This window comes from Myotis yumanensis, unplaced genomic scaffold (assembly GCF_028538775.1).
Source record: "Myotis yumanensis isolate MYYU_CA2020_CCGP unplaced genomic scaffold, mMyoYum1.0.hap1 SCAF_8, whole genome shotgun sequence".
Classification (NCBI taxonomy): domain Eukaryota; kingdom Metazoa; phylum Chordata; class Mammalia; order Chiroptera; family Vespertilionidae; genus Myotis; species Myotis yumanensis.
The window spans coordinates 62890125-62962213 of NW_027223759.1; the positions used below are offsets into that span (position 1 = coordinate 62890125).

General features: G+C 39.8%; 1 protein-coding gene across 1 annotated transcript; it reads left to right on the top strand.

The window, feature by feature from the left end:
• Positions 1 to 26277: 26277 nt before the first annotated feature.
• MMADHC (metabolism of cobalamin associated D) lies at positions 26278 to 49204 on the top strand. The gene is made up of 8 exons (XM_070423028.1): positions 26278 to 26378; positions 26922 to 26981; positions 31644 to 31788; positions 38330 to 38547; positions 41866 to 41971; positions 42565 to 42695; positions 47663 to 47749; positions 48681 to 49204. Exons 2-8 carry the CDS (start codon positions 26973 to 26975, stop codon positions 48873 to 48875), a joined length of 891 nt encoding a protein of 296 aa, XP_070279129.1. The 5' UTR covers positions 26278 to 26378; positions 26922 to 26972; the 3' UTR covers positions 48876 to 49204.
• The last annotated feature ends 22885 nt before the right edge of the window (positions 49205 to 72089 follow it).

Genomic DNA, 72089 nt, shown 5'->3' on the forward strand with positions numbered 1-72089 from the left:
TGTAAATGTTAAGTGCCAATTGAAAACAGGAGTGTTAGCTGTCACTTTACATACATTGTTTAAATGATCCACCTTGTACTTTTCTCCTGGCTGGGAGAAACGCAACAAAGATACAAGATATGCATACACAAACATCTGGACACACATGCACTGAAAATGCTAGTGAGCGAGTGTGTGTGTGTTACAGAACATGTCAGGGGAGATATTATTTCACACAGTCTCCATTCTATAAACCTTATTAAATGTGCCCATTCCCTGCCTGCCTGTGCTTTCCCCTGCCTGCTCTGCTCTCCATCTTAGGGAACCACCCTTTCAGGCCTTTTGCCCTCTGGCATCAACCACTGGAAGATGAAGGGTGGGAAGAAGGGAATAACTAGGTAATTTTTCCCCTTCTTTCTGTCTCCAATGACGTCTCCAGAAGCTGCGGCCCTTGCCAGCTGGCTCTTCCTTCCATGGTTCTAGTTCCCACCAAAAAGCCCCATCTGGGGTCCCTCAAGCTCCCTCTGCATCATCTGTGTAATCCGTGTTTTGGGGCTAAACTTTATCTACTGAGAGACCCAGAGTGACTTTTATTTTTCTGGCTAGACTTTGACTGATACATAGGGATAAAGTATCTTCTCATCCTGGGATTTCAAGCACAGCCTGAGGCCTATTAAATAGCAGCCCAGGTCCTGGCCTCTTCTCTTCCTTTCCCACTCCTCTGCCTGTCAAATGTTCCAAGGAGGACAAAAAATAAATAAATAAAAGTGATTTATCACAGGCCAGCCCCACTCAAAGCTTCCTCCCGTGATTGTTGTGAGACAGAGCCCCCATATCAGCTGTTTGCAATGCTTTCCAAAATCAACAAACAATGCTTTTTGCCAAACTTCACTCTCCATATGTCTGCAAATGGACTTCTTAACTATTTTGTTGTCATAAGAACACTTATATGAGATTTACTTTGTTACACTTTTAGTGGACAATACACAATTATCAATTACAGGCACAATGTGGTACAGCAGATCTCTGGAATGCATTAATCTTGCCCAACGATCAGCAGTTTGCAATTTCCCTTCCACCCAGCCCTGGTGCCCAATATTCCTCTCTTCTATTCTGTGATTTTGACTATTACAGGGGTCCTCAAACTTTTTAAACAGGGGGCCAGTTCACTGTCCCTCAGACCGTTGGAGGGCCGGACTATAGTTTAAAAAAAAAAACTATGAACAAATTCCTATGCACACTGCACATATCTTATTTTGAAGTAAAAAAACAAAACGGGAACAAATACAATATTTGTATTTGCATGTGGCCCACAGGCCGTAGTTTGAGGACCCCTGGACTATTAGATGCATCACACAAGTCCTTGTCCTTCTATGACTGGCTTATTTTACTTGGTGTCATGTCCAACGCTCATCATGTTGTTGCCTATCGCAGAATGTCCTTCCTTTTAAAAGCTAATATCCCATTGGATCTGTAGTCCACATTTGCTTTGCCCATTCTTGTATCATTGTTCTTTTAGGTTGTTTCTACAACATGACTACTGTGAATAGTGCTGCAATGAACGTGGATGGGTGTGCTAATATCTCAATTTCCTGGTTTCAATTTGGATACATACACAGAAGTGAGATGGCTGGATTATGTGGTAATTCAGTTTTTAATTTTTTGAGGAACCTCTATACCAGTGATGGCGAACCTATGACATGCGTGTCAGAGGTGACACGCGAACTCATTTTTTGGTTGATTTTTCTTTGTTAAATGGCATTTAAATATATAAAATAAATATCAAAAATATAAGTCTTTGTTTTACTATGGTTGTAAATATCAAAAAATTTCTATATGTGACACGGCACCAGAGTTCAGTTAGGGTTTTTCAAAATGCTGACACGCCGAGCTCAAAAGGTTCGCCATCACTGCTCTGTACTGTTTTGCATAGCAGCTGCACCATTTTGCATTCCCACATAGAGTGTATAAGGGTTTCAGTTTTTCCACATCTTCATCAACACTTGCTGTCTATATATATATATATATATATTTATATATATATATATATATCTACACTAATAAAAGAGAAACATGGTAATTGGCGTACGACCGCTACCCTTCTGATTGGCTAATCAGCGTATCCTTATGCAAATTAACTGTCAGCCAAGATGGCGGCCGGCAGCCATGCACTGAAGCAAGCAGGGAGGCTTCCTTGCCCCAGTGACTGCAGACTGCAACGTTCCCCGCCTGACTTGCAGGCCTCTGAGCTGGCAGTTTGAAACATTCTAACAAATATAGCCGGCTGGGATCTCAGAGCTGAAGTTATACATTGTTTCGATTATAGAACGGCAAACAAACCAGCAGTGGAAGCCTCAGAGCTAGAGCCAGAGCTAAAGCTGGCCCAGAAGAAAAAAGAAAAAAAGAAAAAAAGGAGTGGTTGGGAGCTTCCCGCCAGCCTGAAAGCAGTCAAAACCGCCAGCCTGAAAGCAGCCCTCAGCCCCTCACCCAGACTGGCCAGGCACCCCAGTGGGGACCCCCACCCTGAAGGGTGTGTGACCAGATGCAAACAGCCCTCAGCCCCTCATCCAGGCTGGCCAGGCACCCCAGTGGGGACCCCCACCCTGAAGGGTGTGTGACCAGATGCAAACAGCCCTCAGCCCCTCATCCAGGCTGGCCAGGCACCCCAGTGGGGACCCCCACCCTGATCCAGGACACCCTTCAGGGCAAACCAGCCAGCCCCTACCCATGCACCAGGCCTCTATTCTATATAGTAAAAGGTTAATATGCCTCCCGGCACCGGGATCAGCGGAGCAGTGAGGCCTCCTGGCACCAGATCAGCGTGACAGGGGGCAGCGCCCAAACCCCCTGATCGCCCTGCGGCTCTGTGTGTGACAGGGGGTGGAGCCCCAACCTCCTGATCGGCCCTGCTCTGTGTGTGACAGGGTGCGGCCCCCAACCCGCCCCCCCCCCCTCCACGGGCCCTGCTCTGTGTGTGACAGTGTAGAGCCATAACCTCCCCATCGGCCCTGCCCTAAGTGTGACAGTGGTGGCGCCCAAACCCCCTGATCCGCCCTGCTCTGTGTGTGATAGAGGGTGGTGCCCCAACTCCCCTATTGGCCCTACTCTGTGTGTGACAGGGAGGAGCTCCCCAACCCCCTGATGGGCCCTGCTCTGTGCGTGACAGGGGGGAGTTCCCCAACCCCCTGATGGGCCCTGCTCTGTGCGTGACGGGGGGGGGGGGGGGGGCGAGGGGCGGGGGGGGGCAGTGCCCCAACCCCCTGATTGGCCCTGCTCTGTGAGTGACAGGGGGCAGCGCCCCAACCTCCTGATTGGCCCTGCTCTGTGCGTGACAGGGGGTGGCACCACAACCTCCCCATCGACCCTGCCTTAAGTGTGACAGGGGGCGGTGCCCCAACCCCCCAATCAGCCCTACCCTGAGCGTGACTGAGGGTGGCATCACAACCTCCCGATCCGCCCTGCTCTGTGCATGACAGGGGGCGGTGCCCCAACTCCCCAATCAGCCCTGCTCTGAGCCCGACCAGGGGCTGCACCTAGGGATTGGGCCTGCCCTCTGCCACCCAGGAGCAGGCCTAAGCCAGCAGGTCGTTATCTCCCGAGGGGTCCCAGACTTCGAGAGGGCACAGGCTGGGCTGAGGGACCCCCCCTTCCCCCCCGAGTGCACAAATTTTTGTGCACCGGGCCTCTAGTATATATATAATATCCATCCTAACAGGTGTGAGGTGATATTGCATTGTGGTTTTTTGAGTTGCATTTCCTTGGCGATTAGTGACATGCAGCATCTTTCATATACCTGCTGGCCATTTATATATCTTCTTTGGAGAAATGTCTAGTTGAGTCTTTGGCTCATTTTTTAATCAGGTTATCAAAGGGGGTTTTGTTTGCTTTGCTTTTTGGCAATTGTAGAGCCTGAAGTGGCCCTGTGACTTGGCTCAGGCCCGTCTCAGCAGTGTGGGAGCAGTTCTGCCCGCCTAGGGACCCAGCGGAAGAGAGATTCCTTGTGTCTCCAGAGGCAGGCCTGTTGATCTCAATCAGACTTCAGATGCTGGGAGCAGTTTTGCTCCCAGACTGAGGTTGAGAGGGCCTGGAACTGATCCTGTCTTAGGATTTGATGACAGATCAAGATCAGGAGGCCTACCTCCGCAGCTCTACCAGGTGTGACTCCTGGCAGGTCCCTGGGAAGGCAGGATGCTCCTGGACTGTGGCTGGATCCCAAAGTTCCTACAAAGGCATTTGTTTCCATGGATTGTTGTCAAATTATTGTTGCTGATGGGAGTTTGCCTAGCCTACCGTCTTACTGATGTCACTCTCAGAGGGAGATTTCTTAAATGAGGGAAAAGTCTAGAGAGACATGTTAAAAACAAACAACTAATATTAATATGCTCAAAAAAACAAAAAAAATAAGAACAGGATATTACAGAACATGTAATAGGAACATTCAGAAAATAAAACTAAGCTCTTGGAAATTAAAAGTGATAGTATATTTAAAACTCGATAGAGTAAGACAATTCAATAAGGAAAGAGTCGTTTTTTCAATACATGATGCTGGCACAACTGTATATCTATATGAGAAATATTATGAAGTTGGACCCCTACACACACCATATGCAAAAATGTACTCAAAATGAATCAGAAACATAAATGTAAGAGCTAAAACTATATAACTCTTAGAAGACATAGCAAATCTTTTGTGACCTTAGATTAGAAAATGGTTTCTTAGCTATGACATCAAAAGCAAAGTGACAAAAAATATATATTAATTGTACATCATCAAATAAAAGCTTTTGTACAGCAAAGGACACCATCAAAAAAGTGAAAAAGACTGGCCAGTTTTTCTCAGTGGCTAGAGCATCAGCCTGTGGACTGTAGGATCCTGGGTTCTGTTCCCCAGCCCTGGTAGGAGCACATGCAGGAGGCAACCAGTAGATGTATCTCTTTCACACCACATTGATGTTTCACTGTCTCCCACCTCCGCTCCTCCCTCCAATCTACTCTTGTTAGAAAGCAATGGAGAAAATATCCTCAGGTGAGGATTAAAATAAAATAAAGTAAAAAGATAACCCAGAAGTAAATATATCTATCTATCTCATAAAGGATTTATATCCAGAACATATGAAAAATCCTTACAACTCAACAATAAAAAGACAACCCAATGGATAAAATTTAAATAAACATTTTTCCAAGGAAGATATACAAATGGTCAATAAGCACATAAAATGATGCTTAGCATTATTATTCATTAGAGAAATATATCAATACCACAATGAGATACCATTCACAGCCATTAGGATAACTATAAAAAAAGACAAATAATACCAAATGTTGTCAAGGATGTGCAGAAATTAGAACCTTCATACATCACTGATGAGCACAGAAAATTGTGCAACCACTTTGGGAAACAGTTTGGAAGTTCCTGAAAAAGGTAAGCATAGAGTAACCACATGGCCAAGCAGTGCCACTCATAGGTATACAGCCAAGAGAAACAAAAATATATGCCCACACAAAAACATTCACATAAATATTTATAGCAGCACTATTCACAATAGCCAAAATGTGCAAACAGCACAAATGTCTATCAACTGTTAAATGGAAATACAAAATGTGGTGTATCCATACAATGGAATATTATTTGGCTATAAAAAACTAAATGTTAATACATGTTACAACATGAATGAATCTTGAAAATATTATGCTAACTGAAAGAGGCAGATAACAAAAGGACCATATTATATGATCAATTTATTTGAAGTGTCCAGGATAGGCAAATGCATAAAGATAAAAAGTAGATTAGTAGTTGCCATAAGTTATGGTGGAAGGAATAATGGGGTGTGACTTCTAATAGGAACAGGGTTTGTTAGGGGGCGTGATAAAAAAATGCTCTAAAATTAGATAGTGAGGGTTGCACAACTTTGTGTACACTGAATTATAATATAGTTTAAATGGGTAAACTTCAAGATATGTGAATTTTAGCTGCTATTTTTAAAAAAAGAATCACCTAGGGCCGTGGTCGGCAAACTGCGGCTCTCGAGCCACATGCGGCTCTTTGGCCCCTTGAGTGTGGCTCTTCCTAAGCCTTAGGAGTACCCTAATTAAGTTAATAACAATGTACCTATCTATATAGTTTAAGTTTAAAAAATTTGGCTCTCAAAAGAAATTTCAAATGTTGTACTGTTGATATTTGGCTCTGTTGACTAATGAGTTTGCTAACCACTGACCTAGGGTTCATAAGAAAGGAGAAGGAGGTCCAGGATTAAAATGTTGGGATACTCTATTTTCTAGAAATTCAATAGAGGAGGAAAAATCAGCAAAAGATACTGAACAGAATCAGCCAGTGAAGTAGAAATAAAAACAGAACCTTTCATTAATGTTGAAAAAAGAAAGTGTTTCAAGAAGTAGGGAGTAATCAACTATGCCTAATGCTGCTGAACAATTGAGTAAGAAGAAGACAATAAAGTGACCATTGGATTTGACAAGCAATGTCAATAAAATAATAATGTATTTGACATCGTTCTATGTTCTTTATTGAGTTCATGTTATTTCAAACTACCAACAAATATTATTAGAAAGTATAGCCAAAAAAAATTGCATTTATAGTATTTGTCAACTTTTTTAAATTTTATAGTTTTCTTAGCTAAAATATTTATTTTCATACCTATAAAAAACTTAATGGGTTGTAAAAAAAAATTGAGAATATATTCCTAAAAGTGGATAAAATGACAAATATATAAATATAGAAAAGAAAAATGATAAAATTAGAAAACAATATTTCAATTTTTATTTCTGCTTCACTGGCTGATTCTGTTCAGTATCTTTTGCTGATTTTTCCTCCTCTATTGAATTTCTAGAAAATAGAGTATCCCAACAATTTAATCCTGGACCCCCTTCTCTTTTCTATATAAAACTCCCTAGGTGATTTTTTTTAAAAAAAGAAATAGTAGCTATAATCCACATATCTTGAATTCAAACATTTGAATAATAGTGAGAATAGTGAATATTCAGTGAGAACAAAATAAAAATGGAAAGAAGGAAGTCATCAAGAAAAAAATTTAAGAAAATTTTCCAGAATTTAAGAATATGAGTTTCTGGATAAAAGGGCCTGGTTAGTGCTAAGCATAATGAATAAAATCAGGCCACATACCAAGACATATCTCTGAAATTTTAGAACACATGGGAAAAAAACAGACAATCCAATAAGGGCCCAGTTAGAAAGGAGAAAATAATTTTACACAAAATTTCAAGAATCACAATTACAGAGCCATTTTCAATTCCAACATCAAAATCAGAGGACAATGGACATTTGTGTTCAAAATTTTGAGAGGAAATTATTTGCAACCTAGAATTCTATATGCAGTAAAAATAACAATCTTATATAATTAAAGCCTAATATGCTAAGTGTCCAACCGTTTTATCAGTCACTATGACACGCACTGACAACCAAGGGGCAGACATTCTGATCAGTAAGTTAGCTTGCTGTTGTGGTCTGGCCGCTCAGGACTGGGTGAGATGGGCTGGACATGCTCTGGAACCCTCCCGTAGTCTCTCCCCAGCCCTGATTGTGCACCAGTGGGGTCCCTCAACCTGGCCTGAACCCTCTCGCAATCCAGGACCCTGGGGGGATGTCAGAGAGCCGGTTTCAGCCCGATCCCTGCAGGCCAGGCCGAGGGACCCCACTGGTGCACAAATCAGTGCACCAGGCCTCTAGTCATAAAGGTAGAATAAAAACATTTTTAGAGGTACAAAAATATCAGAAATTTTACGTGGCACAAAAGCCTGCTCAAGAAGCTACTGGAGAATGTACTCCTCCAATACAGGAGACTAAACTAAGAAGGAGGAAGCTTTGCAATCAGGAAGCAGGGGATATAATGTAGGAAAGGGGAAGCTTGTGAGGAAAATCCCAGGATGACAGCTGTGCAACAGAGCTAGAGAACAACTGGTCTAAGATTGGAGTAGGCGAAAGGTATCAGGAGATACTCTTTCAAAAGATAAACCTGATAGAAACCTAATGTGTCTGAAAGTTCTGAGATGATATTTCTACAATTGGGGGAGAGATTGGTCTAAGATAGTGGTGAGTTCATAGGAAAACTAAAAGAAGAAAGACAATAAAACCAGACACTTATTGACTTTGGGGAGAACAAAATGTTGTTCAGAAAAAGTGATCATAGTATACTACTTAGCTTGTTCATGAGTAACAATTACATAATCACAAAAATCTGAACCTCAATTATTGGCCTAATCAAATAGCCACCTTAGGAAGCAGGTGGGACCAGAAGTGGACTGAGTATGGTCAAGAAAAGTAGTGGAAACACATTAAATCCTCATCCTCCATAGTGGTAAGTCAAAACATAATGCTAAAAGTACTTTCCACTTAAATGTCTCTTTTCCTTGACTTTGTAAATGCTCACACTTTCTCTGTATACCTATGGTTTCAGCATAATGCTGAACATATAATACATGGTGAAGAAAATAGTTTATAGTAAATCAGTAGCTAATTTTATATATTGACAGTGAGACAATATGAAAAAGCTTGACCTTAATTTTATGTAAAAGTTTCCTCAGAAGTATAGGCTGTCCTCGGGTTACATCGGACTCAACATATGTCATTTCATGGTTACGTTGCCATCTCCCATTTATTTATTTTAAAAAAAGGTCCACCATTTCAACATATGTACATATGTGCTTTATGTTTTTTATTATTTACTGTATTTACCACAAGTAAAGGTCAGGAATTGTTATCCTTCTTTTAAATTTTTTTACTGTTTCGCTTCATTACTGCTGTGTATGTGCTCCATGTGAGTGATGTAGGTGTTTATGTAGGTGGGTTCCGACTTACGGCAAAATTTACTTAAGGTGAAAATCGCGTTACAGTCGCGCCGCAGGAAAAGATCTCCGACGTAACCCAAAGACCTACTGTATTTCTGTAGTGAAGAAAATATTTTGAAAGTGTATGTTAAAATTCTGAACTACCTTTTTCTGACTGGCTTATTTCACTTAACATAATTGCAAATTCAGCTCATAGAAGTCTCTTCACAGAAGAACTATAATATATAAGAAAATATAAGCTTTAAATATAATTAATAGATCACATCACCTGAGCATGTTTTCTGATGTACAGTCAAGTAAAATAAATAAAGGGAAACAAGCCAGTATGAAGTCTATTGAAAAATCTCACTGTTCATTCTATTTATGAATATTTGTTTTTGTTAAAACACACCAACATCTTCACCTTTACCTATATTTAAGCCTAGAATCCAACAATTAATCACCAAGACCAGCTCAGGTCTGATGATTAGTGACTTTGAGCATTTTTTCATACGTCTGTTGGCCATCTGTATTTCCTCTTGGAGAAATGTCTATTTAGGTCTTTTGCCTATTTCTTTAATTGGATTGTTTGTCTTCCTTTTGTTAAGTTTTAAGAGCATACAATGGAGTAAACATGTTCTCTTCAATAAATGGCGTTAGGAAAACATTGTATGCAGGTACATGCAAAAAATGAAACTAAATCATCAACTTACATCATGCACAAAAATAAATTCAAAATGGATAAAAGACTTAAATGTCAGTCATGAAACCATAAAAATCCTAGAAGAAACCATAGGCAGCAAAATCTCAGGCATCTCTCGTAGCAAATTGTTTGCAGATACATCTCCTAGGGCAAGGGAAACAAAGGAGAAAATAAACGGCACAACATCAAAATAAAAAGCTTCTGCACAGCAGAAGAAAGCATCAACAAAATGAAAAAGGATCCCACTGTATGGGAGAAGATATTTGGCAATGATACATCTGATAAGGGATTAATTTCCAAAATATATAAAGAATTCTTATTCATTCATTTTTAAAACAAACCTGTAATTGGATCATTTGGTTTTAATAGCTCCTTTGATTTAGAGAGGCAGATTCATTATAATTGATATTTATAAATTCATGTCAAAGAGAAACTTATTAAGAATTATGGTTAAAATTTGCAATTAGCCAATATAAAATAATTTCTATTAATCCTGAGATTCTTTTGCAGAATTTTTTTAAATTACTTAACAGTAAGATATTAAAGCTGGGGATTTGAACCACTTTTAAAAAATAGTTAAAGTTGCCACAAAATAGAAAAATTTTCCCAATATATTATTCCATGTAACATTGGAAAACCATAACCGACTCGGAAGAAGCAAATAATTTACATATTATTCATGGAAAATATCTCTAAGTATACAATAATAGAGAGTAATTTTATTTGAAAATCCATAACACTTTAAAAGAAACTACTTTTAAAAATATTAAAATTATATAACTCTCTATAGAGTTTGAAGCTATATTCATCTCCACACATTTATATCATTTCTGAATGGTATAACTATGCTCAGTAAAATGCATTACTATTTTTAATGGAGATTTAGATACTAAATTTTTCACTGAATTTTGGGGAGTTAGGCCAAAGCTAAATCAACATACCAAAGCAAAATTTTAAGAGGAGCTGTTTTTATACAAAATGAATGGGAAGGCAATAAAGTATCCAGTAGAAAGTTAAACATATAATCTTCTAATTTGAAGTCAGAACATTAAAGTTGCTTTTCTTTTACCTATACCAGTACATATACTTTTCAAGCATTTGGCATACTAGTGCACTTTGGTGCTCCCTGCCAACTGTCTGCCAGAAAGAAAGGTAATGACCTCTTTGGATTTCAGTTACTCCATTTAAAAGAATTCTATGACTGCAGAGATTGTAGAAGGAAAGGACTATATTTCATGGTATTTCCCACTATACCTGATGCACAGTTAAAATAACTTTCTAATTCAGAGGATCTTTGTGATCCTTTCATTTTTCATTGCTTGGGAATCACTGGGTACTCATACATGCTCTGGTCTTATCATTAATTTACTGGCTATTCTCTTTTATCATAAACTCTGAGATATTCATTTGGTCTTTAATAGCAATAGGTTTGGAAGTAAAAACCACCTTCAAACTCCACCATTATATCCACAATTTTGCTTCAAGCCAAATGGAGTGAAAAAGGAGATGGAGTTAGCACCACCACCATCATTACCACTCCTGTTATAAACAGCTAGAAAATGAGACAAAATATAGAAAACAATGGCTTGGAAAAGAGGCATTAAAAGGTGTAGACCTCTGAGAGAAGAAAAACAGACAATGGGACCTCAAGTTCATCAGATTACTTCCTGGAGGCAGTTTTGGGGAAACAACACAGAGCCACGCAGTCTCCCTAAGTTGAAAAAACAGAGATCATAATTCAGGTGAACCAAGAAAGATAGAATTTTTGTGGAGCCTAGTACCGCGAAGAAAGGAGCTGCACAAAGAGAGAACTACTGAGATCTGCACTGGAGTGTGCTTGGGACTTTGGCTAGCTACTTACCTGTTCAAGCATGAAAGAAAGTGTCCCAAGGCTGTGGAAAGAACCGTCAGAAAGAACTAGTCAGAAAATACCTCTGGCTCACAAAAGGCTAGGAATAGTCTGTCTTCCCAACAGCCAAACTGGAGGGAAAATTCAGAGAACAAAATAGAATCCTCAGAAGCGTACTGTATGTCAAGGCACAACCTAATCAAATTGCTGAAAACTAATGATAAAAAGTTCACAGCCAAGGGTGAACCTGAGGAGGGGTGGTGAAGGATTGAAGAAAAGACAGACACGAGAATACGGCTGGGGCTCGGTGGATCTCCCGTGCATGGATGAGGACACAAAAGACCCAGCCTGCAAGATGATGCTTTATTTTATAGTCTGATTAAGACAAGAGTAGATTAACATGTATACAAATGTTCTTGTTTTGGCAACACTTGATGCACCTCCCACAGCCCATTAGCTACTTAGGAAGGAGTTAGGGAGGGCTACAAGGTCAGTCTGCTAGGAGAGCTCTGCCTTCCAGGCTGGGACTTGTTTATGGCCCTGCCACAGGTCAGCCCGAGGCTTGACCCTAGAGCCTCTCCCTACAAAAAAAAATCTTAAAATCATCCAGGAGCATAAAACACATTGTGACATACATATAGAGCAACAAAGAAAAGGGTGACAGCAGAATCTTCATCAGAAACTATGCAAACCAAATATACTGAAATATGAATAAAAACTGTCTACTTACAGCTCTTTAACAAGGGAAAATATCTTTCAAAAATGAAAAATACGCATTTTCAGGTAAACAAAACTAAATGAATCCATTGCACTCCAAAAATGTTAAAGGAAGTTTCTTAGAAATAGTTAAAATAGCAAGTTAAACCTTCACAGAGGATTGACGAAAGCCAGAAAAGATTAATATGTGAGGGAATGCTAAAGACAATTTTCTCACTTTTAAAAACCATTTTCAAAAATATAACTGACCTTAAAGCAAAAATAATAACACTGTAGTTTGGGATTTAGACCATATGTGTAAGTAAAATACAGACAACAATAACACAAAGGATAAAGAGATGGAAGAAAACTGTTATAAGGTTTTTATACTACATATAAAAAAGTATAATATTATTTGAAGGCAGACTGTGATAAGTTAATGGTACATATCATCAATCCAATAGAAATTAAGAAAAAACAAAACAATATAAATAAAATATAATTGTAAAAAATAGTCAATCTCAATAAAAGAAAAGGGAATAGGAAAAAGAAACAAAGAACAGTAGGTAAGACAGGCTCTATACATAGAAAACAATGAACAACTTATATTCACATCAGTAATAATAATAAATAACACTAACCAACCACTTATTATATGCCAATAAAAGTTTTAAGTACTTTATAGATATATCTAAAGACATTTAATCACTAATCAACCCCATTCTACAGATATAAACCTTAAGCACTTACTAGTACTCAATGGTAAGGGTAGATATGATAAGATAGTTTAGTAACCCTATCTTACTAAATGAGGAGGAAAAATCAGGATTGTGGCTAGCCTAGGGAATTTGTCATGGAAGAGATAAGGCTTGAGCTAGCTCTTGCAAGGTCTATGCTTGATGACTACCAAGTTTTTTACATCAAATGTTACAATTTAATATAGGAGACCTAGTACTTCATCAGAGTAGTTTAAATAAATTCTTCAGCATTTTCAACAAACATTTATTGAACACCTACTATGTTTTAGACTCTGGGATCACAGAGATGGACAATAAATGGATGTCTATTGAGTATGTATAAACAATACACACCATACAGCTGGATGACATTGCGGTGCAGTACTCACCCTCAGAAAGCTTATCTAGTCAGTTGTGCGTGTGTGTGTCTATGTGTGTGCGCACATGTGCATGTGTGTAAACCTGAGTAATATTATGTAATGAGTTCAGGAAACGGGAGGCTAGTGTGAATTACCCAGAGATACCTTTATGAAGGACATGCCTTGCCGCTGAATTTTGAAAAAACAGTAGCATGTCTACATAAGTAGAGAAGGGAGAAGAGGCACGCCATTTGGTGAGAACAGGATGAGAAAGACTCAGGTGGAAATAAACATAATCAGCTTAGCTAAAGGTAAGTAATGTTAGAAAAGAGCTGAAGATAAGGGGGAGGAGGAATACAAATAAATTGGAGCATGAAAATTAACTTGAATCCTAGATTTTTATTGAGAAAAAAGAATTGATGTTTCATCCCAAAATTCTAACTAAATCATTCTGTTTTACTTAGGCAGGAGAAAGGGCATAATTACAAAAAGGAGTGCAGAAAATTCCCAAAACAATAGAGAAAAAGGTTTCAATGCTCATTTAATATGCAGGTAATTTCCTCAGAACTCAGAAATATCGATAAAAATTAAAATAGAGAAAAAATTTACTTCGGCTAAGAGTCTGTTGATTTTTCTAAGGACAAAAGCTTCTTTAAGCAATTAATAAGCATGCATGACTGGTGCCAACCAAACATCACCAAACCATAGAGAAAATAGGAACCCAAACCAAAGGGTAACCAGAATAATCACTGATGCTCCCGGGGCTGGTGGAGTGCCTGCTCTGTTCGAATGATAGAACACCGGCCTCCAGCGTGTCCAGGCGATATTCCCACTGCATTTTGTCAGCAGATTAGCAAATGTTCCTAGTGACAGGAACACGGCCCAGGAATATAGCCTTACCCTCATTCATGGCTCAAATCACCTCAGGACAATGTCGCTTTCCTCTCCTGGCTCTTTCTAATGGCCTCAGATGCCAATTAAACAGCTTTTCCATCTCTGTATCTAAATTTGGACCCAGGTATCAAGTTTGGGTGCCTGATGAGACTAATTAAGTACTTTGAAGAAGTGTGCAGTCATCAGTCCTAGAATGGAAGAAAAAAAGGAATCCCCAGAGGTGGATTTAACACGGTTCACGTCCCCATGGAAATTTCACAAGATCACAACTGAAAGAACCTTCTACCATAAATTGAAGGACTCTGTGTTAACAGCAGGAAACAAAAACTCATCTCACAACTCTTCCCCCACAAATTTAGTATCCATCACACACTCTGAAATTGTTACATTACCTTATATCGCCACCTAGTGTCCACAGGCAGGTGTATGTTAACATTAGCTGAGCCCAAAGGTGACATTTTTTTTGCAGTCACCCTTCCAGGGCTTCCTGTTAGATTTGGCTGTTCATTACATCAGGATTCCTAGTGCAATTCCTCCTTCCACTACAGGAAATACCCAAGAAAGTGTAATTATGGACTTATTTCACTGTAGTTAAAACTCCCATTTTATGGATTATCCTCAAGTACTTTAAAACTGCAAACTGTTTCCCAGGATAACTCTTTCTCAACATTTAGCACACATCTGGCGCCCACCTTCCCTTCTCGCTTCTCTTCGAGCTTATTGGGTGTGGATTATCTCCATACATTTTAATAGCATTATTTGCTGCATGAAATATAAGTGGGAAGAGAGGGCTGTACCAGAAATGTATCAACATTGTTCATAACGCTAACATTTCAGTGGCTATAGAGTTGCTTCCTTTTGTAGATTCACCCTTTTCTTCTTTCTAGTCCAGCAACCACACAGTGGGAGAAAGAGACATTAATGAATAATAAAAAATCAGCCTAACTACAAGAAATAACAGAAATAAAAAATAGCTCCCAGGATTAGTTACCCAAGAGTCCCTATTTTTTTCCCAAGCAATCTTTAGAATATAAGTCCAAGCAAGCCTCTTCTAGACCGGAAGTGTGGAAATTTTGAAGATGCAAGCTTTCAGATAGGAGCAATTCTATCAAAACATTTTGAGACCTACATTACTGTCTTGGAGCCAAACGTTTTTTGAGACCTACATTACTGTCTTGGAGCCAAACGTTTTCCATACCAGGCAACACAGAAAATTTGAGCAGTCAGATGAGGTTGGGGCTTACAGAGAGAAACATGGGACAGCTCTCTCAGTTTGCCTTGGAGTTGGCCAGATTGCCATACAATATTTAGTACATCCTAGAAAACTACTCATTGTTTATGCAAAACTCGAATTTAACTGAGTGTCCTGTATTTTTCAGGGCAACTCTACTTGGAGTGGAACGAAAGACCTAGTTGGGGAAAATAACTAGGCTCCTAACAGAAAGGGAGTCATTTTTTTATGGAAATGGTGCTTTGGTGGGGATTGCAAAAGACCAATATCAAAGCAAAGCCCAACACTATAAGCATTCAAATGCTACTTTGCATATATTTAATACTTTAAATTTTATAAATATTTTCACATATATTATACATGTCTGGGTTTATAGTTGTTTGTATGGAAACTAATACAATAATTAATAAATAATAATACAAGAACAAACTGTTTTGCGTACTCACAACTTTAAATCTACTTTTGCCCCACCATATATTAACTGGATCCTCCTCATCACAACCCTTATCTGGGTATTTTTATGCCTGTTTCAAGGCTCACAGATGTTAAGAAAGTGTTGTGGTATAGGGAAGCCAGAACATGAATCCTTGTCTCAGCATGGTGCAGTGTTAACAAATACTGAAAATGTCCATGAAGATACAGCACAAGGCTTTCAATCCCGAACTACAGATGAAAAGTAAATATCTGGCAAACCCAGTATAAAACTAATATTGTTACATAAGGCTGGGAAAAATGAAAAAAATATATCCTCAGAAAGGGCCTCTCAGCTGCCTCATATATTTTCAGACTGTAGAGTCCAGTTGGGTATTTTAAACAGCAAAACAAGCAAGCACAGTGAGGTATTATTCTTCTGATGTGAGTTCATTCACATATACCCAACATTTCTAAATCTCCATCCTCTACTCTTTGTAAGCCATTTATATGTCTTAGAGATCTTGAATAAAATCACAGGATAATTCACATCTGTTTAACTGTTCATTCCCCCTAGATCTTTACATTTCAATTTTAGAAAATGTTCTTGTAGTAATTCTTTTGGCTGTTAACTACTAAGGTCTTTTTAAATTGTAGAGTTGTGACACCTGGCGTTCATACTGTGTATTGCACTTCTCCCCAGCAAAATATATATCTACACTAATAAAAGAGAAACATGGTAATTAGCGTATGACTGCTACCCTTCCCATTGGCTAATCAGCATATCCTTATGCAAATTAACTGTCAGCCAAGATGGCGGCTGGCAGCCATGCACTGAAGCGAGCAGGGAGGCTTGCTTGCTCCAGTGACTGCGGACTCCAACGTTCCCCACCTGCCGCTGCCGGCCTCTCAGCTGCAACTCTAAGCAACTATGTACTATGTTGCAAATAAGAAGCTAAACAAAACGCCAGAAACCAGCTTTCATTCAGCCAGGCTTCAGCCAGCCAGACTGCAACATTGTATCGATGTTTTCAGCAACGAGGCCTCAGAGCTAAAGCTGGCCAAGAATAAAAAATAAGAAAGAAAGAAAAAAAGGAGCGGTTAGGAGATTCAGTCACCCGCTTCCGGAAAACAGCCCTCAGCCCCTCACCCAGACTGGCCAAGCACCCCAGTGGGGACCCCCACCCTAATCCAGGACACCCTTCAGGGCAAACCAGCCAGTCCCCAACTGTGCACCAGGTCTCTATCCTATATAGTAAAAGGGTAATATGCCTCCCGGCACCGGGATTAGCGTGACAGGGGGCAGCGCCCAAACCCCCTGATCAGCCCTGCTCTGTGCCTGATAGGGGGGAGCTCCCCAACCCCCTGATCGCCCTGCGGCTCTGTGTTTGACAGGGTGCAGCGCACTAACCCCCTGATCAGCCCTGCTCTGTGTGTGACAGGTGTGGCACCCCAACCCTCCTCCCCTCCCACGGGCCCTACTCTGTGTGTGACAGGGTAGAGCCATAACCTCTCCATCGGCCCTGCCCTGAGTATGACAGTGGCGGAACCCCAACCTCCTGATCGGCCCTGCTCTGTGGGTGATAGAGTGTGGCACCCCAACCCCCCTCCACGGGCCTTGCTCTGTGTGTGATGGGGTAGAGCCATAACCTCCCCATTGGCCCTGCCCTGAGTGTGACAAGGTATAGTGCCCCAACCCCCTGATCCGCCCTGCTCTGTGTGTGACAGGGGGTGGTGCCCCAGCTCCCCTATCGGCCCTACTCTGTGTGTGAATAGGGGTGGCATCGCAACCTCCCCATCGACCCTGCCTTGAGTGTGACAGGGGGCGGTGCCCCAACCCCCCAATCGGCCCTACCCTGAGCGTGACTAGGGGTGGCATCGCAACCTCCCAATCCGCCTTGCTGTGTGCATGACAGGGTGCAGCGCCCCAACTCCCCAGTCAGCCCTGCTCTGAGCCTGACCGGGGGCTGCACCTAGGGATTGGGCCTGCCCTCTGCCACCCGGGAGTAGGCCTAAGCCAGCAGGTCGTTATCTCCTGAGGGGTCCCAGACTGGGAGAGGGCACAGGCCGGGCTGAGGGACCCCCCCTCCCCCCCGAGTGCACAAATTTTTGTGCACGGGGCCTCTAGTATATATATATATACAGTTTACCTGTAGTCCTCAAATTCAAGTATTCATAAAAATTCCCTGAAGCGTTTCTTAAGATGCAGCTTCTTAAGCCCCTCATAGATTCCAATGCTATATATCTAGGTTATTACATTATGCAAGCCCCAAAGCTACCATTTCTTTTCCACCTCCTGGTCAATCTCATTCAAGAGAACTTTATTGTGCATATGAGCTATAGGGATCTCGTTAAAATACAGATTCTGGGGGCAGTAGTTTGGTGATGGAGCCAGAGATTCTGCATTTCTTCCAAGCTCCTGATAGCTTTAAACCCCCATTTAAAACCTAAACATTTTCACTTCTTTTTAAAAAATATATATTTTCATTGATTTGAGAGAGGAAGGGGGAGAAAGAGAGATAGAAACATCAATGATGAGAGAGAATCATTGATTGGCTGCCTCCTGCACGCCCCCCACTGGGGACTGAGCCGGCAACCCGGGCATGTGCCCTTGATCAGAATCAAACCTGGGACCCTTCAGTCCCCAGGCCAACGCTCTATCCATTGAGCAAACCAGCTAGGGCTTCACTTCTTTATGTAGCCAGATCATCACAGCTTGAATCCTGAGTTTGCAAAATGTGACTTATAGATATTTCTCACTCAATGTTTATACTGATTTTGTTTAAATCTTCTCCACACCCCTGCTCTTTGCTCTGTCTACAAGAGTCCTTCATCTCAAGTGAACTAGCTGGGGACAAAGCAGGCAGACATCCTGATGAAAGACCCTCCTTAACCCATTTCTGTTCCTTTCTAAACCAAACCATTTCCTGTTGCCAGACAGGAAGGCCCAAGGCAGTATCACTCCCATAAGCATTGTGCATGTATATGGGATCCAAACCTCCTTTACAGCATCATCACGTCCCTATAAGAATGGTGTTCAGCCACAATGGTATGGCTTTCAGTAATGATTATGTTCATGATGATAATGAAGATGATGGCTAACATTTACTGTGTACTTGCTAAGTGCTGTGCATTGTGCTAAATACTTTACATGGGTTATTGTATACCATGAAGTAGATAATATCATTGTCTCCATTGTAATGATCAGGAGAGGGACACAGAGAAGAGCAGTGTCAAATCTAATATCACAAGTAAAGTCCAGTGGTAGACTTATGAGTCACAAACTGAAAACCAAAATACTACATTGAGGGCTCCTCTTCATGTTCTCTATATAATCTATACTTTTTAGTAGCATTAGTTGCTGTATAAAATACAGCTGGGAAGAGAGGGCTGTGTCAGAAATGCATTAAATTGTTTAAAACACCAACAATTGAGTGGCTTCAGAATTGTTTCACTTTGGAGATTCACCTTTTCCCTCCTTCTAATCCCAAAACCACACAATGAGAGAGAGGAAGAGAGGTTAGAGACATATAACCATTCACTCTATGACTTTCACAGGTTGCCATCTCCCAATGCATGGCTAGAACTTACAAGGGCTTTCCAGAAAAATCTTGAATTTTCCAGAAATGGGCAAAACATATGCCTATCTTGACATAAAGAGCTATTGCAGCACTGGTACAGGCAACTTAAAAAGATGTGTTCTCAATAGTTGAGTTTTGTGACCAAATCAAAGAATAAAAAACAAGTATTCACATACTTTTTCTTTTATCCATACCCTTTTAAAATGTCTATTATTACCTTTTTGTTAAATGCTATTTCTTGCAACCAGGTAATACTTCCATTCAATCTTTCTTATAATAACACAGAATATTCTCTCCAAACTTTTAATGTGCTTCAGATATGCTTGGTTGAGCAGAAAATATTCCCTCTTGTCTCTTTTGGTATTATAATCCTATTGTCTTTATTGAAGAGCTAGTAGCAAGACAATAGTCTTTGTGAGCACTTTGTGATGACTATATATTCCATCTTTTGCTTAAATATGCAGTCTTTGTTATTGAGAATTAGTATTTTCTAGAATAAAAAGGAAGCCATATGTTTATCAAAAAGCATTAATGCAGACAGCTGTGAGAGTGGAATGAGAAAGAAAACCCCAAGGATTACATATTGGCCTCTGAATAATCTCATAATCTGGTACTTTGATCAATCTTTATAGTTCAGCAAAGGCACTGCTTTGTCTCTGAAAAATAAGAACAATCCAAGAGAGAGTGAAAGAAAGCAAATAGATAAGGGGACATTGGAATAACAGTTGAGAGACAGATATTCACCTCTCTCTCTCTTCTTAGTTTTATTGTTGTGGAAAGAGTAGATATTTTGGAGCCAGATAAATCCAAGTTTGAATCTCAGTCATCACTACATGTAGTTATATGACATCAGGCAGTTTACTTAGCATCTGTGAGTCTCAATGTAGACACTGCTACTTTCCCAGGCAAGCTGTTGGGTTAACACATGTTAACCAACAGATGTTAACGTAAGTTTGGAGCCTGGAAGTAGAAAAGCAAAAAGCAGCTTTTATTAATGGTAACTTATTATGAATGATCACCACTTCTTCATCTGTTCAAACAGATGTGTTTTTTTTTGTGTTTTTTTGTTTGTTTGTTTGTTTTGTATTGATCACCACCAGTTTATTTGTAAACATAGTATATGTGTCAATAATCAAATTGACAACACTTTATACATTTCATATTTAATATCATACCAGAAAACAATCCACTGTTCTTAGTTACAATTTTGGTACTTTAAAAATCTTTAAATACAAACTGTATTTGAAACACTGAATATAAAAGAGAAAGATAACAGAAAACTAAATACATCAAATAAAAGAAACCAATATTTTTAAAAAAAACCACAAAATCATCAGATTACATACTTAAAAGGGAGGAAATCAGATGATCATCTTTTTTTAATAACAAAGTTTCGGCTCTTTAGACCCACTTGAGAGGTGAAATTGTGTCACACAAAATTCCATGTCCTTCCTGATATCTTTTTTCTCTTAGTTTCCAAGGAATGTTTGCCATGGTTTAAGCTACATTATAGGGGGAAAGAAATGGGAGGTAGCAAAAGCCAATGAAATTACTTTAAACATCTGCAAAAAAAATATTTCACAAATCATCTTTGGCAAATAATTAAGTCTGTATTTTACATTTACCTTTATCTGCCCTACCCCATTCCACTCCACTGAATCTTCTGTGGCAAAAACACCATTACCTTATTAATAAGATACACTGAGCTGTGTGGTGGTTCTCAATAAGACCTCTTTGTAGCATCTAATATTATTGAGCAATTATCATCTTGATGTCTAGAATACTTCTCTCTTTTCTGATTCCCTAAAATCCTTGGATTGGAATTTCTCAGTTTCCATTGTTAGTTTTTCTTCTAACAATGATGAGACCTCGGTTCATGTCTTCTTGAAGGAAAGATTTCAATCAAGAGACAAAGTGTAGAAGCAAGTAAGAATGTATTGACCACAGTAAAAACATACTTAGGTCAGTGAAACAAGGAAGGGCATAGAAGAAGCAACAGGAGAGCCTAGGCTGGCTGCTCTGGCTTACTGGGAAGTCACAGAACAGGAGGCCTTGAAGACAGTCCCAGGGGGTTAGCCTGGGAAGAGCTGCCGCTGCCCATTGCCCCCCCTGGTTGCAAGTCTCATGGGCTGCAGTCCCTTAAAGGCTGGGGGATATGGCAGGGGGAGTAGGAGGATTGAGAGGGAGAAGGGAATGGTTTGGGCATGCTCCCAGGAGGGGGAATCCCCTGGGACCTTCCGTTTCAGGGGTTTTAAGGCTGGGCATCTAGGGGAGGTCTTAGGGGCAGATCAATAAAGTATTCATCAGCTTTATGCTGATGTACCAAAATGAGATTTATTCTCTTAATTTGTCTGAACTTGAGTGGGATTGGCAAATGGCACTTAACTGGATTTCTGTTATCATTCTCCCTAAATAGGATAATTTAAACTATTTACCATCTGTTTGGGGAAGAGAAGTGCAAACCATTTTTTCTTAAGTGTCCTTGGGTTTAGGGAAGATAGGATTTAATAGGTGGCTGCAAACTGCTGTTTAATTACAGTGGGGCCTTGACTTACGAGTTTAATTCGTTCCGTGATGGAGCTCATAACTCAAATTACTCGTATGTCAAATCACTATGAAGTTCGCTGCGCCAACTAGCGGTGGGGTAACTGAAGCTGGCTTGTAACCCGAATTTTTTTGAGCTTGCAACCCAAAGCAAAAAATCGGCTGAGAGACAAGAGACGGCTCGTATCTCAAAAAAACTCGTTAGTCGGGACACTCGTAAGTCAAGGCCCCACTGTATCTGTCTTAGTTTCCTCATTCTGCTTATCCTGGAATTTTCCTAGCTTCTTATTATTCTACTAGGAGCCCAGAGCGAGATTTGAAATTGTGCAGCGCCACGCTGCCTTGACACCCAAACCTCTCCAGGAAGAGCTCCAGTGCGCCTGGCCCAGCCCCCAAACCCTCTGGCCTTTTCTGGCCACTTCAAGCCCTGCCCTCAGTCCCTCAGTCGTCTAGGGCTGGTCCCACCTTCTCTGGCTGCCTCTCCACTTCCTACTGTCGCTGGAGCAATGCAGCGACCAGACTGGGCATGGTGCCAGAGGAGAGCATGGAAGCCTCCCACCTGCTGCGCTGTGCTCCTTCCCCTGGCAGGTGGGCCACTGGGCACTTAGAATGCAAGCAGTGGGTGGTGAAGGACTGGTGAAGGGGGCCCTATGCACTCTCACCCCTGCCCTCCCAGTCAGGGGATGGTCCCGCCTCCTCCAGGCACCTCCCCACTTCCACCCTGTCTCCAGAGCAATGCCCCAGCTAATATGCTAATGACCTGGTCGTTACCATTACAGTGTATCGACCATTAGCATATTAGCTCTTTATATAGATAACATTTCTGTTATCCCTTTAACTGATATTCCCTAGTATTCTGACTTTTACCCTTTTTCTTTTATACTCTACAGTAGTCTTTCTTCCCTTCCCACAAAGCCCATTGTTGAATTCCAGGTTAAGGTGTTCCTTGGTTTTAACTATTAGCTATATGTCAATGACCCATATGTGGCTTTATGTCTGCCACATAAAGCACTTTCCTGAGCAATAGGGCCACTTTTGAATGACTTATTGACAACTCCACATCAATGCCCCTCAGGCATCTTAAAAATTAAGATATCTGAAACCAAACTCATTATCATTATCTTAAAACATGTTCTCCTCCTAAGAGAGAGAATCTATGGGGAAAAGAACACTGTTTTTTAAAACTAATAGACCTAGATTTAAATCCAGCCCTGGAAACTTCAATAATATACTTAATTTCTTATATTTAACATGAGTATAATAATACTTCCATTTTCTGAATTATGATGAGAATTAAAATAAGATAATGGGAAAATCCCTAGCCAAGTGTCACCACATAACATACATTTCACAAATATTAATATTACCGGATTCCAAATTTCAACCAAAGCAACTCCATTCACCAATTATCTTAGGTCAAAAATCTAGGGTCATCTTTAATTTGTCCCCTTTTCCTCATCTGCAGCCAATGGATAGCTATGCTGTGTTGATTCCTCAATGTTCTCATGCCCTTAGTTCAGGCTCTCATGTTCTTTCTCATGGACATGGCAGTAGTTTCCTGTCCTGTTGATCTAATTCCTATCCCACACCCTCCTAACCTAGCCCTACACCCTGGGTGGGGAACCTTTTTTTCTGCCAATGGCCATTTGAATATTTATAACATCATTCTCCAGCCATACAAAATTATCAACTTACAAATTAGTCTGCTATATTTGGTCAGACATTTAATTAACTCACTCCTAATGCCTTGGCAGGACCAGACTAAATGATTTTGAGGGCCTTATACAACCTGCTGGCCAGATGTTCTCCACCCCTGCTCTACACAGAAGCCAGAGGATCTCCTGAAGACACACATCTGATAATGCCATGACTCTGCTTAAATCTGCCCAGTTGCTTCCTGTTGCTTCGGGGATTACATCTACCTGAGTATTGCACAGAAGGCTGACTATGATTGGCCCCTGTCAAACTCCAACTTAATCTCTTGATTACTTGTGGGTCTCCTCAACTGCCCATAGTGTTTTGGAGTCCATATCTCTATTCACACTGCTTCCTTTGCCTGAAATGTCCTCACCCCTCTACATATTTTTTTGGCATTCAGGCAAATACCTACTCACTCATCTTTCAAAAACAGTCCAAGCATCACCTCTGCTATGAAGTTATTCCTAACAGCCTCCTGTCATACTGCTGCTTGCTGACTCCTTTTATCTCCGTGATGGATTGTTGGGGTCCAACCCCAGCAGGTCCAGGGGTTCCCAAAGGTGTGAACAGAATCGGCAAAGAAGGAATGACACGGAGACAGTGTTCAGTTGATCAGCAGCCTAGCCAGGTTCTCTAGCCAGGTTCTAGCCAGGATCTCCAGCCAGGTTCTGTGTTTTATTGTCTTGTTACATCTGTATTTATACCAGTTGATTTTAATCCTATCAATTGCTATTCCAAAGATTAGGGCATTTCTTATCTCCATTCCAGGGAGTAAAGATTATGTAGCTTAAGCATGATTGTTCTTACCCGCCTGGCACTTAGTTAAGGTGTTTTATTCCCTCCCTAACTTCAGGGAAAAATCCCTACCTGGGGAAACAACCTTTCTCGGAGAGGTGACCTTGGTTAAAACACATAGTGCCAAGAAGGGGAGTTAACATATTAAGAACAGTATGCCATATACGCCAGGTCCCTTGAAACATGTGCTGTGCAGATGTTTCTTCCCTGCAGCGACTGTGTCAAGCAGCAAGGATGGACCGACTTCCGACAATGGATGATTTTCTACCATGGCAAATATGAAGGCACATAGTTTCCGATTTCAAAAAGCTTACAATCATCATTGAACCAGAAATCCTGTTATATAATCTGGACCAGTAAGCCAAATTGAAAGAGAAATCATGAGGCATGAGAAAATAATGAGTTGTAAGCAACTTTAACACTGAGATCACTGGTTCTTCTCAAGGCTCTGTGTGACTCCCCAGCACTAGGTTGTGTGTGTGTGTATACACATTAATACACACGTATTAACTATATATTAACTGATTGAATCTTCACAAACAGTCTATGAGGTAGGCACTATTATTCTACCTGCTTTAGAAGTAATGAGCCCAGCTGGCAAGGCTCAGAGGTTGAGCATCAACCTATGAACCATGAGGTCATGGCTTGATTCCCCATCATAGCACATGCCCAGGTTGAGGGTTCCATCCCCAGAAAGGGGTGTGCAGGAAGCAGCTGATCAATGATTCTCTCTCATCATTCCTGTGTCTATCTCCCTCTCTCTTCCTCTCTGAAATCAATTAAAAAATATTTTTTTATAAAAGTAAGGAAGCCCTGGCTGGTTTGGCTCAGTGGATGGAGCATCTGCCTGCGGACTGAGGGGTCCCAGATTCAATTCTGGTCAAGGGCATATACCTGGTTGCAGAGGACTCCATCCCCAGTGGCGGGGTCGGGGGGGGGGGGGTGGGGGGGGGGGGAATGCAGGAGGCAGCCAATCAATGATTCCGTCTCATCATTGATGATTCTATCTCTCTCCCTCTCCATTCCTCTCTGAATCAATAAAAATCGATATTTTTTTTAAAAAGTAAGTGTTATGGGTTGACTCAGCGAGATAGACCACCGACTCAGAATTTAAATTTAGGTGCCTTTTAAGCTGGCCAGCTGACGACAGTTTCAGCACCCCGCGGAAGTAAAAGTCTGAACTGTGGTCCAGACTGCAAAAGTTACAGCATATTTATTTGCAAAAACTACAAAGTTACAAAGCCTTGTTTACGCAATTTGTTCCCGACACAGTATAGCATTATCACCTTCCTATCTAGGTTTTCCGGGAACAGAGAGCACAGTATATTGAGGAGGGACCATGCGACCATATCTCAAGGCCTGACCTGATGTCAATACCTTCCTATCTGTCTGTTCCAGGAACAGACAGCACAGCGCGCCCCATATGCAGCCCAGTACAGTAAGGAAACAAAAAACATAGACTAACTTGTCCAATATGACCCAACAGAAATATCAGTATGAATAAAGTATGGATTTCGGTTAATTAAAAAATAACATAGATAAACAAAAATTAAATTGCTAAATAAAAATTAATTGTAATTGTAATTAACTAACATATATTTTGAGCCTATTAAAGGCTGATAGGCAAAGAAAAACCTAAGTGTCCTATGCTCAAAAACAGTGAGTCGTGAATAAAAGTATATACAAAGAACAGAAGACTATATTTACTGGGGGCAGTAAGAAAATTCTGGGGTGAGGGCAATCTATGAACCAGAACAGTAAGTTAATGAACAAAATGAAATGAACACCTAACCAAAGGAGGGGGGGGGCGGGGCGGGGGGAGGGGGGGGGCGGGGCGGGGACCCTCCTGGCAATTCCTACACGTCACTCTCCCACCTTTTCTCCTCCCACATTGTTGGCCTGGACTAGCCAATGAAAGGCCGGCTCTGCGTAGACCTCCTGTGCGCGTGCGCAGCGAGGAGCCTCTCCTTCAATAGGCTCCGAAGCAACTTCCTCAGCCTAGGCACTGTCCGCGCAGGCGCAACCCAGCTGCCGTGGCCGCCGCCATCTTCGCGGCGGGAAGAGTCGGGGTCTGGGACAGCTGGAGGCGGCGGCGGTGACAGGTATGGGTGGTTTCCGCCCGCGGTAGCCCCTCCAAATGCGCCCGTCTTCGGCCACAGCTCTCGGTATTGCGCCTCTTCCCACCGGGCCACGTCTCTGTCCCCATTTTGTCCTGTCACTCCGGCTTCAGACGCTTTTTCGCCTCCTCACTCTTCCCGTTCAGCTCGAACCTTTGTTTGGAGCTTTCGGTGGCCGCCCTGACCTGTGTTAAATGCCTGCTTCGACCCTGGGGACCAGCCCTGGGCGCAGGCTCCCCACTGCTGCCCGGGTCTGGCCCGAGTTGTTTACTGCGGGCGCACCCCCAGGGCCCCGAACCGAGGGCCCCGAGCCGCGGGCCTCCCGGGCGGGGGCGGGGGCTGGCGGGGGTCTGGGCCGGGCGGGCCGAGCCGAACCAATTGGTAGGTAAAGTTACTCGGCCTCCTTGGGTGGACCGAACCCTGACGTTGGGCCTGCGGTGATCCAGGGACACACAGTGGGAGAGAGCGCCGTTCCCGAGTCTCTGTTAAGCCGAACCCGTCACCGCCTGTCGTTCTGTCCTTTCCCAGGAGTAGCTTCACGGAAGGGAGGATCCTCTGCGTCTGCTCTCTCCGCCGGAAATGGCCAATGTGAGTAAACGAGCCTCGCAAGGGGCAGCTTAGTCCAGTGCTAGTGTGGGAGCCCGTTAGGAAAAGGTGGAGGCCGGGTTTGGGAGGGTGTCGGCGACATCCTGTGTTCCAGCCGGTAATTTCCAGCCGGTAAATCCCTCCGGTGCCGCAGGGTTTTTCAAGCGGGCGATCCCTGGCCAGCCGGGCACTGACCTTCCCTTAGATTGTCAGATCAAACATGACAGCCGCCAGCACGGCAGCCGTTCGGTGTGAGGGAGTCAAGTTTATATCTGTGTTTGTGGTCACATCGGCAAAATTCTGTGCGTGCGCGCTTCAGTATTTTGATTAGCGTTGTGTGCCACCGGACAGAAACGGTAGGAAGTCGCAGGTTTGGGTGTGGACAGTGCCCAGGGGAGCAGGGGTGGGAAGTGCACGTTCTGCGCCTCCGCGGCAGCGGGAGCGCATCCTTTTCAGTGCAGGGGCACTGGTACTTGTTCCTACACACTCAGGTTTAGAAATGCATGCAGGGCCAGCATCCTTTCAATATTTTTTAAAAATATATTGTTTCAGTCAAATACTTTGAATCTGTTTTTAAGCTGTTTTTAAATTCTTTGTGAGCCAAACGGGATGTTTTGTTAGCAGTTTTCGTACAGCAAGTAACTTTCCAAATCCAACAAAATGAAAGCAAGAGATAGCATTCACAGAGACGGGAGGTATTTATTGGCTGTCAAAGCCCGGTTATAAATCGGACACGCCCTAGCGTAAGGAGTTCATACAGTGGGGGACGTGACGTAGAAAGGAAAACAGCAGCAATAAAAGTGGGAAGTGATTTTTTTTAAAGCTACACACACGTCAGTGCAGTGTGGACTCAGCTTTGCGGAGAAGAGAAATGGGGACCTGGGATCATTTAGTCTGAGAAGCGTTTAATTTGTGTTTTGTGGAAGAATTGGGCCCAGAGAATCTCAAGGTTTAAGTGGGAAGAACAGGAGTACATACATTTAAAGGCATTCCGCCTTTCAAAAATCAACAAGTTAGTTTTGCCTTCCCGAGTATAAGATAGGTAGATAAAGTTACTGGGAAATAAGTAGATTGTAGACTTCTGATCAACTAATAGAGAGCCTTGAAGGCCAAACAGTAATTTAGACATTGTTTTTTAAATCATGATGATTTGGAGCAGTGTGTGAGGGAGATTAATATGGCAACAGTTACCCAGGGTAGTGTTTCTGTAATCGAACCTGATGTATTAAGCGAGAGTCTAATGATGTGACTACAGGGACAGGTTATAATCTTGGCCACGTAAGATGAATTTTTACCCAGCCATGACCACAGAAGGGGAACATTGTAAAGCAGCACGTGGTGGACATTAATTAGAGTAGAATGCTAGTATTTGACCTGGCTTTATAAATTATTTCGGTAGGGTAAATAATTTTAAAGCTACTTTGTAAATCCTCTTATTATTAGAAAGAAGGTCATATAAAGTTAATTTTAATATTCAAATGTACTTTTTAAATTTGGTGTTTATATGCCTTGTAAACACTGAATGGATGTTACTAATAAAATATGCAGATATGTGTGTCTTTAACCATATCTTAGCATACATAACAAGGATCAAAAATGCCCATGCTTCAGTAGGTAGACAGGTAAATTAAGAGGCATTGGTGGGGATTTTGACAAACTGAAATGTCTACTTCTGATATAAAGAGAGCAGCCTTCCTTAGTCACAGCATTTGTCGCTAACTATTGCCTTTTGGGAATCTGAATCCATTGCTGCCAGATCTTCAAGAACAGCCAAAAATCTGCACCTTTTGTGTGAAATCTCTCAGTTTCTCAATGTTGATACTCAATACAAATTTCTTGTGTAACACTGTGGACCACACAAAAATGTCTGTGGATGCATATGGGTATGTTTCATAGATGACCAGTTTTCAGTCTTTGGTATAGACCATTTTTCTCCTCACAGAACTTAGGCCTAAGAAGTGCCTAAAAGACTGTTTCTATTTACATGCTAAAAGGGTTTTAAACTTTGAATCTTAATAGCTTGTCATCTTCCCAAGTTTAGAGTCCTGGGTTTGTTTGAATTTAGTCATGTATAAAATATATACTTATCCTCAAACTAAAATAAGCTGGCTATTCTAATTTGGGGGCTATTTTATTGGCTGCTACTTGTAATCATTATGTTCATTAGTTGACCCAATGTCATAAAATCTGTCAAATTCCCACAAAATATTTCACTTCAACAATAAAAGATTTGAGAGCCATATAGGTTAAAGGGAAGAATTTGAAACTAACTTAGTACTATCATCAGCTATCTATTTCAGTGGACAAATTAAATGCTGGTTTATTTTGCAAATAAAATGAAACTTGGTGATTAGATTTTCTTAGAATAGGAACAAAACTCACATCTCATTATATAACTTTTGTTAAAAGTTTTACCATGAAGAAAAATCAAAATAGAGTCTAGTGGCCTAGGTACTAAGAGGCTAAAATAATTGTTAATAATATTAGGCTACTTCAGAAATTGTTTGAAGCACTTAGCACAAGGACCTGGCCCAAAGTAACTAACACTATTTTTTTTTAAATATATTTTATTGATTTTTTACAGAGAGGAAGGGAGAGGGATAGAGAGTTAGAAACATCGATGAGAGAGAAACATCGATCAGCTGCCTCCCCACTGGGGATGTGCCCGCAACCAGGGTACATGCCCTTGACCGGAATCGAACCCGGGACCCTTGAGTCCACAGGCAGACGCTCTATCCACTGAGCCAAACCGGTTAGGGCAACTAACACTATTGATTGCTATTTAATATTGCCTCTTTCAGCTAATCTCTTATTAAACTTCTTATTTTGAGGCTTTGCTCAAATATTTTTGATATTTGCATTTTAGATTCTGAGGCATATTCAATCTGTTAAATGTCCTCAATTGTAAAGGTAAATTTAGAGTATTATAGAAACACCCAAAAGTCTAGTTTTTCTAGTAGGTAAAAAAACGTAATAATTACCACTTTTGCCTCTTTGGGCAGATTGGATACAGACACAAGGGAGTGCTTAAATTTTCAGGTGGACTGAATGCTTTGGAGTCATGCCATGCACTTAGGAGACTCAGAGAAGGTTGTATTCCAGGTCTTTAAGAGTTGGAATATTTAAGGCTTAGAATGTGAGGAAAAAGGGCATTTTAGCATAAGAACTCTTTTGACAGTCTAAAAGAAGGCAGAGAAATATGGAAAATGTGAGGAAGATATTTTTATGTGACAAAAGAGTGAAGTAAGGGAAGGGAGGGTAAAATTAGTAATAAATGCTGTCAGAATAAGACCAGTTCTGATGTCTTATACTTATGGTAAGAAATAAAGTCAGAAAGAACACATGGGTTGGATTTCAGAATACTAGGTGAAAGGGAAAAAGAACGAGTAAAGTGTCAAATGGCTGGACTATTTCAACATCCCGGTAACTAGTTTCATACCACCTCTCTAACCCCACTCCAGTCCATTCTCTGTGCTGCCCTTAATGGTACATACCTTAAGATGTCCATATTTTTATCAGTTTACTCCATTCCCTGCCTACAGAATAAAATTCTGATTTGTTATCTTGATATAACCAGCCCTTTACTGTCTGTGCCAAATACAGAGCCTTTTATAGTTGCCCACAAGTCAACTTTCAAGACTGTTTCTTACTGCACTCCCCTATATCCTCCCTCACTGAACTTATCACTCTTTGAATATATCTTTTACAGCTTCATACCTTTGTTCCTGAAAGTCGCTCATTGAAATTCCACTTTCCCTAGCAAATTTCTACAAAACCTAATATACCCTCCCTGAAACTTTTTCTTCTCCTTCAAGGATTTCTTAATTATTCAGATATTTAAATAGAATTTTACAGATGACATATTTGTTTTTATTCTTTTCCACTAAACTAAGAGTTGGCAATTTTTTAATTTTTTACTGTAAAGGGCCAGATAGTAAATATTTTAGGCTTTGTGGGCCATAAAGTGTCTGTGCAACTGTATTTAATTCTGCTATTGCGAAAGTAGCCGTATAAGTGGGTGTTACTGTTACAATAAAACTTGCTTTATCAAAACAAACAGCAGACTTTATTTGGCTATAGTTTCCCAACCCCTGCATTAAATTATTCTGACTCAAGTATTTTACTAAAAGTTTACGCATTTACACAGTCATTCATTGTAACACCTCAGAGTCAAGGAAATGAACTTAGGATCAAAAAATGTACCACAAAAGTATGTGCTAAAATGGGAGAAAGTGGACATTGCCATAAAACCAAGAGGAAAGATGGCATGGGAGATAATTGGCACAATTTATAGCAGTAAAAGAAGACAAGGGTTAGAAAATAAGCAGGTTTTGATCTAAGGAAAGGTTTTGAAAGTTCCGTGTTTTGAGAATAGAAGAATCTTACTACTTGGGACTACTTGGGCTACCTTTTTAGTGCAATTTTTAGAGGTTCCATTCTCTCTAGTGTAGCACTCTTAATTCTGGTCTTTATTGGCAAAGTAACTTACTACTTGTTTTAATATTCGTGTTTATTTTTAAAATTATAAATATACATAATGCTTTTCATATGAAAAGAATAAATGTAGGTTTTAAAAGATATATTGCAGTGTGATTTGCCAGAGGTTGTCAAAGTATAACATTTATATCCAGAAAAAAATAATTTAAAATTTTGTGTCATTTTTAGGTGCTCTGTAACAGAGCCAGACTGGTTTCCTATCTCCCAGGATTTTACTCTTTAATTAAAAGGGTTGTCAATCCCAAAGCCTTTTCAACTGCAGGATCTTCAGGTTCTGATGAGTCTCATGTGGCCACTGCACCTCCCGATATATGTAAGTAAACATTATTATTGCTTTCCTTATAATTGTTTCAAAACATTTTTAGTTGTGTTTCCTATAATATTTCTTGAGGTTTTACAGATTTTCTAAAGTTAAGCTTATACCATTGAATATAGACTCAGAGTTCTGCCTAAATATTTATATCCAAAAGCTACAACATTTTAAAAAATAAAAGAATATTGGTTTCTAAAACTTACTTTCTTAAACACTAGAGGCCTGGTGCACGAAATTCGTGCATGAAGTGGGGGGGTCCCCTCAGACCAGCCTGCACCCTCTCACAATCCGGGACCACTGTCTTCTAACTGCTCACCTGCCTGCCTGATCACCTCTAACTGCCCCGCATGATGATCTGGTGTCCTCCAACTGCCCCCCCTGCCAGCCTGGTCGCCCCCAACTGCCCCCTCCCTCCCCTGCTGGTCTGGTCACCCCTAACTCCACCCCCCCACCCCCCCCACCCCCCCACACACACACCCCTGCCGGCCTGGTCACCCCTAACTGCCCCCCTCCCCCCGCCAGCCTGGTTGCCCCACGCAGCTCGCTGCTCAGTTGTTTGGTCATCCCTCACTAACCCCCCTGCCGGCCTGGTCACCCCACACAGCCTGTTCAGTCGTCCGTTCAGTTGTTTCTGTTGTGACGGTCGCTTAGGCTTTTATATATATACTAGTAGCCCGGTGCATGAAATTCGTGCACTGGGGGGGAGGGGGGGGGAGAAGGGGCCCCTCAGTCTGGCCTTCACCCTCAGCAATCTGAGACCCCTCAGGGAATGTCTAACTATCTGTGCCCACACTTTTAAAAGATAACAGCTCCATTGTTGTTCCTTTCTTATGCTTAAAACCATTGGAATTAGTAGGTATTCAAAGTGTGTATACATTTTGAGGGGACACCCTGTATATCTCTAGTCAGTGGTGAAAGAAACCAATAGCAGATTTGGAGCCCCCAGACAGGGAACCTTGCTCATTCCCCACATGTCTCCCCACTTCACTTTCCACCTTCGTGGGCAGCAGGAGAATCAACATTTTCTCTCATTAATTCGGAAAAGCATGTCCTGTCACCCATTCAGGAGTGCTCTAGGCCCCAAGCAAGCAAGGCTCAGTCAGGGCAGCCTTCACTCATAGGTGCTGGCACCCAAAGTGCACATTCCTCCTCTACAGTCGCCCCGACTATCCCACTGTTTCACTAAGAGGATGGAATTCCTCTCTGCCTCTGGGCTCTTGATCTTGAACGCTGACCGAAGGCACCTCAGAGAGGGCAACCCGCGCCCACCCGCGCCAACCGCGTCTGTCTGCACCTGCTCCTGCCTCAGCACCTGCATTAACCCCTCAGAGGTGATCTTGTAGCTGCACTGGCCTCTGTGGGAACAGGTCATCACCACTCCGCCCTCTCACTGTCATCTCACAGGCGCCCACCCTCAGCACCCAGAACACCCAGACACTCTCCAAAGGACGTGAGAGCATCAGAGGGGATGTGTGCACATCCTGTGGGGGTGTTAGACATGCCGGGTTGATGGAAGTGCGGTGGAGAGGCGGGGGGAACTTGTGGGCACCTTGGTTTGCAACTGTTGCAGGCGCTGGAGGGTGACAGTGTGCTGGGGGATGTTCGCATGCCAGGGGGGATGTGCACACCGGAGGCCTCTGGCTTTGCAGATCGGCAAACCCCCGTGGTGCGGCCAGGAGGACGTCAGTCTGGCCCGCCACGGTGGCTGTCCCTGCGATCCTGCACCTTCTGGGCCAGGAGGCGGGTCTTGCGCAGTCACTCCTGGGCGCTGATGGCTGCCTCCCCACCGTGAAGGGTCACGGATCCGAGTCCCAGGACCATGCACAGCCTCAAGCGCTGCCCCCGCCCCAGCAGGGTCACAGATCCGTGTCTTGGTCCCGTGGACAGCCTCAAGCACTGACCCCCACCCGGCAGGGTCACAGATTCGGGTCCTGGACTGCAGACAGCCTCCCGTGCTGCCCCCCTGCCCACCAGGTCCGGCAGGGTCACAGATCTGAGTCCCGGACTGCAGACAGCCTCCCGTGCTGCCCCCCTGCCCACCAGGTCCGGCAGGGTCACAGATCTGAGTCCCGGACTGCAGACAGCCTCCCGTGCTGCCCCCCTGCCCACCAGGTCACAGATCCGGGTCCCGGGACCGCGGACAGCCTCAAGCACTGCCGCCCCACTCTCGAGGACATGGATCCAGGTCCCAGACCGCGGACAGCCTCAAGCACTGCCCCTGCCCGGCAGGGTCACAGATCTGAGTCCCAAACCGCAGACAGCCTTGCCTGCTGCCGCCTGCCTTCAGTATGCAAATTAGCCGCCATCTTGTTGCTTCAGGGTGGGGGTCCCCACTGGGGTGCCTGGCCAGTCTGGGTGAGGGGCTGAGGGCTGTTTTCAGGCTGGTGGGCGACTGAAGCTCCAAACCTCTCCTTTTTTTCTTTTTTTTTAATTATGGCATTTATTTACCTTCTATGGCTGTCACTGGAGCTGAGAGCCGGCTTTCTCTCTGAGGCTCGGCTGCTGAAAGCAGGTTTCTGGCCTTTGTTTACCTTCTGTATTCGAAACAATGTTGCAGCCTTGCTGGCTGAAGCCTGGCTGACTAAAGCCAGTTTCTGGGGTTTTGTTTAGCTTCTATATTTGTTACAGTGTTTCAAACTGCAAGCTCAGAGGCCTGCAGCGCAGGCGGGGAAGCTTGGCTTCCTCCGTCACTGAAGCAAGCAAGCCTCCCTGTTCGCTTCAAGCTGCCTGGCTGCCGGCCGCCATCTTGGCTGGCAGTTAATTTGCATATCTCACTGATTAGCCAATGGGAAGGGTAGCGGCCATACGGCTAATTACCATGTTTCTCTTTTATTAGAGGCCCGTTGCACGAAGAGATTCGTGCAATAGGCCTTCCCTTCCCCTGGCTGCCGGCACCGGTTTTCCTCCGGTACCCGGAACCCAGGCCTTCGCTCTGGCCGGAGCCTTCAGTTGTCACTGCTCCGGCCAGAGCCTTCAGTCTTCGCTCCGCCGCTTCGGCCTATGTATGCAAATTAACCGCCATCTTAGTTGGGTTAATTTGCATACTCTCCTGATTGGCTGGTGAAAGTAGTGGAGGGATGGTCAGTTTACATGTTTGTCTATTATTAGGTAAGATAGATTAGTTTCTTTCTCTCTTCAAAAACATACAGTCCTCTCTGAAACAAATTTTTTTTTTTTTATATATATTTCATTGATTTTCTACAGAGAGGAAGGGAGAGAGATAGAGAGTTAGAAACATCGATGAGAGAGAAACATCGACCAGCTGCCTCCTGCACATCTCCTACTGGGGATGTGCGCGCAACCCAGGTACATGCCCTTGACCGGAATTGAACCCGGGACCTTTCAGTCCACAGGCCGACGCTCTATCCACTGAGCCAAACCGGTTTCGGCATCTCTGAAACAAATTTTTTAATGCTATTACACTTACCACTTTTTACCATTCTTTGCTGAATTTTTTAAATAGCTGGCACTTTTTATATATGTGTTTATTGAATCAGTAACTTATCCTCTACAAATTCTGCTTCATCTAATCCATCTTGCACATTATTAATCATTCTAAAACATTTTAATTCTGTCAATTCCTTAATAAACCTTGGTTGCCTCCCACTACTTTCAGTAGCAGTTCCAGTCCCTAACCTATGAAAAATTTTCTGGTTCTAAAAAAATTTTTTTTTAATTTATGTGATTAGGTAAATTTCAGAAGTGTTCTGTGCCACAGACCTATATTGGAGACTTATAAGTACCGCGCGCTAACCGATTGCGCCACTGGAGCTCCTATATTGGAGACTTATAATGCACACTAAAATATTAAGGGAGGGCTCTTAGGAACTTAATGTAATGTATCCTAAAGGAACTGGGCATGGGATCCTTTTTTTCTTGCAACACATTACTTACTGTGTAATTTAAGTTTACTTGAGCATGCCCCAGGTTTTCTTGCCCCAGTTTTATACTCCATCTCTAATTACTCCAACTTATATCTTTGGAAGGCTAAACATGTATGTATCATAAATGAAAGATTTGACATTCAGGGGTTTGTATCCTGAATATATTAAAAAATATATATTTCATAGACTAATAGGAAAAAGACAGTAGGAAACCAGACAATTTTTGTCACATGTTATGATATAAATTTTGTTTTTATTTTTACAGATTTTAATCCAGATTCAGTGAAAATCCTATTATAATTTATTTTAAATTTTTCTTTATTATTTTTATATACTTTTTATTGTTACTGATATTACAGATATCTCCCATTTTCCCCCTTACCCCCCTTCTCCCAGCCCCTACCTACCCCCTCTCCGCCCCCACCCCCCCATTACTTCACTACCCTATTGCCCATGTCCATGGGCTATTCATTTAAGTATATAAGTTCTTTGGTTGGGGGAACAAGAAGAGAGAAACCAAACAATTTTTTAAAATGTATATGAACAGACTATTCCTGGAAGAAAAAAACTAAATGACCAGTCAACATGAAATTATGCTCAGATCCACTATTAACATGGGATTTTTTTTTTTCAAGAGACTGTTAGATCTGAATAGTCTTTAAAACCCATCTTATTAAAAAATAGCTGATAGGTTTTTGCTTTTGAACTGACTTCAGTTAATTATTAGTGTGTGTCAGCCTTATTACTCACAGTGGTCTGCAGACTAATAGCATCAATATCATCTAGAAACTTGATAGAAATAAAGAATCTTGAGCCCCACTCCAGATTTAATAAATCAGAATCTACAGTTTTATAAGATCTCCGATGATTTTTTTGACATTTTTACTTTCTTTTTCCTTCACCTGAGGATATATTTTTATTGATTTTTAGAGAGAGAAAGAAAGAGAAACATCAATCAGCTGCCTCTTGTAAGCTCCCCAACCTGGAACTGAACCCACAACCTAGGTATGTGCCTTGTTGAATGGATCCTGAAACCCTTTGGTGTATGGGACAATGCTCCAACCAACTGAGCCACCTGGCCAAGACTCTGATAATTCTTAAATACTTCTTAAAAGTTTAAGAAATATTAGGCTAGAGTGTTTGGGGTTAAGAATTATGAGACATTGTCTAGATTCAAGAGGGAAGAGTTTTATGATTGATGGATGTTTGTCATAGTTCTAGAAGATGAATATGACGACACATTCTAATGATGCAGCAGTCATATTTCTATGGCCATTTTTAGTCACTCAGTTTGGACAGAGTATTAAAAAATGTTTTTATTGCCAACTGATGTCTTCGGCAATCATCCCTTTCTGTAAACAAAACTCCTACTTGAGAATTTCTTTGTTTAGTTTTCTACTTTATTCTTTCCTGGATCTTTTTGAAATTTTCACAAGTTAGGATATTTTTAAAAAGTGAATGAAGCACTGTTTCTCTTCTTCTGTAAGTATTTAATCCATGTTAACTCATTCAGCTTGGTAAACAGCATTATGTCACATGGTTCATAAAAGATTTTTCCAGCTCATCATTAACAAAGCTTCATGCCCCTCCCCTAGGGTAACCCCTGTTATGTTCAGTACTAGAGGCCCGGTGCATGAAATTCGTGCACTGGGGGGCGGGGATCTCTCAGCCCAGCCTGCACCCTCTCCAATCTGGGACCTCTCGGGGATGTCTGACTGCCAGTTTAGGCCTGATCCCTGCGGGAATGGGCCTAAACCGGCAGTCAGACATCCCTCTCACAATCCAGGACTGCTGGCTCCTAACCACTCGCCTGTCTGTCTGCCTGATTGCCCCTAACCTCTTCTGCCTGCCAACCTGATCACCCCCTAACCATTCCCCTGCCAGCCTGATTGATGCCTAACTGCTTCCCTGCCGGCCCGATCGCCCCCAACTGCCCTCCCCTGTGAGCCATCTTGTGACAACGTGGGGGCGGCCATCTTGTGATGCAAGGGTGGGAGGGTCAATTTGCATATTACCTCTTTATAGGATAGGATGTTTCATTTTAGATCACCCCCCCCTTTTAAAAACATAAATAAAAGATTTTAAAATAAATACTATTATTTGACTTAGCTTTTTCTCTTAAGGTAATGTGTCTTGGACAGGGGTGGGCAAACTTTTTGACTCGAGGGCCACAATGGGTTCTTAAACTGGACCAGAGGGCCGGAACAAAAGTATGGATGGAGTGTTTGTGTGAACTAATATAAATTCAAAGTAAACATCATTACATAAAATGGTATGGTCTTTTTGTTTTTTAGTTTTATTCATTTCAAATGGGCCGGATCCGGCCCGCGGGCCGTAGTTTGCCCATGGCTGGTCTTGGACTTCGGTATCAGTAAAGATTTACTATATTCTTTTTCATAATTATCAAGCATTAAATAATATGGATTACAGTACTTTTATTAAATTTCCTAATAATGGACTTGCTTAGGAGCTGACAACTGGTTGCTTTGATTAGCAATTTGGAAATAACTCGAAACTATGTTCACATAGGAAAGCAAATTTCAAAAGTCTACCATTTAGGTAAAAAGTACCCAATTCTAAAAAGAATTCATTCTTTCAGTCTCCAAGTATACTTTATCATTAAAGAGAAAATGACTCATTTTGTTGTTTCTTTTCAGGCTCTCGAACAATATGGCCAGATGAAATAATGGGACCATTTGGGCCTCAGGACCAGAGATTTCAGCTTCCTGGGAACATAGGTTTTGATTGTCATCTCAATGGGACCGTGTCACAGAAGAAAAGCCAGGTTCATAAAACTTTACCTGATGTTTTAGCAGAACCTTTATCAAGTGAAAGACATGAGTTTGTGATGGCACAATATGTGAATGAATTTCAGGTAAATTATTAATATCATATATTCGGTTTTTATAATGCTATATTAATTTCCATAAACAGTACTTTTATTTGAAAAAGTAAAAGAAAAATACTTAATTCCAATATATACAAAAAAAACATATATAGATTTTTGAAAGTTGGCATTGTCCTATGTATTTTACTTGAGATTATAGTCTTTTTAGGTAATTAAATCTTCAGAACTGTCTTTTGATAACTACTTATTCCATCAAATAAAGACAATTTTATTATTTCTATATTACTGAAAATTTAGATTTCTGTTTTTCACTTTTATTTCTTGTAATTATTTGTATATGGACTAAATTCCTGCTATACTCCTTTAGCCATTTAAAAACTTAAGAAAATTTTGAGATCTCTGAAATTCTTCAGGTGCAGTAATCTAAAAAGGAAAACTTATAATGGGCTTGTGTTATTTTAAATACAACTTCTGAGGGTTCTTTTTAATGAATGTTTAAACTGCTATTGCATAAATGAATGTTTTTAAGTGAGTTGTGTTTTTTTTTAATATATTTGATTTTTTACAGAGAGGAGGGAGAGGGATAGAGAGTTAGAAACATCGATGAGAGAGAAACATCAATCAGCTGCCTCCTGCACACTCCCCACTGAGGATGTGCCCACAACCAAGGTACATGCCCTTGACCAGAATCGAACCTGGGACCCTTCAGTCCGCAGGCCAATGCTCTATCCACTGAGCCAAACCAGTTAGGGCTTTAAGTGAGTTTTTAAACTAATATTGCTTCATTGCCAATCAAGTGGAAAGCTATGTGCTATTCAGAGTTTCTGTCAAACCCCTGATTCTTGTAATTTTTCACATTTATACATAATTTCAGGCTAGGTTCTTAATAACACCATGTTATTAAAAGCAACAACCCCTTACAGTTATTATGGATTATTGGGGGGTGTGAGGGGTTTGTCCCTCAGCCCAGGCTGCACCCTCTCCAATCTGGGACCCCTCAGGGGATTTCCGACTGCCCGATCCCTGGGATCGGGCCTAAACAGGCAGTCGGACATCCCTCTCACAATCCGGGACTGCTGGCTCCCAACTGCTCACTGGCCTGCCTGCCTGCCTGATTTCCCCTAACAGCTTCTGCCTGCCAGCCTGATCACCCCTAACCATTCCCCTGCCAGCCTGATCAATGCCTAACTGCTCCCCTGCTGGCCCAATCACCCACAACTGCCCTCTCTTGCCGGCCTGGTCGCCCCCAACTGCCCTGCCCTGCTGGCCTGGTCACCCCTCACTGTCCTCTCCTGCAGGCCTGGTCACCCACAACTGCCCTCCCCTGCAGGCCTGGTCGCCCACAACTGCCCTCCCCTGTTGGCCATCTTGTGGTGGCCATCTTGTGTGAGGGCATGATGGTCAATTTGCATATTACCTCTTTATTATATAGGATAACCTAATATTGGGATACAGTTGAACTCCCCTGATTTTTTATCTCAGATAATTCCTTCTCAGTCCTCATGGCTCCTCCTCTGTCTACCAATCACATGGTATTTCCCAGACATTTCTGTTCTTCATCTTTTAAATTAATTCCTGGTCTCTTATTCCCTTGGCTTCCTTTCTCAGACGGTGTTTTTATAAATTCTAACTTAGTATTTCTACCATTTCTGGTTCTGTATTTCTGTCTGCCCATCAAACATCTTTGGATATCTCACAAGCCCCAGACTTTGCATGTCTAGTACTGAATTAGTTCTATTTTCTCTCAAAATCTGTCCTTTCATATTTCTGGAGTATAAATGACTTAGCTATCCTCATACTGTCCCAAGATAAAAATTATACTGCCAACCTTGACTCCTCTCTCCATTATACCTACATAAATAGTAATGAAATCTCATTGCTTTTATCTCTTCAAGTAGCTTTTATATTATTTGTGCCCTTTGACTTTTCACTAATATTGCCAGAGTTCCAGGCTACCTTACCTAGATTCTTAGAGGCATATAATATGATGGACTATGGAGAAAGGATAAATCTAGGTTCAAAGGTTAGCTCTGCCATTTACTTAATGAGAAAATGACTTACCTTTCATAGCCTCTGTCTCTATTAAAATGGGGATAATAATCTCAGGCCAGGGCGGGGGTGGACTAGAAGAGGTCAAGCGGGGGGGGGGGGGGGGGGGGGACGACTTATGTAATATTTTCAATAATAAAGATTTTTAAGGTAATGATAATAATAATAATCATCTCAGGCCCAGAAAGTTATAAGGATTATATGTGAAAGTGTCTGTAAAGCAGTAAGTGATTAATACGTTGGCTTTTACTAGGCTATACCTGCTTCTCATTACCATACATCTTCCAAAGTAATACTACCATTAGCTTTTTATCTTATCTGCCTATTCCTCATTTCTTATAAAGTCAGAATTTTGTAATGTGGTATAAATATGGCCTTCCACAATTTTGACCCTTATCATTTCCACCTTACCTCCCTCTACTTCCTACTTTCTCTGTACCTCAGTTACAGCATGCTTTTAATTTTTTTAAATACACCATTCTTTTTGACCATTGAATGCCTTTACCACTATTATTACCTCTTGCTGGACTCTTTTCCTCCTGAATTTCTAACCTATATTGGCACCTATTTTTTTAGCTATCAAACATGCACATCAATTAAAATTTAGCTCAAATATGATGATTTCAACTTTTTTCTGATTTCTCTCAGCAAAACAAGTTTCTTCCCTATCTATAATGTTAGAAAGCTTTCTTCATAACCCTGTAGCATTTTTTCTTATTGGATTGCATTTATTTGTTCATGCCATTTTTCTTCTACTAGCTCTGATATACCTAATAGTAAAGACTGGATTTTTTACCTTTGTAGTGCCTGTGCTTGTCAGTGTCTTATGTATAGTAGATGCCCAGTAAATTTCAGTTGAATAAAAGTCTCTAAGCTCTTTTAGGAGAGGCTGCTCTTTCTATAGTCATCTTATTTTGTAAGTTAGTGTTGTTATATCCCCATTTTAAAGATTACAGAATGAAAGAAAAGATAATTAGATATCACCAAAATATAATGAGCACAATTAGGGTATTTTAGTTAACGTCTTAGCCAACTTCTATTCATATCAAGTTTCATTATATCAGTATATTTATACATTCTTGGTTTTTTATTTCAGTTTTTTGTTTGTTTTAGATTTTTCAGATCCTGTATTCATCATAGAGAAAAGTTTGAGTGTATCAGAAAAAAACTACTACCCCACCAATAGTTAGATTAGGATTATAAAAAAAAAACTTTCTAGGGAAGACAAGTTCATAACAGGCAAGGTATTTTATTTGAATTCTAGATTTTGTTTACTTATATTTCCTTTCCCCCTAGGGTAATGATGCACCTGTTGAACAAGAAATTAACAATGCAGAAACGTACTTTGAAAGTGCCAAAGTGGAGTGTGCAATCCAAACATGCCCAGAATTGCTACGAAGAGGTATGTTGTGCTTCTATGCATTTTTCACTAATGTATATTTGATAATGGTACTAATTTTTTAATGTGTTGAATAATGTGCTCCGTAGGAATTGTAATATTTTGTTTTACTTAATATTTTACCATGTCTGGAAGAAAATGATTACATGGCCAAGATAGAGGCTTTCAGATGTACCCTGCCATCTGACCCCATGCCATTGGATAGGCATAGTAGAATTTTTAATAACTTTTTCCCTGTAGCTTTTCCCTAAAGTCATTTCACTCCTCTGTGATTATTACAGCTATAGTTACATGAGCTGATACATAATCATAAGAAAAATCTTAATAACAAACTTTTTAAAAAATTATAAGACCATTATATGTAACCCTTCAGAATTGTTGTCATTAATATTTCAGTTCATCCAACCAGAGCAGAAGTGAAACAAAATCAAGTTTGTCATCCTTTTAAAAAATAATATGCATTTATAAACCTGAGTTGGTACCACAATAATTTTAACTTAATCATCTTTCTAAAGAAGTGTTTTTATGTACTGATTCTCTTTTTTAAAACCAAATTATTTTCTTCTTGGAATTTTTTTATTTTATTTTATTTATAGATTTTCAATCACTGTTTCCAGAAATGGCCACCAACAAACTAATGATTCTGACTGTAACACAGAAAACTAAAAATGATATGACTGTGTGGAGTGAGGAGGTAGAAAATGAAAGAGAAATGCTCTTAGAAAAGGTAATTTCTTTCAATTGTTGACAATTTAATTTTATGATTTTATTTAAATAGGAATGAACCAATGTATTAAAATGCTGGGTGTCTTTTCTAGCCTTTATTAATTCTCTGCTAACTTATCTCATTACTAAAGAGCTTACATTTTTTCTAAGAATATCAATGCCACAATTTTGAACAACTAAGATTCTAATACTTAATTCTTTTGAATTTAGTTTTGTTTTAGGACATTTGGAAAATAGGGTAAAAAAATAAAATACACTCTTCATACCCATCTCTCCTTCTGTCTGACCTTCCTTTCTCCTTCCATATCTCTCTCTCTCTCTCTCTCTCTCTCTCTCTCTCTCTCTCTCTCTCAAGCAGCAGTTCTCAACCTGTGGGTTGCGAACAATGAAAATACATCCTGCATATCTGATACTTACATTACGATTCATAACAGTAGCAAAATTACAGTTATGAAGTAGCAACGAAAATAAGTTTATGGTTGGGGGTCACCACAACATGAAGAACTGTATTAAAGGGTCACAGCATTAGGAAGGTTGAGAACCACTGCTCTAAAGCATGTAAAATAAACAATGAAAATTACTCCAGCCTTCTTAAAGGAGTAAATGGTAACTGTGTCCAGTGCAATAATCATAAAAAACGATAAAGTCACATTTTTTTTTGTCTTTTGCTTTTAGTCTGAAGATATGTTTTAACTTTCTATAACATTACACAAAGATAGATTTTATTTTTGTAAAATCTACATTTACATCCCATGGGCAAACCATACTTTTTTTTAAAGTTACTTAAAATTTTCCTTTAGTAACTTACAAGTTGAAAACCAAACTTTTTCTTTTACAGGCGGTGAATATATTTGTACATATATTCTTTATGTACACACTTGTATCTCTAGATTTCTAAATAGGGAAGTGCTAAATTAAGGGGTATGTTCATTTTAAATTTTGATAGGTGCTGCCAATTTGCCCACGAAAAAGATTGTCGTAGTGTATAAGCTCTCACCCTCTCTTACCTTGGATATAAGCACTTCTTTTCATTTTTACCAACCCAAGAAATGATAAGTGACTTAAAGTCTTAAATTTTAAAATTATGCAATTACTTCTCTGAGGGTTTTTTTGTTGAGTTATATCAATTTATTTGTCTGAAAGATAAAAAGAAATATTCCTGTGCCTGTATGACAGGTTAGGAATAACTCGGGTAATCTTAGCTAACTATAGTTTAAAAAATTACCTTTACTAATTTCCTTGCAGGATAATGTTAGGAATTACTGTATATTTTCTTTATATATTGGATGTGTGATTCTCTTCATTTGTAAAAATATAATTTACACAATTAATAGTGTTTTATAATGATGACTTCATAGTACTTAAAAGTCCCCTCGTTGAGCTTTGTTAATAAATTTCATACAGTAGGCAACAATCTGAGCAAGTTATATGTTAATTAACAAGGAAATTACAGAGAGGCATTAAGACATTGTTTCTGACTTGTAGAGATCTGAATTTAGAGAGTTGAAATTTAAATAGGCATTAACTCAATAAACATTTTTATTTACATTTCAAGATAATGTTTACTAAATTTATACTTATTACTCTCACTAGAGAGCTCTTGTGTGTATAGCATTTTTTGGCCAGTTAAAGATTCTGAACCTCTTTTGATACTAATGCCATTATAGTTGTAAGTCAGTTTTTTATAACCAACTAGTGGCCCGGTGCATGGATTCATGCACATTGAAAGGAAATTAATTAGAAGAAATATTTTAATATTGCTCTTCGCCCTTTCTCTATAATAGAAGTGTCAACCAAATTCACGATCGACAGTGACAGATCGAAACACATGTGTGCGATTGGCACCAGCGAGAGCTTTATCTGTATCACGCATGTGCGAGTCAGCTTAGCCTTTTGTATATATACAATAAACTTGCTTAATTAGTCCTGCTTTCTGATTTAGCTAAACTTTTTCCAGCCCAGTGAAGCACCCCAACTTCTCTTTCAGGTAATTGTCAGCAACACAGCAGTAAATATCAACATGAATCAGATTATTGTTGTAGAACATCCAGGGGGAACAAAGGGTAAAATATTTAACTGCAGCAGTGTTTGGCTATATTCTGCACAGTGAGAAAACCTGAAGTCATTTTCAAGGTCCACCATTTCTTCTTTTCAGTTGGGTCAAGTTTCTAAACTTTCTAAATCCCCGTTTTCCAGCTAATGAAAAGAAAATAGGTTTCTACCGAGTCTCCTATCTACCTACTCCTGGACTTCTGTGAGGATCAAATGAGATGAGGCACGGGAAAAACACTTCACAGATATTTGGTTAAAGTGTGAAATGTTTGCACCTGGCTATAAAGCAAGTCGTGTTCCCGGCTGAAGAAACTCCAAGGAAGCTAGTCACTAGGGAGAGGAAGCTGGGCGTTGCTACGTGATGCCATTACCCAGCGCCCACAGCCACTATTTCCAGGCTGGCTGGGCTGTGGGCCGCATTTTGTGCCATGGGGTCTCGGCAGCATTGGCTGCGATTTGGTGGGCTGTGGCTCCGGGGTGGTGGCAAGGCCTGTGTCCCACTTGGGGGAAGCCAAGTGCTGCGCTGCCGTGCACATCATGGCAACTCCTGCATTGAGCGTCTGCCCCCTGGTGGTCAGTGCCTGTCATAGCAACTGGTTGGACAGTCAGAGGGACACAGCATATTAGCCTTTTACTAGTATATATAGATTTCAGGGCTTTGAAATGGTATATGCTTCACCTTGTGATTTTTAGTTTATGGGGAAAAAACCACACAGATTTTTCTATTTTAGATACGTTAGTGATTATTTTAGAACCACATGTATTTTCCTGTCCAAATAGGTATTTTATGTTTTATGGTTTAAATGTATTTTTCCAGCAGATGTCAGTATTCAATATTGACGAATAGAAATCTTAAGAGAAATACTTAAACTGGATCTTTTTGTGATAATAATGAGATTCTTTTAGTTAAGCATTACAAACATTTGATTGTATTGTTTTTTCTCTCCTTACAGTTTGTGTATAACACCTCTCTGCATGATACTGATATATATTCTAGTGACTTTTCTATATCAGTAGTTTTTCTATTTTTAAGAATTACGAGGATTAATTAAATACAGCAATAAATAGAAATATTAAGTGTGAACGTAATCTAAAGAACACAGTATTAATGTTTCTTATTAGTTTACAAGAAAGTATTGGGAGAAAATAAGTTAGCTTAAGTTGTATACTAGTACATCTATAGCAGGGGTCAGCAAGCTTTTTCCGTAAAGAGCCAGATAGTAAATATGTTAGGCTTTGTAAGCCAAAGGCTCCAACTATTCAACTTGACTCTTGTATTGCGAAAGCAACCATAGACAGTATATAAATAAATGGGCCTGGCCAAGTTCCAGTAAACAGGCAGCCATCCAGGTTGGGCCCTCAGGTTATAGCTTGCTAACCCCTTATTTAGGATATAGCCCATATTCCTAAGGTTTTTACTTTTGAGAATATCAACTGAAGTCAGTGAAGTCTGTTTACTCTGAGTGGGCCAGGAATTCATATTACGTAGCACTGCACACACCCTGATATCACAATTCAGCTCTCAGTTGGTTTTTTCTGCTTGGCCTCCCAGAATCTCACCATGTGCGTGCACAGCTCAGCTCTTGACTATAGAATCAGTCAGTTGCGCTGCAAACTACTTGGAGCCTTGTTTGCTTATCTCCCTCTTCAATACCTATTCCACAAATTCCATATGCTTCAGCAGTCCATAATTCTTGTTTTCTACTACCTCCTCAGTGCAGTGACACCATTATTTGCTTGGAATCCACTTCTTTGCCTGATGACTAGAGGGTATACCCAGACAAAACTGAAAAATATGGGGAATCACTTCATCTTTTCTCCATCTGTCAAAGATAACAGTTTTGTCTGACTGTTATTCAGGACCTAAAAATAGTTGCCTCATATATTTTTGTCACTTTTATAGTTTTCAGCAGATGACAAGTTTGGTACCTGTTACTGTTATTGCTGAAAGTGGAACTATACCCCATTTTTTAAAAATAGGTATAAGTTAATCTTTTTTGTTGATTTCAAGGATAGGAAGGGAGAGGGAGAGAGATAGAAACATCAATGATGAGAGAGAATGCAACCCTGAGCATGTGCCCTGACTGGGAATTGAACCATGACCTCCTGGTTCATGAGTCTACATTCAACCACCAAGCCACACTGGCCTGGCGTATCCCCTTGTTTTTAAACATTTATGGTCTGTCATTTTTTGTGCTTTTTTTTTTTTTTTAACATTCTAGTCTGGGTCCTAATATTTGTTACTGTCTCCACTGGTTAGACTTCTGGTAAAGCTAATAAAGTAATCATAAGAATTAGGATGGCGAGGCCAAGATTTTGACTAGGTGATACATGCACATGGTATATAATAATTATACACTATACAAAAGAAATGGTTTTATAATGAGAAGTAAGCATCCTATCCCATGTATCCATTTATCCCGTTATTTCTATGTACCTTTTCAGAAGTATTTCACAACTGAGAGGAGATAGATGTGTTTTTGAAGGGCACATAAACAAGTATATGATTTTAATGTTTATTCAAATTAATGAATGGTTCAGATCTTTGTATTTTGAACATTTTGTTTTCCTTTCTTACCTTATTTCTAATATTTCCATAGTGTTACAAAATAGCAACTATAGCTTATAGTTCATGATAAATTCAGGAATCAGTAGCACAGAACTGATTAGAATTAGTTTCTAAAATAAATAGTTTAGAAAAAAATACACAATTTAGACTTCTTGAAAAAAATCAAAATGTTATATGAACCATTAATCTTTTAGACTGGTGAAAATAATCTTATGACTTTATCAGTTTCAAGTTGTTACTAATCTTACTGAATTCTCTGAAGCAAAACATTTATTTTAAAAATTTATTAAAAATAAAAATCGGTAGCCCTACTATCTTGAGCATATTATTTGTCTTTTTCTATGCAGTTTATCAATGGTGCTAAGGAAATATGCTATGCTCTTCGAGCTGAAGGCTATTGGGCTGACTTTATTGACCCATCATCTGGTTTGGCGGTGAGTAATTAAATTAAAAGTTTTAAAGCCAGGTTGGTTATATAACTTGAAGTAGAAATGGTTTTTATTATTGCGAAATTTTTTGTAACTATAACCTTGGTAAAAATAGATCATTTAAGACTTTTTTCAAACCTCACAATTTTACCCAAAAAAGTACCACTATGAGTCAGTTGCATTCACAACTTGGAGGGACCCCTATCCCTCATACTTAGGTTTCTCCATTACTTTAAGGATTTTAAAATTAAAAATAATAAAAAGTTATTTCCATCCTCATTATTTAATTTATATTGAATTGATGTGTTTATTGTTTGTTAGTTGAAAATTACTTACCTGTAGTTTCTTTAAGGAAGAAAAAATATTTTTAGAATTAAGGAAATATGGATGATAAAAGAAATATTTGGAAAAGTAACAATTTTAAAAACACAAAGTTATATTTTGAAAATAACTGAATTACATTGTAACATTTTAAATTCTGGGTATGGGTTTTTTTGGTTAAAATAGTAATTTTTTTTTTTAAATCTTCAGATAGGAATATATACTGTTTCTTCTCTAAGTCAAGTAAGATAGAGTATAAACTAAAAATGAAGAACTTACTCTGGACTTTAGCTTCCTTTTCTTGTAAATGATAAAGATGAACCACGGATGATTATCTAAAATTTATTCCATCTTTAAAGGTGGTGCAATGTTATGCATTTGGTTCTAGATAACATGAAATTTGCTATATCATTCATTTCACATTTCCAGAATGCACAGGTATTGGGGGGAGATGAGGTGTTAGGGCAGTTTATTTGTTTCATGCGACCTTTTTATTATTTGTTTTTTAAAAATATTTGGAGTATTAAAATAGATACATGTTTATGTTTGCATGAAAATTATTGCTACATTGTCTTTCTTGCTAATGAAAATACTTCATTTTTTAAATTTCCTCCAGTTTTTTGGACCATATACAAACACCACTCTTTTTGAAACAGATGAACGCTATCGTCATTTAGGATTCTCTATTGATGACCTTGGCTGCTGTAAAGTGATTCGTCATAATCTCTGGGGTACCCACGTGGTTGTAGGAAGTATCTTCACGAATGCAACACCAGATAGCCATATTATGAAGAAATTAAGTGGAAACTAGTAGTAATGTCGATTTATTTACTGTACTATTTCTACTTAGCATTTGGGTTGATCTATAAACACTGTCAAAGGCTTCAGATTTTAAAATTTACTTATTTCTAGGTATTTATTTCAACATTTGTAAATTTACGGCATTGACAAGGATTTGTGATTTTTAAATCTCAAAAGTTCAGATTGTCTGTGAATACATGTTAAGCACATCCACATTGTACAGAATGTGGTAAATAACATGTAACTATGGTATGATCTATTGTTACTGCTCCCCTTTATTGGAAATACCTTAATTTTAATTATTTTCTCCAAAAATAAATTATACGTTTGCTTATGGTATTTTTTTTTTTTCATTGCAATATTTTTTAAATGTGGTGCTTAAGACTCCTAAGAAATTGTATTAATCTTTATAAAGTAGTTTTTTTAATGGATGTGATTGAAAATGCTAGATTTAACTTTTCCTAATTTTCTTTTTTCTTATACCAGTCTTGAGTATTACTTTGAAATAATGTACATATAGGAAAAGAATAAGAGTAATACTACATGTATAAAGGCATATGAATCTCATCCTTATATATACTAAAGGAATAATTCTTAACTTCTTGGTTGTAATAAATAAATGTGGATTATTTTGAGACAAAACTATGCCTCAAGCTGTTAAATCATATCTCTCCAATTTTAACAAAAGATGCAAACTGTGAGACATTACAGCAATACCTCATTTGTGACAGAGCTAGTTTTTACAGCATTGTGAACTTTTTAAAAAAATCACACCTTTTCATTGGTGAGGCTTTGCCAGTAGGAATAGAGACAAATCTTAGGAGAACAAGTAACTTCTACCAAATGAATTATTTCATTTTTGTCACATTTGCAATTTTACTTCAGTGTACTAACATGAAATGCCATAGTCATTAAATATACTTCCTTAAAATGAAAACAGGCTAGAAAGATGAGGTTGCGATGTTATAATCTGCTTTGATCTTGTCGTATATAAAAATAGATGCTCTCCTAGCTGGTTTAGCTCAGTGGATAGAGTGTCAGCCTGTGGACTGAAGGGTCCCGGGTACGATTCCCATCAAGGGCGCATGCCTGGGTTGTGGGTGTGATCCCCGGTAGAGGGCATGCAGGAGGCAGCTAATCAATGATTCTCTCTCATCATTGATGTTTGTCTCTCTCTCCCTCCCTCCCTCCCTCTCTCCCTCCCTCCCTCCCTCCCTCCCTCTTCCCTTCCTCTCTGTAATCAATAAAAATATTTTTTTAAATTAATAAAATAAATATTTCAGTGGCATCTTAACCTCAACCCATTCAAATGAATACAGGCTCCTTTATTAAAAAAAAAAAATAGATGCTCTAATTGCTTTAACTTTATTTTATATAAGATTATATTTAACTTATGACTTCTTGCATATTCTGGCATAAAAGAACAATATTCCTATATTTTAAAGAAGTTGGCAATTTAATGATACAAAAAGGCATTTTTTTATAAATTATAGTACAATTAATCAAAAATTTCCCCTTGTATGGTTAATGTTCTGTCCTATTTTTAAAAAGGCATTAAACTTTTGAAATACTAGGTTGTATTCGTAGCCTAGTTCTTTTGCTGTAAATTGAATTTTTAGTAGTTGTTAAAGAGTAAAAAGCCATTCTTGTCACAAACTTCATGAAGAAGTATCTGCCAAAGGTCCAGTTTTGTTACTGGAAGATGCTCCAGCTCACTGTCCATCACATGGATGTCCAATAACAGATTTTGACTAAAATTTAATGATGTTTCAGAACAGGAATCCAGATTTGATGGGGTCAAACTGGAACTTTGTGTCCACTTTAATCCAAAAACCTTGTGTAGAGAGGTCCCCAATTAGTTTCAGATTAGTTCAATCTGTTTTACAATTGCAGCACAATTCAAACTGTATTTAGTGACATATACTGCCTATCTCCCAAATGTTGCATGGTACCTACTAATACTAAAAAGTTACTTGCTTTTTTACCTGAAATTTAGGTTTATCTTACGGTCCTCGATTTTCATTTTTTAAATCTGATGACTGAACGGCAGCATTGTTATCAAACAATTTTTTTTAATAGTGAGATTATAGAGGAACTTGAAAGAAACCAAACTTAAATTTTTTAAGCATACAAACACCTACTGAGATTGAAAAGGGTACAATAGCCTGGACCACATGGTTCAGTGGTTGAGCGTCGACCTATGAACCAGGAGGTCAGGGCACATGCCCGGGTTGTGGGCTTGATCCGCAGTAGGGGGTGTGGAGGCAGCTGATCAGTGATTCTCATCATTGATGTTGCTATCTCTCCCTCTCCCTTCCTCTCTGAAATCAATTAAAAATATATTTTTTTTAAAAATGAAAGGGTACAATCTTTGAGCACCCTGAAAAGTCAGCACTTTCAGAATTAAACGAATGCTTTGATGACTCATCATTTTTATTTCAGGCTTTTGCCTTTGATTGTTTATGGTTACTGTTCATTGATTGCTATATTTTTATTTCTTCAGTTTGTTTTAAAACTGTAAGTTAGATCCTTAGCATTGGAATAAGCAGTATTTTTTATTACAGAGGAACATGAGATTCATTTGTCATTTGCTTACAAGAATGTGACTATATACCCTTAGACAAAAAGTTATTTTAAATAATACAAATTTTATCTCCAATGTCACTCAATCTTAATTGTAAAATACCAGGTTGGAGCACCTTGAACTGAATGAAATCACTAGCAGGGTCAAAGAAGACTTCCTTCTGGCACTGAGTAAACTGGCTGGGAAAGAGCAAGGCAAATTGTTTACTGCATTGTAACTAAGTTATGGTAATAAGATTTGTTCTATATTAAGCCTGGGTGAGTTAAAATACCTTTGCAGAGTCAGGTGGTCACTCATGGGAGATAAATTAACTTTCCTGGGACAGGGGTATGAATTAGTGACCTGAAAGAGGCAATTAATCTCAAATGGATGAGCATTTGGCTGTTAGAGTGCTCTCCATTTATGGTTCCTTTAGAACCCGTGTAGATCAACACAGCGTGGTTTTATGCAGATAAGCCCAAAGACCTACATTGATTCAAGACAATAATGTCTCCAGGTGGCAAAAAAATCATTTTAGTTAATTGGAAAAAACAAAGTTGGTTAAGAAATCTACAATGGAGATAAAACTAATATTAACACTGAGACTATTGAATGTTTTATGGATTTTGTCATGGAACTTCTGTATATATCAGTTAACACAAGTTTCTCCAAGCAAATTTGAAGTGTGGCAATTAAAAAAAAAAAGTGTTATATATACCATTTAGGTTTATCAGAATTCCTAGCCTGCTTTTCAAATTAATCCTGCTTTCTGTTTTATTTTATTTTTTTTAATATATTTTATTGATTTTTTACAGAGAGGAAGGGAGAGGGATAGAGAGTTAGAAACATCGATGAGAGAAAAACATCAATCAGCTGCCTCCTGCACACCTCCTACTGGGGATGTACCCGCAACCAAGGTACATGCCCTTGACCGGAATCGAACCTGGGACCCTTCAGTCCGCAGGCCGACACTCTATCCACTGAGCCAAACCAGTTTCGGCTCTATTTTAAATTAAGTTCTTTTTCACTAGTGACTTAAAGACTAAAAGCTTAAATAGCCACTTTTCCAACATTGTGATTATTTTGAAGGGTAGCTAAAAAGCACTGAGATTAATTTCATAAGTAAAGTGTAAAAATCAATGTCATTACTTTACAATCATTTCCAATAGTAGATCTCTACTATTGTGGGTACTGGACGGTGTGGCCCCAACTGTCTAGAATTACTTTTAGCTGTTGGCCTTTCCACTTCATAGTGCTGCCCCTTCTTTTCAAAGTGAAGAATAACCTAATGCTGATAAGTATCCTTTCACATAATATACATACATACATACACAGGCACATACCTTATGAACAAGACAACTTCTAAGAGCAAGATAGCTATATAGGTGAGGTATGTTTATTTTATTTAGATCCACAATGTGAATGTCTCAAATGGATAAAACCTCTAGTTTTGTACTTGGGACTTTGCCAGCATTATTCAACCCTCTGCTCCTAGGTATATAAAAACATGAGCTGCAATAATACATTTGGACAATAGGTGTCACCATCTAATTACCTAGAAATAACCTCAAATTTGGGTCTTACTTTGCAAAGAATCTGGGGCTTCTGACTTTGTAAAACTTTATTCAATTATGTGCTTGAAATTTAAACTATTTAGAAAGAGGTTCCTGTACATTGCTAATGACTTAATTTCTTCACTTTTTTCCTTAAAGCTGTTACCCAGATGCCATTAATTAGTCTATAAACTAATTATATTATCTTTAAAACAGAAAATGAACCTCCAGTGCAGTGAGTCAAATTGTTCAATAGTCACACATGTCATTGTCTTTATTTATAAAAAATCATGAGCTCCTGTAAAGGTATCAATTTGTTACAGTGAATCTAATGGCTTGAATTCATAGCTTGGTAAGTAAAAACAGAAAAAGGCATAGAAATACTGATGTGCTTTGAGTATTCAAAACACCTTTTATTTGTTGGGTGAGAAAACTCAAAACCTTTAGTCGTAAGTGATTTGCCCCAGGTCGCATTAGAATCTAGATTTCCTGAATCTTAGCTAATGTTGAATTGGTGATTTCTGATAATTCAGCCAGGTTGTTTTAAAATAAATACTCTTTATTTTAAAAAATTTCAAGTACAGTATGGGCTTTTGAAATATCAATTTATATTACCTGATCATCTGTTTTTAATGCAATCTTATTAAGATTCTTCCCCATTCTCAGAGAGGAAATGTAAGTTGTTCACAGCACTCTCTTTGTTTGGCAGCTCTGCTTCTTTTATCATATCAGTGATGACAGGAATGGTAAGTCCTGTCGAACAGTGGTGCTAGAAGTAATGAAGAAAGAAAGGCCAATACCTTTGATATAATAAATTACTGGATTTCTCAGTAACATTTGTGTTTTATAATTATACTTGTCTGGCTATAAGAAAGCACCTTTATTGTTGAAATCCCTTACTCAACAATAATATTATGAATCTAAAACTATTTTTGCCATTGACTTTCTTTTTTGAGCATGTAAGATTTCTTAGGTATGTAACTGTATTACAGTAGTACGGACAAACGGACAAGTGAGATAATGAGGGCTACTGATTTATCTTGAGCAGTGAATTCAAGCATTCTGTTATACACATTGACAATTATTTATTAAAACAGGTTACAGCAAGGCCTTTGCTAGTTACTTCAGTTATTGCTTGCTATCACTATAACAATAGGAAAATAACAAATTGAATAATTTAAAATTTTGTAATTCATTGAATATTTCTCAAACAGCATATCTTTTTGTTTTGTACTTAATCATCCCTAATAATGTGTATTCCGACTGATTTATTAAAGTTTGACTTTATTCTGATTCCCCTTGGGTCTGCTCCAAGTTAGAGCTGATAGCATGTCTGGAGCCTTTGGAGGAGACAAAATTTGAGCTGCCCCCAGAGCAGCAAGTAGTATTTAATAGTGATAGTTTGAATAGTAAAAGGATGCCAGGTCCTAGGAGTGTTGTATGGAGAAGAGCACAGCAGTATGTGCACTGATTCGCCTAGAGATTCCTTCACATGCAAGGGAGAAAGAGGAAACTGGGAAAACAGGTTGGAGCTGGATTGAAGGGATTTTCTGTCCCAGAATGAGGAATTTTCACTATATGCTGTAGCATTAGACATTGAAAGTTTTTGAGTTAGAGAAGAATTCTATTAAAACAACATTTACAAAGAGAACTTCTGGTGGTATAGAGCATGAATTGCAGGAGAGAAGGAACTGGCAACAAGAGTGCTATTGTAATGGAGAAGTTCAAAGGTAATAGAAACCTAAATTAGGGTGGTGGCTGTAGAAAATGAGTTAAATATTCCAAAAGAAGAATTAAAGGAGTTGGTGGTTGACTACTACTTTGCCTTGTTCCCACATCCTCTCCACATTTAGTCATTCAAACAAAACACTGCAGTGTTCAGCCTGAATGAGAATAATAATAATAATAATAATTGTATAATAGCAGCCAACATTCCCATATTGCTCACTTCATTCCCAGCACTTGTGTAAGTGCTTTATGTGTACTAATTCATTTAATTTTCATAACAAACTCATGAAATAATTATTGTTTCCATTGCACAGATGGGAAACCTGAAACAGGTTAGATGATGTGTTCAGTCACACAGGTAATGAGTGAGCCATGGGGGAACAGCAGCAATTGGGACCTAGGGTCTGACGCCTCTCCTGATGATCTCATTAACAGGTATTAGTTTGTGGGTTTTAGCCCTCTTAAATTTACATGTGTTCAAGCTAAAATGGTGGTGAATATCCAGTTGGGAATATCTAGCAGGTTCTTGGAGATGGGAACCTAGAATTCAGAGACTAGTCAGTATTGAAGATTGAATGCTGTGGCCCTGCTGGTGTGGCTCAGTAGTAGAGCATCAACCCATGAACCAAGATGTCACTGGTTTGATTCCCTGCACAGTTGTGGGCTCCATCCCAAGAAGGGGGCCTGCAGGAGGCAGCCGATTGATGTTTCTCTCTCATCAATGTTTCTATCTATCCTCTCCCTTTCTCCCGCTCTAAATCAATAAAAACTTTTTTTAAAAGATTGAATGTTGGGTACCTCAACTAACAAATATTCAAAACCCTTCATTACAGAATTGAGATTAGATTTTAGCCCACTGATTTTCCACAGTGCAGGGGAGGGGACATAGCAAGGGTACACTTAAGACAATTAAGATTTTCAGCCCTATTGGAAATCATGCTGGCAGAGTTCTCGGAAGTTATGTTCTGCTTATCTTTTGTTCTCTCATACCCTATCTACTAAAAGAGTAATATGCAAATTAGCCATCGCTCTGCGACATATGGCGGCACCCATAGTGGCCAGGGCAGGATGCTGGCAGCATCACCCTGGCAACGTGAGCCCAGCAGGCATTGCTGCGGCAACCCGCGAGCATGCAAGCACGGCCTGCAGGCAGCACCCAGCAGGGCCTGCTTGCCCATAGCCGTGATGGGGAGCGGGCAGGCCCCGCAGAGAGCAGAGAACCACAGGGAGTGGGCCCAAGCTGTCAGTAGGACATCCTCTGAGGGCTCCAGGATTGGAGAGGGTGTAGGTCGGGCTGAGGAACTCCCTCCCCCCCCCCCCCCACGAATTTTGTGCACTGGGCCTCTAGTAGTCTAATAATTTGGTATTTGAGTTTGTAATATATTCATTTCCATTTGGTTATAGGAAATCATGTAGCTTATATTTTCATGCTTAGTTTTAAAGTTTCAACTTCAGGCTTTTGAAATTTTTTTATTACAACATGCCATGAAATATCACTGAGTTCAGATATTCATTAGGAAATCAAAGAGCTATGTAACATCACCACAAAAAAAGGAGGGAGAGAGGATTTGGAAAACACTGGATGGACTTGGGTCTTAGTTCACGATCTACAAGTTTTCCAACCTTGGACAAGTTACTTTCTGTTTTCTGATAACTCCCATTTGATGGGAAGATTGTAAGTTTTAGGAGGGAATGACATATGCAAGTCATTTGTTATCATTTCCTATTGAAAAGGTCAGTAAATTTTAGCTGCTGTTATCTGATCTCTGTGCACAAATTTTGAGGACATCAAAACAGGAAAAATTACCCCCAAAATGAATTTCCCTAAAAATATAGTACAAGCCTCTTCAAGAGGAATCTATTTGGCAGAACATTTTAGTACTTAATCTAACCACAACTTTGGAGTAAACCCACCAAAACAAACAATGCCATCGCAAACAATAACATCCAAAACAAAAGGAATGCTCCCGTAGCTGTTAATACATAGATAGTGTGTTAACTTAGTAATCATGGGATTCACTGGTTTAGATGTAACCAGCTATTCCATGCCCAGAGACTTGTCAGAAACTTGTATTGGTACTTAAACATTTTCCTTTAGTTAGGTGTGCGGTACCTCAAAACCCAGCATGCAAACACTGGATCCAACAGAATTCCACCTCAAACATTTGGAAAGATATGTACATACACTGTGAGAAAAATAGAGATTTTAAAAATATCAATATTTATATGACACATCTGTGTATATTTTTGTATAGTCAAGTATTAACAAGGCCTACCCTGGTGCAAAGTTGAAATTTACATAAGTATCCCATTTAATTTTCACATAAATAGTATGGAGTACCCTAGATGTTTGGGCTCAATGGATAGAGCATCAGCCTGCAGACTGAAGGGTCTCGGGTTCAATTCCAGTCAAGGGCACATGCCCAGTTGCGGGCTCAATCCCCAGTGGGGGGCGTGCAGGAGGCAGCCCATCAATGATTCTCTCTCATTGATGTTTCTATCTCTCTCTCCCTCTCCCTTCCTCTCTGAAATCAATAAAAATATGTTTTTTAAAAAGAATGGGAAACATATATATACTAGAGGCCCGGTGCACAAAAATTTGTGCACTCGGGGGGGAAGGGGGGGGGGCCCCAGCCTGGCCTGTGCCCTCTCCCAGTCTGGGACCCCTCGGGAGATAACGACCTGCTGGCAGAGGGCAGGCCCAATCCCTAGGTGCAGCCCCTGGTCAGGCTCAGAGCAGGGCCGATTGGGAAGTTGGAGCGCCGCCCCCTGTCATGCACAGAGCAGGGCGAATCGGGAGGTTGCGATGCCACCCTCAGTCATGCTCAGGGTAGGGCCGATTGGGAGGTTGGGGCACCGCCCCCTGTCACACTCAAGGCAGGGTCGATGGGGAGGTTGCGGCGCCACCTCCTGTCACGCACAGAGCAGGGCCAATCAGGGGGTTGGGGCGCTGCCCCCTGTCACTCACAATGCAGGGCCGATCAGGGGGTTGGGGCACTGCCCCCTGTCACTCACAGAGCAGGGCCCATCAGGGGGGTTGGGGCTCCGTACCCTGTCACACACAGAGCAGGGTCAATCAGGGTGTTGGGGAGCTCCCCCCTGTCACACACAGAGCAGGGCCCATCAGGGGGTTGAGGAGCTCCCCCCTGTCACTCACAGAGTAGGGCCGATAGGGGAGTTGGGGCACCTCCCCCTGTCACACACAGAGCAGGGCAGATCAGGGGGTTGGGGCGCTGCACCCTGTCACACTCAGGGCAAGGCCAATGGGGAGGTTATGGCTCTACCCCGTTACACCCAGAGCAAGGCCCGTGGAGGGGGGTTGTGGCGCCGCATCCTGTCACACTCAGGGCAGGGCCGATGGGGAGGTTATGGCTCTACCCCGTCACACACAGAGCAGGGCCCGTGGGGGGTTGGGGCGCCGCACCCAGTCACACACAGAGCAGGGCCGATCGGGGTTGGGGCGTCACACCCTGTCACACACACAGCTGCAGGGTGATCAGGGGTTTGGGGAGCTCCCCCCTATCAGGCACAGCAGGGCTGATCAGGGGGGTGGGGCGCCTTCCCCTGTCATGAACAGAGCAGGGCAGATAGGGAGGTTGTGGCCCCGCCCCCTGTCACACACAGAGCAGCAGGGTGATCAGGGGGTTTGGGCGCTGCCCCCTGTCATGCTGATCCCGGTGCCAGGAGCCTCGCTGCTCCGCTGATCCCAGTGCTGGGAGGTATATTACCCTTTGGGGGCTGGCTGGTTTGCCCTGAAGGGTGTCCTGGATCAGGGTGGGGGTCCCCACTGGGGTGCCTGGCCAGTCTGGAAGAGGGGCTGAGGGCCGTTTTCAGGCTGGCGGGTGACTGAAGCTCCCAACTGCTCCTTTTTTTCTTTTTTCTTTTTTTCTATTCTGGGCCAGCTTTAGCTCTGAGGCCTCGCTGCTGAAAGCAGGTTTCTGGCCTTTACCTTCTGTATTTGATACAATGTTGCGGTCCGGCTGGCTGAAGCCCGGCTGACTGAAAGCCGGTTTCTAGGGTTTTGTTTAGCTTCTATATTTGCAACATAGTTGCTTAGAGTTGCAGCTGAGAGGCTGGCAAGACAGGCGGGGAACGTTGGAGTCCGCCATCACTGGAGCAAGCAAGCCTCCCTGTTCGCTTCAGTGCATGGTTGCCGGCCGCCATCTTGGCTGACAGTTAATTTGCATAAGGATATGCTGATTAGCCAATGGGAAGGGTAGCGGTCGTACGCTAATTACCATGTTTCTCTTTTATTAGTGTAGATAAAAAAAGAAAACACGCAGTATGGGGTAAGTGATGGCATCTTAAATTCATGAGGAGAAAATTGAAAATGAAAAAAATAAGTAATTGAAGGCCACAACGTTTTTAAGTAATGGACCAGGAACCCAAACCCAGGTCTTTTTCATATGAAAGTCCCAATTTTTCATACTGTATGGACTTGTGAAAATCACTGGCCAAGCTTCTCACTTTTGGAAATAGCTTTTGGATATTTTACTTGAAGGAAGGGCTGTTGATTATGGGGAAGCGGGCCCTGCTGGGTTTTGAAGTGCTTTTGAGAAATGTTTACTTTCAGGCACCCAGAAGTCTGACTTGATGGTCAATTACATGGCAGTGGCTCAGAGCATGTTCTGCTGCCTTTGGAAACTAAAAGTTTCACAAGCCTGTGAGTAGTAGTTTTAGAAAAAGAGCACTGTTTTCAGACTGACCAATAAAATATAGATGAAATTATAATTCTTAATATTGCAATCTCCGGCATGATAAATGAATGAAGTGGAATTTCTTTATTCTTCTATAATTTATATACTTATTTAACATAAGCACCTACGTATATAGTTTAGTGAAGATCAAGAAAATTATAAATGCCATAACCAGAGTTTTACTACAATGGTTTGACTTACAATTTTCAACTTTATGACAGTTTGAAAACAATAGGCATTCAATAGAAACCACACTTCAAATTTTGAATTTTGATGTTTTCCCAGGCTAGTGTTATGTGGTAGAATACTCTCTCCGGATGCTGGGCGGAGCTGCAGCCCATAATCAGCCACATGATGACAAGGGTAAACAACCAATACCCTACAGTGTACTGTGTTGCCAGCCTCTTTATTTTTTGATATTTTGTTCTGAGTATGTCTAAGATAGGCAAGGTTTAGATATGGTGTTCAGTAGGTTAGGTGAATTAAAAACATTTTCGACTTATGCTATTTTCCACTATGATGGGTTTATCTGAAGGTAACCCCCTTGCACCTCAAGGAGCATCTGTATTTATAAAATGACAATATGAATGAATTAGAAAGCAGTCTTAATAGGTCTAAATGGCTATGGTTGCCCTCAGTAAAGATTACAGACATTATGTGCATGTGTCCAAATATATGCAAACAGGCACAGGTTTGTTTTATCCCTGATATTTTATTACATTATTTATTCTGATGTTTAAGATTACTGTGAGTTTTCTTAACTTACAATTCTATGTTTCTTTATCATATCATAACTAGAAATATAAAGTTTGGAAGCAGCAGCCCTGTTGTTTAAATAGTCATTGCTACATTGAGGAAATATATTTCAGGGGCTCTTAACCTTTTTTTTCTTCATACCATGGGCCCCTTTTTCAGAATTATGTTTTCAGTGCATAAAATACATGTATCGTTAAAAAGTTGATTATTTTGAAATACAATTATCAAAATATTTTTTTTGCGATAGAACATTTGTGCTTTTTATCACAAGATATAGCAACAGGTCTAATAACTACTGTAATTTTGAATTTGTGATAACTATAAATGGTATTAGAAGATATCTGCAACAACTATAATGTGATAGAAAAAGATGTACTTTCTATTAGTAACAAGTCACAGGAACTGCTAATAACACTTGACTTGTTGCTCGTATTTGAAATGAAAAGAAATGCTAAATTTCAGTTAAATGGTAGTGAAAATAAAAATGTAATTTTTCCCCAACCAAATGTATTCTATACATAGACCCCACGTTAAAACACACACACACACACACACACACACACACACACACACACACACCTGTAACTGTAATCTGTTTTCTGAAATTTTGTATCAGTGATAATTACTTACTGTTTGTGTATGCTTTGGGACTTCTGCTGTAATAATCCTTGTAATATTTAAAGTAGACTCAACTGCTGTAACAAATTGAGATGGTCTACATGGTGTCTAGCACAATGGAAGTCCTATTTCTCAGTCACTAACACCAAGGCAGATGGCTCTCCTTCATAAGGTAGTTCAGGGACTTGGATTCCTTCCATCCTGCAGCTGTATGAGAATCTGGGGCCTAGCTGTTGTCTAAATTCCTCTGGAAGGGGGAGAGAGTTGAGGGGAGCACCCCAGCTTCTTAAAAAGCATTGGGCCAGAGGTGACACACATCACCACCATCCACATTCCTTTGGCAAGAACTAGTCACATGGACCCACCTGGGCACCACGTCCTAGTAACGACACCGCACAGTGGCATGGGAAACACAAGATTTGGGTGGGCAGTTAGCTGTATCTACCACAATCATGTTTTCTCTTATGACTTTTATACAACAGATTTGGAGGACAATTTTCCTAATCCTGTATCATCTTTCACATTCCTGACACAAATCCTACTTGGTTTTGGTGTATAGTTGTTTTTCTAAATTGTTAACTGGGTGAGAGGAAAAAATGAACAAACAAGCAATCAATCAATCAGCAGCTCTTGCTCCCTGAGTGCAGACCCCTAAACTACAAACCTAGGTATCATTGAAGTGTCTTCTTTCCTACTCAAAGTGATCCATCTACTATTTTACATCCTAAATATCACTTAAATCAGGCCTGCTCCTGCCACTGCCTCCCTTTCGATACTCATAAATTCTCTCCTGGACTACTTCTGTAATTGCTCCTGATTGAGCCTTCTGCCTTCAGTTTTGTCCCTCTCCCAAAGCCGGTCTTCTCAAACTTTTAAAACTTCACATCCCCATGAGTGAAAAATAGAGCACACTCCTTAATGTATGCACATTGATTGATTTATGTTATGTATACTTCCTCTTTCACCATTATGTATATCTTAAAATGATACAGAGAGATTAAACCTTAAATATCAATAGGAATTCTAAAATGATCTTCCCCATCCAGTGGATTATTTGAAACACATGATTCAGTGTGAGTTCTGTCAGCACAAGGGACATCAGAAGTATCACAGGACTAAGGGGTTTAATAAGAATTAGGGCTTATCTGAATGAGGGGGAGAGCTAGGAAGTGAAAGTCTGTCTGCAGAGGGGTAGTCAAAGGATTTGAGAAAGAGTCACTGTTTCTATTTGAAGTTGGAAAAGCTGAAATTTGCAGAAGTCTTAGAAGCAACAGGTCTGACCACAAGAGGACTGTGAAATGTGAGCGCCTACAGAGATCTCAGGAAACTGCTGTAACTCCCCACAGCCTTCTGAATATAATGGGTTTTCCTTCACCTCTGCCTGCTAGACCTCCACGAGTTTTTCTCATCAGAAAATTAATGCATTCGGAAGTCAAAGAAAAAAATCTGTGAGCCTTAAAAAAGACTAGACATGTTCATGCCAGTTGACAACAACTAATTTAACACAGCTGACTTGGAACATAGCCAATTTTGGTTGGAGATTAATACTCTATTCTGGATTCAGAGTGATTTTTCTAAAATGTACCTGATTTTGTGTTACTCGAAATTCTTCTGTAGCTTCCTTGAGATCAGACAAGAGTGAGAGCATTCAAGATGGTATGGTCTAGAACAGTGATGGTGAACCTTTTGAGCTCGGCGTGTCAGCATTTTGAAAAACCCTAACTTAACTCTGGTGCCGTGTCACATATAGAAATTTTTTTATATTTGCAACCATGGTAAAACAAAGACTTATATTTTTTATATTTATTTTATATATTTAAATGCCATTTAACAAAGAAAAATCAACCAAAAAAATGAGTTCGCATGTCACCTCTGACACCTGTGTCATAGGTTCGCCATCACTGGTCTTCTAGACTGTAGTTGTCTTTGCCTCAAGTACTTCGTAATCGTTTTAGCCTTGCAAATATTTGTTTGAATACTTAAATAGGACATAAACATATACAATATAGTTATTATATTAAGCCTTAGTGGACAATGGGAGAGTGTTAGAAGCCTCCTCCATTCCCTCAGAACCCTGCACAGTGCCCCCTTAGTAGGGGAACTTTGGAGCTCCACAGACTGTGTTTAGAAACAACTGCCCTAAATGGTGACATCCAAAGTAATCAGCATAGTGTATAAGGACTTTCATCATCTGCCTCCTGTGTACCTTTTCAATTAAATCCTCTAATATTCTTCAGCCCTCGCCCCAATACACACCTTTGCCCATTGTATACTGGCTTTCCCAATTTAATTACTCATATCTCAAAGCTTTTCCTTGGCATATTTGCTCCCACTTAATTGAAGTGCTTCTCCTACCTTGCTCATCAGGCATGTTTATATTCACAAATCATCACTACCTCCAGGGAATTTTTCCTGACTCAAAAAATCTCCTTTCTATGAAACAATACTCAATGCAAAGGTGGGCTCCAGAGCTGTTGATTCCATGTATTGAGGGGACATGGATTGAGCTATTTCAAAATAGATTTCCTAAAATATATAATATTTACTTTCCCCAATTCTCATTTCTCAGTTCTGTAGGCACTTAAAAATATATAGTACCCACTTTTATTTTTGGTATTCTTTTAATAGTGTAGTTGTGTATCTACGTGTGATAGTTTGTCAAAACCAAGAGCTTTTTGAAATCCCTGAAAGTAAGATATTTTGCTTCTGCCGGAGAAAAAAAAATGCAAATCATTATAAAAATAACAAAATCAAGCATTCCTTGACTTTAGTATTCATATTTTCAAACTACAGCCCTCAGAGTTCACTAACTGTCCAATGCTCTCTATCCAACTTTGTCATCCACCATTTCCTATATTAAACTTTAACTCCAGGCTGGGCAGTCTACTTACTGTATCCCCAAACATATTAGCTTTAATTTCCAAGCCTTTATTCATACTGTTTCCTCTCTTACAGCATCCTGTTCTCCACTTCCCCATTTCCTATCTGCATTCTTTCTAATAAGACAAATTCAGCTCATAAACCACCTCCTCTAAATCATCCATACTGTTCTCTTCTGCTGAACTTCAGTAACAACATTTGACCCAATCCTTTCATTTAACAACTAATCCCACATTACTTTGCATTGTGATCTAACTTTTTAAAGTATTATTGTCTTATCTCCCCAACAAAAAATTATGAGTCCTGAACTATCACAGATGTTGCATTTTATATTTATTCACATCCTCTCCCTTAACTAACTCCTTGTTTTCTACATAACACTTGCTCTACAAATACTTAATTGAAAGATGCTAAATTCCAGAGCATGTCCAAGAATAAGGGAATAAAGCAATTTTATGTTCATTGGTTGATTCAGTCATTTATTCAACAACAAAATTTTTAAATCTATTTCCATGAATAATTAAACATTACTTTAAATAATGGGATACAACACAGAGAGAACCAAGATTTGTGTATCAAACATAAAAATAGAATTGCAGTAATACCAAACAGAATAGTAGCTGCCATCATGGCCACTGTGTTGGCAAAAACACTGAGTTAAAAGAAAACATAGACTTCAGTCCTGGATACCTCACAGGTGTCTTTGGCAAAATAATGTAATCTCTCTGGGCTCATTTTATACGTTTCTGAAAGAAGAGTGTTGAACTTAATCATTTTTTACCATTCCAGCCAAAATAAAATCATGCCATTTGTCTTTGGAGGAGATGGCAATAAAAACAAAATAAACAAACAAAAAAAAACTCACAAGAACTACCAGAGGCATTAATGGAAATCTTTTCCCTGCCCCATAGTAGGTAGAATAATGGTGGCCTTCCTAAACCCTAGAATCCGTGAAATGTGTTACATGGCAAGGGGGAATTATGGTTGTAGATGGAATTAAGGCTACTAAAACTCCTTATTTTATGTTTATTCAGGTGTGCCAAGGTAATTATAAGGGACCTCAGTGTGGAAGAAGGAAGTGGAAGAGTTGATGTCAGATGACACAGGGTCAGACTTAACCTCCCATTGCTAGCTTTTAGCATGAAAGGGGGCCACAAGCCAATGAATGCAGCCAGCCTCTAGAAACTGGAAAAGGCAAGGAAACATTGTCTCCCATAGGCTCCAGAAGGAACCAGCCCTGCCAACACCTTGATTTTAGTCCAGTAAAATCCATTTTGGACTTTGACCTCCAGAACTATCCTATATAATAAAGACCTAGTATGCTAATTAGACCAAAAAGCTAAATGACCTTCCGGATGTCCTTCTGGACAAAGCCGGGGCTGCAAGGGCAGGGCGGAGCTGCGAGGGCTGGCCGAGGCAGCCAGGGCTTCCAGCACTGAGCCCCTTGCACGAATTTTGTGCATCAGGCTTCTAGTAAGATAATAAACACATTGTTTTAAGCCACCAAGTTTGTGGTCATTTGTTACAGCAGCAATAATAAACCTTCTTCCCAACCAAAAAAGATATTTACTAAAAGAAAAAAAGCCTATAAACATTTTCTGATAAAGTAATATGTCAACAAAATAAATCAACATGATATGTCTGAACTAGCAGCAGTCGCTTTAGTGATGAGCTGAAATCCTCATTTATTAAAAAGAAAGCAGAATAATTCAGCCACATATATACTTTATGAAGCACTGGTCTCAGAAGATGTATTTGCTTGAACAAAATAAATTGTTACAGATAGGATTGCCAACATGTATTTTGTTATTGTCTAGCAGTTTTTAAAACGATTTGTACTAATAACCCATCCTAGCTGTAAAGACAAGTGACTTAGGAACTTTGAAGATAATTAAAGAGACCATTTACAACCATATAGTCTAGTCCCTTCATTTTAAAGTTAAGTGATTGAGTCCCAGACCTAAATAAACTCCTCCAAAGTTGAACAGTTTTTAGCAGAATGGGAAGTAAAATCTGATTTCCACCCTTCTTCAGGCCAGTGCCAATGTCAGACAGTGAGCAGGGGGGAGAATGGGAGGAGATGGGAACATCAAGAATGGGAGGCGAAGACAACCTTCAAGAGGATGGGTTCCAGTCATATGTAGAACTTTGGATTTAATCAAAGTGCATCAAAAAGCCATAAAGCTGATGTGTTTTTTTTCATGTATACATTTAACATAAATTTAATACTAAGAAGATACAAATTTAGCCTCATAGAAATACAAGAGTAAAAGTAAAGAGACCAGTTGCAAGGTTGTTGCAATAGTTGTGGAACAATTCACAATCTACTTTGAAGTTAAAATCAATACAACTTGCTGATAGATTGGATGTGTGCACAGTGAAAGGAGGGGAATCAAAGGTTATTTCTGAGTGTGGTTTAATGGTATATGCTGAAATAGGAAAATGCAAGGTGAAGAAAAGTACGAGTTCTACTGTATTCTCTTAAGTTCAACCAATCAATTAAAAATCAAGTAAATTGTTTTCTGATTTATCTACATATATGTAAAGCATTTAGCTAGTAATAATACATATTTCCTCCTCTTATGCAGCTTATAATTGAGGGATGGGTAGTTAGGGATGGTGTTAGATGAGTTAAAACATGTCTATAAGGGAATGCAGAATAGGACTGTCTATGTGAGAGTTACTAATAAAGTGCATCAAGAGTATATGTGAGACTATTTCTTAAAGAACTAAGGGAGAAAAAAGGAGTAAGAGAGGGCGTGTTATTTGACATGGTCATTTAGGAGAGATGGATGACATTCCAGCCCGAAAGAACTGTGTTTTCTAAGTCAAAGCAGTGAGGAGGTTCAAAGCATGCCTAAAGACTAGGGAATAGTACAGTTTAGTTTTGATTGATGGATTGATGCAGTCATTCAACAAGTATTTATTGAAAACTTAGTATATGCCAAGTATTGTTACCAGCTGAGACCTGAAAGATGTCTGAGAAACAGCCCTTTCCCTCAGGTAGTTTATTGCCTGAGAAGTGGTGATGAATGAACTCAATAAACACATGGTAAAGAGATATGAAAACAAATACTTTTTTTACTCATACATTTTTCATTCATTCAATACATATTTGAATACCTACTATGTGCATTGTTCTAGAACTTGCCCATTGTTTTAGGCCTTGTACCCGACTATAAGTGGATGTGCTTATGGAAGTACCAGGAAAGGATTAGTCAAGTCCATCTGGTTTTAATTTGAGGTATGGCTGGGATTGTTCAGGAAGAACTTAGCAAATAAGTCAACTTTTACAGAAGTTCAGACCAAAATATTAGGCAAGGCTCATATTATGGAGGGTTCTAATGTCCATTTACACATGTGGCTTCTTCAGTTGGCATTGGGAAGTCATTGAGGTTTTGTTGACCATTTGAGTGACAGAATTAGAGCTTTAATTTGAGACAGGTAGAGCTAAAAAACATGAAAAGGAAGAGAATTATTTTAAAACCCCAGGAATTTCACTTTTAGGAATACTCAAAAGAACTGAATAAAATATATTCACACAAAAATATGAACAAGAATGTTTATAGCAGCATCATTTAAAATAGTCCCAAAGTGTAAACAACTTAAATATTTATAAACTAATGAATGGATAAATAAATTTGGTATATCAATAATGGAATATTAATCAGCTATAAAAATTAATTAAGTACTAATTCATGCTACAACATGGATGAACCTTGAAAACATGCTAAGTGAAAGAAGCCAGAGACAAAAAGCTGTATATGATTCTATTTATTTGAAGTGTCTACAATAAGCAAATGCATAAAGACAGAAAGCACATGAATTATTTGCAGAGGCTAGGAGGAGGGATGGGAGTGACTATTAATGGCTTTGGGATTTTTTTTTGGAGGGGGGGATGAAAGTCAGTGACTTTAACACTGGCGGTACCATTACCAGGAAATAAAGATATGAGAAGGAGCAGATTTGGGGGAAGTTCAATTTAGGACATATTGAAGTTAAGACATTTATAAAACATTTAGTTTTAATATTATTGTAAATGTTCATTTGCAGGTTTAAAAGGGTATATTTGGATACTGTCTGCACAGAAATGATTCCTGGAACCCTAGGAGTGGATAGATACTCTGAATGAGAAAGTGAAAAGAGAAATGAAGTCTGAGGTAAAATCTTGAGAAGTGATAATAGGAAAGAGGCAAAGGAGAGACAGGATCCCAGAAATAAGAACTAGTGGGAAAAAGGACTGAGTAAAGGAGGAGCCTGGGACATGTGAGGAACTGAAATACAAGGCCCTTGTGCAGAGCCCAGAGGTAAACCAGGGGAAAAGATGAGACCAGCTGAGTCATTGGAGGTATGTTTGTATAATCCTTGCAGGCACAGTTAAGGATGCTTGGTCCTTAGCCTAAGAACAATATGAAGCTATTAAACTTGGAGAGTCATGATTAGATTTGCATTTTTAAAACATCACTAGCTATAGTGTAGAAAATGATTTGGAGGAGGTCCAATCAAAATAATCCTGGTGGAAACATAAAACTTGTACTAGGAGGGTGATAGTGTAGTTGGAGAGATTTGAGAGAGATTTCAAAGTTAAAATGATGACTTGGTGATGATTGAATATAGATGGTGAGGGAGAGGCAGATGTCAAGGGATATATATGCCTTATTTTATAGCTTACTTTCATTGAGCTGTGGTGTCTTTGAATGGGAAATAAGAAGAACCCATTGTGAGGGGGTAAATGATGTTTGTCAAAATCCAAGCAGAGCTATTGAGAAGAAAGCTGTTACATAACACTGCTACCTGGTAAATAGCTCTGAGCTGAAGATAATTACTAAGGAGTCATTATTATGTAATAATCATTGAAGTCACGGAATGAATGAGATTGATAAGGGTGAGAGAATAGAGTAAGAAGCCACTAGAAGCAGTCTGAGACTCTGAGACTGATGACCACAGTGAAAATGTAGAATACCAATGTCTAAAATTCAGATTGAGGAGCAAGAGCCACTCAAAGAGAAAGAAAGAGAGAAGGATTGGTCAGAGACACAGAAGGAGCACCAGGATAATCCCGTGTCATGGGAACTAGGAAAGAGAATGTTTCAAAGAGAAAGCGGTGATTGGCAGGGATGTTGCTGAGAGGTCAGAAAGGTTTGTTGTGAAAATATGACATAATTCCATGGTGAAAATAGATTAAATTACAACGCCCATTACCGGATGCAAACTTTGGATGAGGAGGTATGACCAATATTGATTGTTATTGTACATGGTTTGTGAATGTTAAAAGGAGTTCCTGATGATAAGTAGGGAACTGAGACTTGGTGGCCTTCCAAGTAGCTTCAGTAATAAGGCATGACTCAGCCGCCTGAAGGGTGTTCCAGAGCTGTAGTCTCCCTAGTCCCTGGGTGCTCCCTCTCCACCACCTCCACCCAAAGAAGTCCAGGTATGTGGAAACAGGTTGGAATTCCCCATGATTTCTGGGAGTCCCTAAAATCAGAGAGGCAACATAGCCACATCTAACTCACCAAATCTTTCGGTAACACACACAAAAAAATATGTATTTCTTAAATAATAAATCTATCTTTCCCTCTCTCATACACCCCACTCCTGCCCCCAGCCAACCCAAAGCGCATGTTCTAATCCTTTTTTTACTGAAGATAGAATGGTCAGTTTGGAGGCGTTTATCCAATGAGAGGGGCAGCAATACTGGCAATGTAATCAGCTGGGTCCAACCATTTTTTTTTTCAGTTTTCATAATCTAATGAGGACTGAAGTGTTGATGGTAATCAGTGAGGGGGGATGGTGATTTTCTGTTATTTAAGGCAATTCAATTCAAACAGAATGTAAACACTATACAAGTTTATATTTTTAGTTGGATACTTTTTACATGCATTTTGAAAGCTAGCTGTATTTAATCACTTTTTATTGCATAAGCTAATGATGTGGATAATGTTGTTGACTTTTTATTCATCACTTAATGGGTAGTTTTGCAGCTAAACCACATAAGTGCCCTCCTACAGTGCTGCAAAATGATATGATCAAAATCATATAGGAAGTTGACAAATCATCAAGAACCACAACCCTAAGTTACAGGAAAGATAAAATGGAGCTGAAAGATATTTATAGGCTCTCTTGCAATTGCTCAAAAAATATTAAAGTCTGTTTGAGCGCATGCAATTTAAAAATATACTGTGGATAAAAATTAGCCTGCACCACTAAACTTTTATTTTCAAGTGTAATTAACAAAGTTTGATTATAAGGGGGCTGGGGTGTGTGCTTTCAAATTAATGTGTCATCAGCCCTTCTTTTCTCAGAGGCCATAGCTTGGTTATCATGTTTTTGATTAATACCTTAGCTTCTCTTTCCCCTTTTCTCTTGTCCTTTTTTTCTGTTACCTATTTTCTAGATCTGTCATCCCTTGTTAGTAATTTCACATGGCAAAAGAGTGGAGAAAGGAGCCGAAACTTAAATTCCATTCACCTTACCTCTTACTAGTAGCAATGGTAGAAGATTTATTACAAAAAGAGGTTAAAATGAGTAATTGCTGAAATGAAGTTCAGGAAATGTAGTATATTTCAATTACTTGTGCTCTGACTCTGTCCTTTAGTCAAATACGCAGCCTGGGTGTGCAGTTAGCTATTCAAATCTAATTATCTCATGCTCTGCTTCCCCCTTCTTTCCCTGCTGTGTCTACCCAACTTTGTCATTAGGCCTATGCACTACTAACTCTACCTGAAGAAAGAGAAGTCTAGCTGCCCTCTGTGTTCCCAGTGCTCTAAGAAGGATAGGAAACCCCAGCGTCAAAAACACAGTCCTTTGAGGTGGCTTACAATCACCTAGGGATCTTGCTGAAATGCAGATTTTTGACTCACTAGGTCTGGTTTGGGTTCTCTCCCATCAAATCTGCAATTGCTGTTTATGTACCCACAGATTTTGAGTAGAAAAACTGCGGTAGACCCTGACTAGCAATAAATAAGAACTTATTCTACTTTTACATACGGTTCAGGATATAGGTGATAAAGATCCTCCACCTGTGTATTTATATTTAGTTACAGAACAATATATATTTTGCTATAAATCCATGGGTTACAAACATGTTTTTGTGTTTTAAAAGTTTCTTTTATTTTAGCTCTGGTCAGGGAGCTCAGTTGGTTAAAGCATCATCCTGGTATACCAAGGTTGGCGGGTTTGATCCCTGGACAGGACACATACAAGAATTAAGCAATGAATGCATAAATAAGTGAAACAACAAATCAATGTGTCTTTCTCTCAAATCAATTGAAAATACTGTTGACCATTTTTATTTTGTTTTACTGTGATGGGAACAGTAACGAGATCTATCTCCTTAAGAAATGTTTATATGTACTATACATTATTGTTGCCCTCAGCTACAATGTTGTACGATTAATTTCTAGAAAATTTTCATCTTTCAAATCTGAAACTCTATGCCTATTAAGCAACAATATCCTTTCCCCATTATCCCAGCCCCCGGTAATCACCTTTCCACTCTGATTCTATGAATTTGACTATTTCAGATCTCTCCTGTAAGTGGTACCACCCGGTATCTGTCTTTCTGTGACTGGCTTATTTCACGTAGCATAATGTCCTCAAGGTTCATCCATGGTTCCACATATTGCAGAGTTTCCTTCTTTTTAAGGCTGAATAGTGTTCCATTGTATGTAGATATTACTCCTGGCTTTACATAAGGAAAGAAGGTGTTGGGTCATGCACCCAACACCCTAACTTTCCTGAGTGGGCTCCCCAGAGGATTGGTTTCTGCCTTGATAGTATTGGAGCTCCGATAGGTCCAACCTAGACTAATCCATTGGAGGGAAAATGAAGAGAGGACTTGGGGCTGGTTGACTCGGTAGACTCTCACCCTGCTCAGCACAAAGCAATCAGATAAAATAAAATAAAATAAAATAAAATAAAATAAAATAAAATAAAATAAAATAAAACAGCAGCTCTTAACTTCCTCCTGGAGAGGGAAGGAGTTGAGTCAAACATATTTTCTTAAAAGCAGCAGGACTCCTTTCTCAAAAGAAATATTTCATACAACTCCAAGTATATGAAACAGGAGAAAAGTGATTATATGGAGGGTCCCCATATCTCAGTGGAACTCTCATTTCCAAAGGACATGGACAAAGAAAACATTAGCTGAAGCTGCAGTGTCTATCTCCTGGCCAGTGTCACAAGGTAGGATTCCTTCATTCAGCACACATTTATTGAGTGCCTACTAGGTACCAGGCACATAGTAGGGGCTTTCATTCTGTGAAAGGTTACCTGACCTAAAGAATGAGCCAACCTTCAGTGATGGCAGCCCTCCTTCCTAACAAACCCACTGACTAAATAATTGACCTCTATAAGGCTGAAACCCTTTATAAATATCAGGAGGGGAAAAAAACTCTTGAGCTTTTTTTCCAAATTGTTAATTGAAGTAA

Coding starts and splice junctions, on each gene's coding strand:
- MMADHC (XM_070423028.1), top strand. Junction 38,548..41,865: donor AATATGTGAATGAATTTCAG/GTAAATTATTAA, acceptor CTTTCCCCCTAG/GGTAATGATGCACCTGTTGA. Junction 42,696..47,662: donor GAGAAATGCTCTTAGAAAAG/GTAATTTCTTTC, acceptor TTTTCTATGCAG/TTTATCAATGGTGCTAAGGA.